General features: G+C 53.3%; 1 long non-coding RNA gene across 1 annotated transcript; it reads left to right on the forward strand.

Moving 5' to 3' along the window:
• The first annotated feature begins 8,060 nt into the window (after positions 1-8,060).
• Positions 8,061-31,170, forward strand: LOC120753593 (uncharacterized). The gene is made up of 3 exons (XR_005701176.2): positions 8,061-8,225; positions 9,907-10,158; positions 30,327-31,170. It is a non-coding gene; the product is annotated as an uncharacterized LOC120753593 (long non-coding RNA).
• The last annotated feature ends 39,672 nt before the right edge of the window (positions 31,171-70,842 follow it).

The following is a 70,842-nucleotide window of genomic DNA, read 5'->3' on the forward strand; positions in this document are numbered from 1 at the left end:
TTCCAATGAAAATATCCCTGGATTCCGTGTGATCCTGAGCCCAGCTCCTGGCCCTGCACATGACAGCCCCAAGGATCCCACCCTGAGCCCTGTCCAACCAAACTAAAACCAGGAGAGGCATTTCTGAGTTCTGAGATGCCCCCTATAAACATTTGGAGAACCTGAAACGCTATTTCTCATCATTTCAAGGTTTCATTTCATATGCTTTTTGTTATTCATGCATTATTTTACGAGGCAGCAGTCAAACCAATGGCTTGTCATAATATGACATTATTGCCGAAACATTCTCTTACTTTAATGTCATTTATAAAAATCAGCAGCTATGACTGATCAGCACTGATTAAAAATAATCTGCTTTTCTGGATCCAGCTGTCTCTGCCTTATGGAGCAGGGATGGAAGGGATGGGATGGTTTGGCTCTTCAGAGTTCCCCCTGCGGTGGCCAGACTTAGGAAGGCCCAGGCAAGGCAAGGAGCAGTTGGAGTAAATCCTGTGCACATTCCACATTGTGTGCCCTGGGCCATCATCCAGAAATTAGGTGCAGTGCCTGTCTCAGACGCCTTCATCACACGTTTGTGGTGGCTGCCGGTGGCCACAGCTGGTGTCAGTGGCCAGGAAACCCCAGAGGAGCTCGAGCCCCTCCTGAGAAACCACGCTGCCTTTGTTTGCCAAGGCTGGTTTGGAACCCTGAGGTGCTCAGGGGAAGAAGATCCTAAAATCCTGTCTGGTTGTGGGGTTTGGTGTCCTGGGGACATCCCATGTGTTGTGTTGTCAGTCACAGCCTGAGATCAACAGCGTGAGCGGGGATCCTCCGGGGAGGGTGGGCAGGCCCTGGCACAGGATTCCCAGAGTGTGGCTGCCCCTGGATCCCTGGCAGTGCCCAAGGCCAGGCTGGACACTGGGATTGGAGCAGCCCGGGACAGTGGGAGGTGTCCCTGCCATGGCTGGGGTGGACCTGGATGGGATTTCGTGTCCCTTCCATTCATTCTGGAACCCTCTGATTCCATTCCCTGCTCAGCCACGTGACTCCATCGCTGCTTCTGAGGTGAGTGGCAACGTTTAGGGAATGGAACTCACATTCCTTGAGGGAGATGGACACCCATTCCTTGAGGGAGATGATGGACACACGTTCCTTGAGGGAAATGATGGAAACACATTCCTTGAGGGACATGGACACACGTTCCTTTAGGGAAATTACAGACACATATTCCTTTAGGGAAATGATGGACACACATTCCTTGAGGGAGATTATGGACACACATTCCTTGAGGGACATGGACACACATTCCTTGATGGAGATGATGGACACACGTTCCTTTAGGGAAATGATGGACACACATTCCTTTAGGGAAATGATGGACACACATTCCCTGAGGGAGATGATGGACACACATTCCTTGAGGGACATGGACACACGTTCCTTTAGGGAAATGATGGACACAGATTCCTTTAAGGAAATTACAGACACACATTCCTTTAGGGAAATGATGGACACACATTCCTTTAGGGAAATGATGGACACACATTCCCTGAGGGACATGAACACACACATTCCTAGAGGGAGATGATGGACACACGTTCCTTGAGGGACATGGACACACATTCCTTTAGGGAGATGATGGACACACGTTCCTTGAGGGACATGGACACACATCCGTGTCTCTCTGAGGCTGCACCATGCTGGGATCCTGAGCTGTTCAAAGCACCTTAATTAAAGCCGGATCACTGATCCTGAGCTCCCTGTAAGCGATGCCCCCCTCGAGCGGGGACCTGCTTTGATTTGTGCAAATCCCCCACTCTCCTTTGATGCCTTCCCTCATCTGCACACCGGCTCCTCCTTGCTGCTGCCCCTCCCTGCTCCCAGCCCTCTCAGTTGGCATTTTTTATCCCTTTTTGCTGTTTCCTTGCTCTCGGGACACAGGTGGAGTGGAGGGACAAAAGAGCAGGGTCAGAACGCGACACGAGATCCACTTCTTGTGCCCTCCTTGGGAGAGGCCCCCTGGGATTCATCCTCTTCCACCTCAGCTTAGGAAAACAAAGCAATTTTTGGCTTTAAAATGCAAAACTAGGCACTACTTGTCTTGTAAGACCCTGAGAAAGCCGCATGCCCTGATTTAAGAGTGCCCTCGTATCACAGATGATGCCCCCTTGGAGTTTTTCATATTAGAATGTTTCTGTTATTTATGAAATCCCTGATAAAGCTGCACTTAATGCTCCCCTAATAGAATGTGCATCTTTAATTCTGCTGAATCTGTAGTTTGTCACTGATGCAAAGTGTTCTCATTAATTAAATAAGACTTAGAGGCTCATAAAGCAATTGCTCCGAAATGAAATGTTATTTACATCTAAGGATATTAACAATTAAGGAAACCTAATTTTTCCCTGATACCAATCTGTCTCGGAATTCCACTGATATTTTAACAGTCTCCCGATTTAATAATTGAAAATGAATTTTCGATATTAAACACGTTTGCCAAGGAGTCGGGGACATTTCTCAATAAACGCATTAGCCAAGGAATCAGGCACATTCTTCCAAATAAATAACTCTGATATGCAAAGGGCTCGCTTTCCGAACAAATAAGCTCTGATTCTCCGAGGGGAAGGAGAACAATGGGATTGAACGGGGTGTGAATTTCAGTCTATTTTTCAAAGTCGGTATTTTCACGGTCACAACTGTAGCGGCGAGCCTCAGGATACCCCGGCGTTGTGCTGGATTTCGGCCCGGGAAAGGGAGCCCGTGCCGCTTCCCTGGCTGCTGCCTCGGGCTCGTTATCTCGCCCCCGCTAATCAGCCAGCCCCAGCCGCATCCCGGCCCTTATCAGGCGCTTTATCAAGGGCTCATCAAGGGCCGGCAGCTCTCGGGGCCCGGAGGGAGCAGCTGCCGCCGCAGGATTAATTCGGCTTCACCAGACAAACCCTCAGCGCCTTTGTTCCTGTTGATTCCCCTTTTTCATGTAAATGCGGTGAAGGATGCGCCCGGCGCTTGTCTCTCCTTCGCCAAGGTCTCTGTCCCCGTGTTCGCTCTTTGAGTAATTAAAGTTTTAATAGAGCGGGGCTGGAGGGCTGGGAAAAGGTCGGGATTTCCGAGCCCCCGGGAGGTGTCACTTATTGAAGCATTAACCCGAGATCCGGGCCGTGCCGGAGCTTTGCTGGCTCCTTTGATGCCGCGTTTGCCGTGGAACCGTGCCCAGCATCGCCTCCTCCCCTGCATCCCCACCCAATTAGCACTTACGGCCCCCGGCTTCATTAGCAGCCTGCTCCCCGGGGCCCGGCTCGTTCTCATTAAGCTTTTAGCGCCAAGGTGCAGCCGCAGCGAGGCCCTGCAGGACAACTTTCCACTAAACTCCGGGCTATCAGCCAGCCCGGGCCGGTCCCACCCTGCTGGGACCCTCAGCCCTTCCCTGCCACCGCTCCAGGGGGACCTGGCGTGGCCTCGCTGCTTTTCCTCCTCCCCGCTCCCGGCTTTGGGCTCCTCTCCTGCTCGGCTCTGCGCTGGGCTCAGGGGGTGCTGCCCCGGAGCCCCCCCGGACAAACCCCCGGAGCTGCTGGGAGGGCGGCCCAGCTCCACCTGCAAGGGCAACATGCAACGGGGTAGCAAGGAGTAGAAAATGTGAATTTGGAAGGGTCCCACGGTGCTCATCCGCTGGCTGTGCCGTGGGAGCTGTGGCCCACCACCTCCATGGATAAGGCACGGGTGAATTTCTACATCGGAGCCTTTTTCTCCAAAACACTCATTCCCTCCCTGCCGGCCCTTGTTGTGAGACACTCAGTCCTCCTCTCCGTGGGAGCGAGCTCTGTGGTTGGAGAGTTCTTGATTGTCGCTCTCCTGGTTTCTTTATTGGAGAGAATTTTCCATGGGGGAGGTGAAAATGTCAATTTGTCCAAAATGGTTGTGGCTTGATTTAAGCTTTTCAGAAATGCTTGCAAAGTGTTTTCTTTTCTGGTGACGGTGTGTAACAGGAACTGTGGTGTGTAGTCCGGACATCAGCAGGAATTTCCCCACGGAAAGGGGGTTCAGGGATTGGGAGGTTTGGAGTGCACATCCCTGTGGGTGACCAGGGAGTTCCTGGAGGTGGCACTCAGAGCTGGGGACAGGGTGGGGAAGGGGCACGGCTGGGACTCCAGGGGCTGAGAGGGCTTTTCCCACCTCAGGGATCCTGAGATTCTGTGATCCTTTATGGAACACTCAACTCTAAACCACTCTAACTACACCTAAGTCTTTCAAAAGGACTTGTCTGGATCTGTGGGTCCTTTCTTGGCCCCACACAAGGACGAGGCTGAGCCAAAGGCACGAGTTAGGAGTGTTCTCCTCTGCGGCAAGGCCAAGCTCTGCTGCTCACCGGCTGAGGCTCTAGGGCTGGAGCAGCCAGGGGTTTGCCCAGGGGAGGTGCTGAGCTGCCCCTGCTCCCTGCAGCACCTCCACCCTCAAAATCCCTCCCCTCCCGCGGCCCACTGCACTGTGCTGAGTGAATCCATCCTGGATAATTCCTGTGCACTGCACTGTGCTGAGTGAATCCATCCCGGGATTGTCACTGTGCACTGTGCTGAGTGAATCCATCCCGAGATTGTCACTGTGCACTGCACTGTGCTGAGTGAATCCATCCCGGGATTGTCACTGTGCACTGCACTGTGCTGAGTGAATCCATCCCGGGATTGTTCCTGTGCACTGTGCTGAGTGAATCCATCCCGGGATTGTTCCTGTGCACTGTGCTGAGTGAATCCATCCTGGGATTGTTCCTGTGCACTGTGCTGAGTGAATCCATCCCGGGATTGTCACTGTGCACTGCACTGTGCTGAGTGAATCCATGCCGGGATTGTCACTGTGCACTGCACTGTGCTGAGTGAATCCATCCCGGGATTGTTCCTGTGCACTGTGCTGAGTGGATCTATCCCGGGATTGTTCCTGTGCACTGTGCTGAGTGAATCCATCCCGGGATTGTCACTGTGCTGAGTGAATCCATGCCGGGATTGTCACTGTGCACTGCACTGTGCTGAGTGAATCCATCCCGGGATTGTTCCTGTGCACTGTGCTGAGTGAATCCATCCTGGATAATTCCTGTGCACTGCACTGTGCTGAGTGAATCCATCCCGGGATTGTTCCTGTGCACTGTGCTGAGTGAATCCATCCCGGGATTGTTCCTGTGCACTGTGCTGAGTGAATCCATCCCGGGATTGTTCCTGTGCACTGCACTGTGCTGAGTGAATCCATCCCGGGATTGTTCCTGTGCACTGCACTGTGCTGAGTGAATCCATCCCGGGATTGTTCCTGTGCACTGTGCTGAGTGAATCCATCCCGGGATTGTTCCTGTGCACTGTGCTGAGTGAATCCATCCCGGGATTGTTCCTGTGCACTGTGCTGAGTGAATCCATCCCGGGATTGTCACTGTGCTGAGTGAATCCATCCCGGGATAATTCCTGTGCACTGTGCTGAGTGAATCCATCCCGGGATTGCTCCTGTGCTGTGCAGGAACGGCTCGTTAAAGCCATTGATTGCACTGGGCTAATGAGCCAGGGGCTGATCAGTTCTCCAGGAGCCGCCCGGGAGCGATCCCACTCCCTGCTCACGGGCAGGGCTGTGCCTGTCCCTGGCAGCTCAGCAGCAGCGCTCTGGTCACCCGGGAGAGTTTCCCATCAGTGGCACTGCCAGGAAGGGCTGCAGGGATCACACCTGGGGCCTCACCTGGCTCCCCGGGGTGCAGGAGACCCCTCGGGCCCTCGGGGTGGACGAGGCAAAGGTGCTGCAGCGCAGCAGCGGGTTCCTCCCCTGCTGGGAGCGCTGCCTGGGGAGCCGGGCTTTGGGTTGCAAAGTGACTCCAGGACACAACAGGACCCGGCAGGAAAAGGAAGAGGTTTCAGCAGGATAAGGAGTGTGAAAAGGGTGTTGTGCAAATGTAGGGTGTCCAGTTTAGGAGTCAGGATCTGCTGGTGTCCCCGCTGAGGTGGGGCTTAGCTGGGCACAGGTGGAGGAGAGTTCAGACATCCCAGCTGGACCCCAGCGCCTCTGGGTGATGGTGCAGGGCAGAGAATCCCCAAATCCCCAGGGAATCCCCTCTGTGATCATCATTCCAACCTTCCCCCAGTCCCACCATTCCCACTAAACCATGGCGTGGAGAGTGACCAGAGGGGACAGCTGGAGCTGGGCCAGGGAGGCTGAGGATGGAGATCAGGGAAAGGTTCTTCCCCCAGAGGTGGGATAAGCACTGGAACAGCTCCCCATGGAATGGGCACGGCCCCGAGGCTGCCACAGCTCCAGGAGCGTTGGGACAGTGCTCCAGGGGTGCCCAGGGTGGGATTGTTGGATGTCTGTGCAGGGATGGGGGTTGAGATGATCCCTTTGGGTCCCAGCTCAGGGTATTCCAGAATTTTCACCTCATTCACGACGTTCCCAAGGCTCCCACCGTAGTTAATTAGCCATGGACACGAGGTGTGTGATCTCCACACATCTCTGGGTCTATTCCAGGTTGCCCATGACAGGGGTTGCACAGCACAGCCCTGGCTGCTGCAGTTTCCTGGGGCTTTTCCATCATCCCACTCTGCTCCATCTTCTCCTGCCCCCTGAGGGCATCGGAGAACCTCCCCCGAGCCCCCGGCCCTCCGGGTGAGCTGCTCAGCCAAACCCAGCTGTAACTGCAGCATCCCTCTTCTGTAACCTTCTCTTTATTAGCCGGGATCATTAAAACCCAAACAAACTGATAGTGCATTTTCATTGATAAATACCTTTACATTTGTCTTAGCATCCGAAACGCCGATTAAGCTTTATGGAGTTTTATACCCCAGAGCTTAATTTTGCTAAACATTGATAGCAGAAAGTCGGAATATAATGTCATTTCTTGGAGAAAACAACCCCGTTTTCCCACCCACAGTTAATTGCATTTTGTTGTCAGGGTTTTTTTAACAGAAGTGGAAAAGTGGAAAAAAAAAAAAAAAATCCAAAATGGCCTTGTGCTGTTGATGTCACCACGTTGTACTGATATTTCCAGAAGCTGCTCCTGCCTCTCACAAAGAATATTCCAGATGGAAGCAAACAAACTTCTGGAAGCTCCTGCCCAAAATCACCCCCCACCCATGGCTGAAAAACAATAGAGGATAACATTAATTATTATTAAAAACAATACAGGATAGCAATAATTATTATTTTAAAAATACAGGATAATGTTAATTATTATTTAAAAAACAATAAGGGAAACATTAATTATTATTAAAAACAATAGAGGATAATGTTAATTCTTATTGAAACAATGCAGGGTGATTTCATAGTGCCTGCTGTTGGCGGTAGGGAGCCGGCCCCGGCCCTGGCAGGCTGTGACTGCCCCCAGGATGGGCTCCGTGTCCTGGGAAGCTCCATCCCAGCAGGAGCACAGCTCTGGAGCTCTGCAGGGGATTTGCCGCCCCCAGGATGGGCTCCATGTCCTGGGAAGCTCCATCCCGGCGGGAGCAGCACAGCTCTGGAGCTCTGCAGGGGATTTGCTGCCCCCAGGATGGGCTCCGTGTCCTGGGAAGCTCCATCCCAGCAGCAGCACAGCTCTGGAGCTCTGGAGCTCTGCAGGGGATTTGCTGTGCCCAGGATGGGCTCCGTGTCCTGGGAAGCTCCATCCCGGCAGGAGCAGCACAGCTCTGGAGCTCTGCAGGGGGATTTGCTGCCCCCAGGATGGGCTCCATGTCCTGGGAAGCTCCCTTCCAGCAGCAGCAGCACAGCTCTGGAGCTCTGCAGCGGGATTTGCTGCCCCCAGGATGGACGTGGTGTGTTACCCTGGTTTTTCTGAGTTTCTTTATTAGCCTTTTGATTTTCATAAATGGAGTCAGATCTTTTAGTTACTGTAGAATATTAGAGCAGTTTTTCTACCTTTCCCACAGAAGTAATATAAACAAATCCTTTGTTTTTCATTCTCTGTCCTTTGTTTGCATATTTCTAACCTGAAAACAATTGTAACTGACAATTGGTCTGGCCACTGAGGCTGAGGGGTGGAAACCCCAAAAAGCCAATCTTCTGCTAGACCCACAAATGTATAAAAAGTAAAAGAATAAACAAAGGGGTCTCTTCTCTCCGCCCTTTCAGCTGGAAGCTGGATCAGAAGAACCTCTGCAGAAATCTCTTGTCTTCGTGTGATTTCTTTGTGTTTCACTGGTGACAGTGGTGTCCTGGGAAGCTCCATCCCGGCAGGAGCAGCACAGCTCTGGAGCTCCGGAGCTCTGGAGCTCTGGAGCAGGATTTGCTGCCTGCAGGAGGTGAGTGCTGGACTCTCTGTGTTCACCTGGGGGTTCTGCCCGAGCAGGGAGGTGAATTTGCTGTGGTTTTCCTCTGCATGTGCCTTGCAGGGGTTAAACCACCCCAGCTCTCCTGGAGCTCTCCTGGCTTCAGCTCCTGCCCCCAGCTGCTCCTCCTGCCTGTCTGGCCCAGATTGGAGACCTCTGGTACCTGTTGTTTCCTCCCTGGGAAGGCACTTCACTGTAATCAAGGCTTCTCCTAATCGTCTTTCTGATGAACCAAACAGATTAAACCCTTTAAATCTCCCCGGGTAAAGAACTTTTTCTGATAGCCAAATTATTCCTGCAGCTCTTTTCTGCCCTCTCCCTAATTTGTGGAAGGCTTTTTTAAAACTTTTCCCTCTCAGCTGTGCCGGATTTCCAGCAGACATCTGGCGATGTGAAGTGGGGAGGAGGGCTGGGGATGCTGAGACTTCTCCCAGCTGCTGATGGAGTATCTCATCCGCCTCCTCCTCGTGGCTGGCTGGTCTGGGAGAGGCTCCCACCAGGGTGGATCAGGCTCCCAGCAGGATCTCTGCCTCGTTGGCCTTCCCCTGATCCTTACCCCGAAACACTCGACCCCTTCATCCCTGTCAAGCTTTGAGCACCAAACCCTTCCTGACACGCACAAGGCTCCCCCTCAGCTCCCCCTCAGCTCCCCCTCAGCTCCCTGTCCCTGCCAGGCCCCTTGGGAGCTTTGTCCCCATCCCCTGCAGCCCCCACATTGTTCCAGGGACGTCCCCATTGTCTCAGGGATGTCCCCGTTGTTCCAGGGATGTCCCTGTTGTTCCCATTGTCCCAGGGATGTCCCCATTGTTCCAGGGAAGTCCCTGTTGTCCCCGTTGTTCCAGGGATGTCCCCATCATTCCAGGGATGTCCCCATTGTTCCAGGGATGTCCCCATTGTCCCCGTTGTTCCAGGGATGTCCCCGTTGTTCCAGGGATATCCCCATCATTCCAGGGATGTCCCCATTGTTCCAGGGATGTCCCCATCATTCCAGGGATGTCCCCATTGTTCCAGGGATGTCCCCATCATTCCAGGGATGTCCCCATTGTTCCAGGGATGTCCCCATTGTCCCTGTTGTTCCAGGGAAGTCCCTGTTGTTCCAGGGATGTCCCCATTGTTCCAGGGACATCCCCATCATTCCAGGGATGTCCCCGTTGTTCCAGGGATGTCCCCGTTGTCCCTGTCATTCCAAGGATGTCCCCGTTGTCCCCACTGTCCCAGGGATGTCCCCGTTGTCCCTGTCATTCCAGGGATGTCCCCATTGTCCCCACTGTCCCAAGGATGTCCCCATTGTCCCCACTGTCCCAGGGATGTCCCCACTGTTACAGGGATGTCCCCATTGTTCCAAGGACGTCCCCATTGTCCCCACTGTCCCAAGGATGTCCCCGTTGTCCCCACTGTCCCAGGGACGTCCCCATGGCTCCATGGTGGCAGCTGTCCCCCCTCTCTCCCGCTGCCCCGTGGTTTCCAGCCGCTGCTGTTTGCTGCCCGCCCTGGGCCCTGCTGCAGACGCCCCGCACGGGGCACCCATGGATCCCTCACCTGGTTTGGGGAAACTCCAGGTTCTGCTGTGCCCATTCCCGAGTGCGTCCGTGCTCTCTGGTGTATCCATAACCCAGGGACCTCGCTGCCACGTGCATCTTTGTGCACTCCAAAGGACCTGGGGCCGGACTCCAGCAGGAATTTCATCCTGGAGAGGGCAGTCAGGCGTTGGGATGGGCTGGAGTCCTGCCGTGCTTTTGCCTGGAAGGGATTTTTCCAAGGAAGTAATAGCAAAATCCAGTCGGGGACCAGCGTTGAATATTGGTATCTGGTTGAACCAGGAGAAAGTCAACACGCCTCTGGGAATGCACATGTTAAAATCAGAGGACACCAGGAAAAGCCCTTTTCCCTTCCAGCCTCAGGACAGGTAACCTTTATTCTGATTTTTATTAATTTTGTCTCTCGTGTATTTTTGTTAATAACCCTGGTTTCGCTCCCTTTTAAGCTTTGACCCTGCTTTGCTTTTCTCCCAATCCTATCTCAGAGCAGGAAAAGGGTAAATAATTTCATTAGACCCTCAAACCACTGCACTAAATTCAGAAAAGAGAAATTGGTGAACGTGAACTTGGTGGACTGGAAATTGGTGAACGTGAACTTGGTGGACTGGAGCTCGGTGGAAATGCTGTGCAGAGACACTGCTCCACCTCCGCCAGGTCTCAGGCGTCTCGGGTTGGGTTTGGTTTGCTTTCCAAGGCGCAGGGAAACGATGGAGGCGGGATTTGGTTACGTGAGCACAGCGAGGTTTGATGAGTGAGCAGCTGGGACGTTCTGGTGGGAATGAGGGGAACTTCCAGCTGTGTGCTGGGACACCGCAGGAAAACAAAGGCAGGGCTCTGGATGGGACAAGGGAATGGCTTGGGAGAGATGGGAGATTGGGAATTCCTGGCTGGGCTGGAATTCCCAGAGCAGCTGTGGCTGCCCCTGGATCCCTGGCAGTGCCCAAGGCCAGGCTGGACGTTGGGGCTGGAGCAGCCTGGGACAGTGGGAGGTGTCCCTGCTGTGGCAGGGGTGGCACTGGGTGGGATTTAATCGCTCAGTGATTCGGGGGTGGGAGGTGTCACCCCAATCCTGGGGTGTGGCTGTCCCCAGGTGTGTGGCTGTCCCAGGTCGAGCTCTGTCACCCTGTCACCCTGTCACCCTGGCTGTCCCCAGGTGCAGCCCTGTCACCCTGTCACCCTGTCACCCTGTCACCCTGGCTCCCCACTGCTGTTTCCCTGTCCCAGGTTGTGATCGGGACACACAAAGCAATCACATGGAGACGAGAGATTTCGCAGGGCAGAGTTGTTCCTCTGAGAGAGCCCAAGGCTGAGCCAAGCCCAGAGCCCCTCTGCCTGGTTATTACTTACTTTTTATACATTTGTGGGTCTGGCTGTGGATTGGCTTCTGGAGTTTTCACTCCTCAGCCTCAGTGGCCAGACCAGCTGTCAGTTACAATTGCTTTCAGGTTAGAAATATGCAAACAAAGGACAGGGAATGAAAAACAAAGGATTTGTTTATATTACATGTGTGAGAAAAAGGCAGAAACTGCTCCTAATATTGTACAGCAGCTAAAAAGTCTGACTCCATCTTATGAACAATCAAAAGGCTTTAAAAAACTCAGAAAAAGCGGGGTGACACCAGGTCACTGCCTGACCCTGTCCCCGGGGTGCGTGTCCCGCGGCGTCCCCCAGGGCAGGACTGGGGACAGCCAGGGTGGCACCAGCGGGACGTTCCTGAGCGCAGCGGGACCCTGCCCGGGTGTCCTAGGGTAACTTTATGATGTTTGTATCCCCAATCGTCTGTTCTGTCTGTGCTGTACATTGAGTCCTGTGCCTCTAAGACTGGTTCTAAGAGCAAGGAGAAGCGCGGAGTTTGTTTTGAGAAAACTGCCTGACTCCTCCACATTCTCCTCCGGACGGGGTGTTCGGTGGAGGCTTGGAGAGACTGCAGGACAGAGATCTTTTTGCTTTTAGTTGGTTTCAGCTAGCTAGGGCAGAGAAGTTCCCTGGACTGGTTTTTTTCCCTTTTTCTTGGAACTGTTTAAACCTGCTCTGGACTGAAAACCCAGGGGAGCACTGGGGGCTGCACCTGCGGCCCACCGGGGCCTGGACCTCGGCATTTTCCAGCAGCGCCGGAGGGACTGGGACTGAGGAGAGGCTGAGAGAGAGCCGAGCTACACCCACGGCAAGGACTTTCTCAATTTGCCATCTCACTTCAGAAGGAGATGTTTTATTGTTTCATATTATTCATTCTTTATACTTGTATGCACTTCATTTGTTTAGTAAAATAGTTTTTTCCACTTTCCTCCAAAGGGGTTTGTTTTTTTGTTTTTTTTTTCTGGACCGGTTGGAGGGAGGGGTCACTTGGGTTTGCTTCCTTAGAGGGATCCTCTACAGGGGTTTTCTCCCAAATTTGTCCCAAACCAGTACACCTGGCAGGAGAGGGGCGATGCTGCTCTCAGGGATTGCTCTGCTCCCCGCTCCGGGCGCCACGTCCCAGCACAGCCCGCTCAGGCTCTGCCTCGCCCAGCTCCTGCTGCCCTGGGCGATGGGAATCAGGGCCCGGGCAGGGGGCAGCCGGGGGACAGCGAGGGTCAGCGGTGGCTTTAGGTGGCACTGCCACTGGGGCACTGCCAAGGTTTTGGTTTTGTGAGGGGTTTTTTGTGGTTTTGTTTTGTGGGTGGTTTTTTTTGGGTTTTTTTTTTGGGGGGGGGGGTTTGGTTTTTTTTTTTTTTTTGTTTTTTTTTTTTTTTTTGTGTGTGTGTGGTTTTTTGTTTTTTTTTAAATGGGTTTTTTGGTTTTTTTTTTTTTTTGTCTTTTTTTTTTGGGTTTTTTTTTTGTTTTGTTTTTGTTTTGTTTTTTTTTGTTTTTTTTTTGCTAAGCAAAATGCTAAATTTGACTTTGGACTTGGAATTTTTATTATATTTTATTTATTTATAGCATTTAGAGTAGTGATGGGCTTCCATACCGTGAGCTTTTAGAAAACAAAGGTAAAATGGAGTGTTTTGAACTTTTTTTTAAAAGGTTATTTAAGTGATAGCTTTTAATAACGAGATGACACCTCTATTATGTATATTTTTGATCCAATAACGACCATATAAGGCCTTCAATGCAGAACTTTTTTCACCCAATTACAAAAAAAAAAAAAAAACCCAAAACACCCAAACCCATTAAAAAAAAAAAAAGAAAAAAAGAAAAAAAGGTGGTAAAGAAGAAAGTCTTAGACAGCACTTCAACTCCTCCATCTCAACCCGCATGTATTACTGCACACTAAAACCCCAAATCCTAAGTTTCTACGATTCCAAGGTGGCGCCTCCCTTTCCAGCACCCCCTTGGGTTTTCCTCCTTCCCCATTCACGGCGATAACGATCCACCGTTCCCTCCACCAAAGGACAAATAAAATTACCGCAGGAAACAGGTTTTGTTTCCCAGCCCTGAGGCATCCTCCGGCACTGCATCTGGAGAGAGAGTGGAGTGCTGGGATGTCGATTTTCTTTATTAACAGAGCTGCAGACGAGGGTGGCTTCTTTCTTCTTTTTTTTTTTTTTTTTTTAATCTGTAAGAAATTAGACGGCGCCCAAACGGGCGCCCAATTTTCATGATGAAGGAGGGGGATTTTGGAGGTCGAGGAGCTGATCCGTGACTGATGAGTTTAGGTAAAGTCCCCGTCTCTACCGAAGGCTTCCTGCGCGGCTCAGAGAATTCAATTTGTGTCTGGTTGTGTCCGTGCCCAGCTTTTCCTTCGGTTTGCAGGTTGGACACTGGGCTTGGATCACCCCGGGACTGTGGGAGCTGTCCCTGCCCACGCAGGGGTGGCACTGGGTGCGATTTCAGGTCCCTTTAACCCAAACCAGTCCGGGATTCTGCGGAACATGAGACACCACCAGCCCCAACAGTCTGCTGCGGGTCTCATTTGCCTTCCCTGGTTTAAAAATATAATTAAAAAAGGAATTATTATCAAAGTAACGTGGCTCCCCAACAGCATTTCAGGTTTTCCTCCTCGGAGTCATCTCTCCAGGAGCCTGTGGTTCCGTGCTTTGTGGTCAGAGACAGCTTTGCTGTGTAACAGCGTGTAATTTCTCATTGTTACTGAAAGTAGAAATTAGTTTTTAGACCTCCACGGATATTCCTTAGCAAGGAGAAAAGAAAAGAAAAAAAAAAAAAGGAAAAAAAAAAGGAAAAAATGAGGTAAAAGCTGCGATTTCTGGCGGCTGGGGAAGTTGTTAGTGAGGGGTTTGAACGGGAAGGGGCTCCCTCAGGGGCGGCCTCAGAGCAGGGATTTGGGCAGGAGGCTCAGGGCCCCGTGCAGCTGCAGCAGAGGGGCCTGGGGGTCCCTGGGGGTCCCTGGAGGTCCCTCCTGGACATCCCTGGGGTTCCCTGGAGGTCCCTGGGGGTCTCTGGAGTTCCCTGGGGGTCTCTGGGGGTCTCTAGTGGTCTCTGGGGGTCCTCCTGGAGGTTCCTCCTAGAGGTCCCTGGAGGTCCCTGGAGGTCTCTGGAGATCCCTGGGGGTCTCTGGGGGTCCATGGAGGTCCCTCCTGGAGGTCCCTGGGGTTCCTTGGAGGTTCCTGGGTGTGCCTGGGGTTCCCTGGGGTTCCCTGGGGCTCCCTGGGTGTCCCTGGGGGTCCCTAGGGGTCTCTGGGGGTCCCTGGAGGTCTCTGGGTGTCCCTGGGTGTCCCTGGGGGTCCCTGAGGTTCCCTGGGGGTCCCTCCTGGAGGTCCCTGGGGGTCCCTGGAGGTCTCTGGGTGTCCCTGGGGGTCTCTGGGGGTCCCTCCTGTTCCCTGGGAATCCCTCCTGGCAGTCCCTGGAGGTCCCTGGGGGTCTCTGGGGTTCCCTGGGGGTCCCTCCTGGAGGTCCTGGGGTTCCCTGGGGTTCCCTGAGGTTCCCTGGGGGTCCCTCCTGGGGTTCCCTGGGGGTCCCTGAGGGTCTCTGGGGTTCCCTGGAGGTCCCTGGGGGTCTCTCCTGGATGTCCCTGGGGGTCCCTGTGGTTCCCTGGGGCTCCCTCCTGGGGTCCCTGCTGTTCCCTCCTCCGTGGCAGCAAGAAGCTGCTGGGCACAGCCCAGGTTCAGGGCCCCCGAGTTCCCGTGGGTTTCACTGGAGGTAACGGACGGTGCCAGCGCCCAGCCGGGTTTTCAGCCCTGATACAAATGAGGAGCTCTGGGCAGAACAAGAGCTGCGGTGTTATATTCCTATTTTGTCCTCATTAGTTCTTTTTTTTTTATATATATGTATAAATAGTAACTGTGCAGGGTGTAACGCATCCTCTGCTGTCAGGGTTTATCAGGGAAGGGCTCTGGCTGGGCAATTGCTCCGTGAAAAATTAAGGGGTTTGCCTCATTCTATCAACATGTTTTGGTTTCGCTGGTGAATAAAAACAGATTTTTAAATAACAGCCACATAAAGCAATAAACCCCAGAACAGAGCCTATTTTCCTTCCAGAGGTGGATTCAGCTGGAACGGATCACGGGGGTAATTAATTACTAAGGGCCATTATTACAAATACAACTGAAAAGTCTAATGAATGTTGTGGTGATTTTTAATTTCTGTCAGCCAACTGCGAGACATCAGCCGGCTTTTCCATAGGATTGTGAGGAGGGGAGGGGGTAAAAGGCGTCACTTGGAGCTCTGGGAATGCAGCGGCTGTCCCTGGGTACCGTGCAAACCCCCAGCGGCTGAGGGCTCAGCACTGACTGGGTCTAGAACATTCCGCAGCTCCGACAGCGGCTTCTTCCTGCTCGTGCCACTTGTGGGGCGGGAGGTCCCGGCTGGCTGAGCGGTTCCCAGTCAAATCAGCTGCTTTGGGGCCTTGAGGACGTTTCTGCAGCAGGAAGGTTCCAGAGGGACCGTGGAAGTGCTGGGGTCATTAATTCCAAGCCCTCCCTGGGAGCTGCTCTCTCCCCCAGGAACGTGCAGATCCCCTGGTACACTGACGGGCTGCGGGGTCAGGCTCCAGGATCCCAAAAACAGAGATGGGCTGGGTGGGAAGAGACCTCAAATCCCACCCAGTGCCACCCCTGGATGGACAGGGACACCTCCCACTGTCCCGATGTCCAACCTGGCCTTGGGCACTGCCAGGGATCCAGGGGCAGCCACAGCTGCTCTGGCAATTCCAGCCCAGCCAGGAATTCCCAATTCCCTGTATCCCAAATCCCCTCCATCCCTGCCCTCTGGCACTGTGAAGCCATTCCTGTGTCCTGCCCCTCCGGGCCCTTTCCTGGAGGAAATGCCAAGTTTAAGGTCTGAGAACCTGGAGAATTCAACCCTGTTTGACCCTCGTGCTCCCGCAGGACCCTCGGGAGCCCGTGGGAAGCATCCTGCAGGACACCTCAGCTCTTTGTGAAGCCTCTGAGCCCCGAGGAGAGTTCTGGATGCGGGGGTTGCTGTGACCCCGATGTAACCCGGGTGTTCCTCGGGTTCCAGGCTCAGTGCTGGCAGCAGGGAGCTCCCAGGGAGAGCGGGAGCTCGGCAGGGAGCTGATGGAGCTGATGGAGCTGATGGAGCTGATGGAGGATGAACAATCAGGGCAGATAGTCCCGTGTCAGGCAGGGCTGAGCCGTCAGCATCACCCGGCACAGCCCGGGGGGAAGGAGGTGTTTCCGGCAGGGCCTTGATTCCCAGAGAATGGAGATGATTCGTGATTAGGAAAGGCTGCTCTGATGGGCTGGGAGCCGAGCAGGCTCAGCAGGATGAGCAGCCTGGGATGTCTGACGTCCCCAGCTCGGGAGGTTTTGTGCCAGGCAGCGGGGAGATGGTTCTGCTCTCAGCAGGGAGATGGCTCTGCTCTCATAAGGGAGATGGTTCTGCTCTCAGCAGGGAGATGGCTCTGCTCTCACAAGGGAGATGGTTCTGCTCTCAACAGGGAGATGGTTCTGCTCTCACAAGGGAGACGGTTCTGCTCTCAGCAGGGAGATGGTTCTGCTCTCACAAGGGAGATGGTTCTGCTCTCAGCAGGGAGATGGTTCTGCTCTCAGCAGGGAGATGGTTCTGCTCTCAGCAGGGAGATGGTTCTGCTCTCAGCAGGGAGATGGTTCTGCTCTCACAAGGGAGATGGCTCTGCTCTCAGCAGGGAGATGGTTCTGCTCTCAGCAGGGAGATGGTTCTGCTCTCACAAGGGAGATGGTTCTGCTCCCAGCAGGGAGATGGTTCTGCTCTCAGCAGGGAGATGGTTCTGCTCTCAGCAGGGGGATGGTTCTGCTCTCAACAGGGAGATGGTTCTGCTCTCTGCAGGGAGATGGTTCTGCTCTCTGCAGGGAGATGGTTCTGCTCTCAGCAGGGAGATGGTTCTGCTCTCAGCAGGGAGATGGCTCTGCTCTCAGCAGGGAGATGGTTCTGCTCTCACAAGGGAGATGGTTCTGCTCTCACAAGGGAGACGGTTCTGCTCTCAGAAGGGAGATGGTTCTGCTCTCAGCAGGGAGATGGTTCTGCTCTCAGCAGGGAGATGGTTCTGCTCTCTGCAGGGAGATGGTTCTGCTCTCACAAGGGAAATGGTTCTGCTCTCAGGAGGGAGATGGTTCTGCTCTCAGCAGGGAGATGGTTCTGCTCTCATAAGGGAGATGGTTCTGCTCTCAGCAGGGAGATGGTTCTGCTCTCAGCAGGGAGATGGTTCTGCTCTCACAAGGGAGATGGTTCTGCTCCCAGCAGGGAGATGGTTCTGCTCTCAGCAGGGAGATGGTTCTGCTCTCAGCAGGGGGATGGTTCTGCTCTCAACAGGGAGATGGTTCTGCTCTCTGCAGGGAGATGGTTCTGCTCTCTGCAGGGAGATGGTTCTGCTCTCAGCAGGGAGATGGTTCTGCTCTCAGCAGGGAGATGGTTCTGCTCTCACAAGGGAGATGGTTCTGCTCTCACAAGGGAGACGGTTCTGCTCTCAGAAGGGAGATGGTTCTGCTCTCAGCAGGGAGATGGTTCTGCTCTCTGCAGGGAGATGGTTCTGCTCTCACAAGGGAAATGGTTCTGCTCTCACAAGGGAGATGGTTCTGTGTGGTGGTGCAGAACTGTTTTATTAGATTTTTGTAAGAAGTTTATGTTATGGTTCGTTTCACTGTATCCCCAATTCTGTATCCCTTTTGTGTTGTCTGTATATTAAGGTATTTTGTGTCAATCATCCCATACCTCACATGACATGTAACATCCCCTCTGCCCCAACCCCCCTCTCTGGGGCAGCTTGCCTATCACTCCCGGGGTCCCTCCCAGATTGTGAAATCTCCGGCAGAGGGCTTCATGTGATAGGTAGCCTGGGGGAAATTCCTTTAGCTCTGGATTTTAGTGGTCTGAAGCTTGGGGGTGGGCACACCTTGTTACCCCCTGAAACCCCTGATTTGTGGTCTTTTTTGTATCCTCCCTGGGACCCTCCCCTGCTTATAGGGGGTGGGAGGGAGGAGCAAACTCTCTCAGCCGCCAGGTTCTCAGCCTGGAAACTCTCTCAGCCGCGGGGTTCTCAGCCTGGAAGCTCCGAGCCGCTCGCCTCGGAGCTTGGAGATCTCTGCTAATAAACATCCTTTAACCTGCTAAGCTGAGAGCCAGCCTTTTCTCTTCTGCTGCTATTGACTGTCACCTTTGGGTCCAGCTGCCAAGCCGAGAAGCCAAAACGAACTGGAAACTTTGTGTCTGTGTTGACCCGAGCTAGCTGGAGGTCAGCTCCCACCCGGAGCGGGGACACAACCGGACATAATTGGCGCGCCAACGTGGAGCACACCACGCCGGCAGAAGCGGCTTGGACCACGTGGAGCACGGCTCCACGGTGACAGAGCGTCCAGCGCCCACGCAGGGCCCTTCCGGAGACGAGGCGGACCCTGCGAACGGACTGGGGCTGATTTAGCCCGAAGAACAGTCTCTGGGCGTCACGCACCCCTGTGAAATTGACTTTTATACAAGGCAAGGTCCAGGGGAAAGAAGGGGAGCTTCGAGCCCCGACCGGAGTCCTTCTTGCAGCAGAATAACCAGACCCACGCATCCCCCAGGCACAGGAACAGGTAAGTATACCCACAAAGGGACATACTTACTGGTTTTAGGGTTCCCCCGAGGGAGGGGGATCTATTGGGGAGGAAAAAATCCTCCAAAAATAGCTGCGCAGCTAAAGGGTTAAACCTCCTGTGATTTAGAGCGAACGGGGTCCGCGGGGGGAGTGCTTTTCATCTGGGTTTGGGTTCAAAAGCAACTTAGTATCGAAACATGGGTGGAAAGCTAAGCATTGCTCAGAAAAGGTTGTATTATAATTATGCGTCAGTAATTAACGAGGCCAAATTGAAAATCTCAAAAGGCGAGTTAAGAAGTTTTGTTCGCTGGGTTCTCAGCCTGGAAACTCTCTCAGCCGCGGGGTTCTCAGCCTGGAAGCTCCGAGCCGCTCGCCTCGGAGCTTGGAGATCTCTGCTAATAAACATCCTTTAACCTGCTAAGCTGAGAACCAGCCTTTTCTCTTCTGCTGCTGTTGACTGTCACCTTTGGGTCCAGCTGCCAAGCCGAGAAGCCAAAACGAACTGGAAACTTTGTGTCTGTGTTGACCCCAGCTAGCTGGAGGTTAGCTCCCACCCGGAGCGGGGAAACAACCGGACATAGTTCTGCTCTCAGCAGGGAGATGGTTCTGCTCTCAGCAGGGGGATGGTTCTGCTCTCAACAGGGAGATGGTTCTGCTCTCACAAGGGAGATGGTTCTGCTCTCAGCAGGGAGATGGTTCTGCTCTCAACAGGGAGATGGTTCTGCTCTCAACAGGGAGATGGTTCTGCTCTCACAAGGGAGATGGTTCTGCTCTCAGAAGGGAGATGGTTCTGCTCTCACAAGGGAGATGGTTCTGCTCTCAGCAGGGAGATGGTTCTGCTCTCAACAGGGAGATGGTTCTGCTCTCACAAGGGAGATGGTTCTGCTCTCAGCAGGGAGATGGTTCTGCTCTCAGAAGGGAGATGGTTCTGCTCTCACAAGGGAGATGGTTCTGCTCTCAGAAGGGAGATGGTTCTGCTCTCATAAGGGAGATGGTTCTGCTCTCAGAAGGGAGATGGTTCTGCTCTCTGCAGGGAGATGGTTCTGCTCTCAGCAGGGAGATGGTTCTGCTCTCAGAAGGGAGATGGTTCTGCTCTCATAAGGGAGATGGCTCTGCTCTCAGCAGGGAGATGGCTCTGCTCTCAGCAGGGAGATGGTTCTGCTCTCAGCAGGGAGATGGTTCTGCTCTCACAAGGGAGATGGTTCTGCTCTCAGCAGGGAGATGGTTCTGCTCTCTGCAGGGAGATGGTTCTGCTCTCAGCAGGGAGATGGTTCTGCTCTCACAAGGGAAATGGTTCTGCTCTCAGGAGGGAGATGGTTCTGCTCTCAGCAGGGAGATGGTTCTGCTCTCAACAGGGAGATGGTTCTGCTCTCAGCAGGGAGATGGTTCTGCTCTCACAAGGGAGATGGTTCTGCTCTCAGCAGGGAGATGGTTCTGCTCTCAGCAGGGAGATGGTTCTGCTCTCACAAGGGAGATGGCTCTGCTCTCAACAGGGAGATGGTTCTGCTCTCAGCAGGGAGATGGTTCTGCTCTCATAAGGGAGATGGTTCTGCTCTCAGAAGGGAGATGGTTCTGCTCTCATAAGGGAGATGGTTCTGCTCTCAGAAGGGAGATGGTTCTGCTCTCAGAAGGGAGATGGTTCTGCTCTCAGCAGGGAGATGGCTCTGCTCTCAGCAGGGAGATGATTCTGCTCTCATAAGGGAGATGGTTCTGCTCTCAGCAGGGAAATGGATTTTATCTCATTTCCCTTCATTCCCGAGGGAAATGCTCTGAACACCTCTGGTGGAGGCCAGGGGAACCTTTGGGGTGCCCTCAGTTCGTGCTCAGAGAGGAAACCCCATGGATTCCCTCGGAGCAAAGGGAAAAGGGATCTTGGCCAATGCTCCTGGACGCAGGGACCGTTCTCAGGACCTCGGGTGATGTTTTGCCTCAGGCTGGTGGTGTTTGCTCCCCCCTGAGCATCCTGCACAGGATCCCCTGGGTGGAAGGGGTGGTCAGAGGCATGGAGCACTTCTGTGGGGAAAGCCTGAGGGAATTGCTCAGCCTGGAGAAGAGAAGGCTCCAGGGAGAGCTCAGAGCCCCTGGAAGGGCCTAAAGGGGCTCCAGGAGAGCTGGAGAGGGACTGGGGACAAGGGCTGGAGGGACAGATACAGGGAATGGCTTCCACTCCCAGAGGGCAGGGATGGATAGGAGATTGGGAATTGGGAATTCCTGGCTGGGCTGGAATTGCCAGAGCAGCTGTGGCTGCCCCTGGATCCCTGGCAGTGCCCAAGGCCAGGTTGGACATTGGGCTGGAGCAGCCTGGGACAGTGGGAGCTGTCCCTGCCATGGCTGGGGTGGAATTGGATGAGTTTTAAGGTCCCTCCCAACCCAAACCACTCCACAATTCCCTGATTCTGCCTTTCTGGCGCTGGAGCTCCGTGGATGGAGTGCAGAAGATGGATTCGCTCCGTTCCCACCCACAGGTGCTCCCAGCTGCGGTGTCCAGGTGTGTTGGTGTCACCTGCGGTTCGGTCCCATCGCTCCGGGACTCCCAGGGTCGTGTCCAGCCCCGGCAGTGTCTGCCCGGTGATCCCCGATGAGAAACACTTCCCGAATCTGCCGGGCAAGGGCAGCGGCAGCTCTTTCGGAGAAAGGGAGAAAGCTTCCGGCGGGGGCTGGAGGCAGAGAGAGATTTGGGTGATAACGGCCAAGGAAACAACACAAAAGGCAGCGATTTGTTATTCCGGGGAAAGAAAGGACGGGGAGCGACGGGCTGAGTTCAGCAGAGCCCGTTCCAGCTCGGGCAGGGCAGCAGCAGCAGCAGGATCCTCCCGGAGGAGAGGCAGCGCTGCCCGGCGCTGCTGGAGCTGCTCCGGACCACGGGCTCCTGCTGCAAAAGGAGAGAGGAGCGCTGGGGGCACGCAGGAGAGAAAAGAGCCGCGGACAGACGGACACGGGGACAGACTGCTGGGTGTTAGGAGAATTAACCCACGAACAGCAGAGGTTTGTGTCCAAAAAGCAGACAGAGGAGTCCTTTTACTTTATTCCAATAAAGGGAGAGGCCATGGGGCATTTCCCCCGGGGTCTCTCCGTTTTTCGGAGGACGCAGCCTCCTTTTTATCCCAATTTCCCGGCCGCATTTCCCTCTCTCTTTCCCCATTGGCTGAGGTACTTGAGAGGTACAGACTTCCCGAAATGCCTAAGATTCCCCTTTTAATGTATAACCCTCCTAATTTTTAATTCTTATGGGATTTATGGGTTTTTCCCTATTGTTGCTTTCATCTTTCAATATTCAATATCATTTACAGACAAACCTACGGTTTGTAAAAGCAAGTATCTTCTTTTCCATTCACCAATGAATAGAATCCTTCCCATTGTTTCTCTCATCTCTCAGCGCTGATTTTATCTACCAGCAGACCCAGGGCTTGTTTGCAAAGACAAATCTTGTCACTCCTCTCATGAGGAGGAACGTAAAGGATGAACCCCCGCCCAGAGAAATGAAGTGGGAGAACGGAAGGCACGGAATGGGCGAGGAACATAAGGGGCGGGGAGGCAGAAATGCTTCTGAAATGAGAGCAAGACAAAGGCAGGGCAGGGAGGCGAATGGAGGCTGAGGCCTCGTTGTTTGGCTCTTCAGGAAAAGGTAAATTGCGAGCAGTCACAATTATCTTAAACACAGGGAGGAAGGAATTACAGCGAGCTCGGATAGATCAGATACTGCTGAACCCCACCCAGGGTGCGCTCTGGGTTGTGATGGAACCCCCAAATCGGCCCTGGTTGTCGGGTGTCACCATGAAACACAAAGAAATCACATGAAGACAAGAGATTTTCGCAGAGGTTCTTCTGATCCAGCTTCCAGCTGAAAGGGCAGAGAGAAGAGACCCCTTTGTTTATTCTTTTACTTCTTATACATTTGTGGGTCTGGCAGAAGATTGGCTTTTTGGGGTTTCCACCCCTCAGCCTCAGTGGCCAGACCAACTGTCAGTTACAATTGTTTTCAGGTTAGAAATATGCAAACAAAGGACAGAGAATGAAAAACAAAGGATTTGTTTATGTTACATCTGTGGGAAAAGGTAGAAAACTGCTCTAATATTGTACAGTAACTAAAAGATCTGACTCCATTTATGAAAATCAAAAGGCTAATAAAGAAACTCAGAAAAACCAGGGTAACATCGGGGAGGGAGAGTGAGGGGCGCGGGGAGTGCTGGAGGGCGCAAACCCCACCTGGAAAATTCCAGAGCTGGAGGCAGAGTGCAGGAGCCGAGGAGGAGCCCGGGAAGAGGATGGAATAATCAGTTTGTGGGTCGGCAGAGGAGACTGAGGCGGTCAGAGGGAGCCCATGGGGATTTTTCAGGGACACGTCACGCCCCGGCAGCGGATTGCTGTGACAGGGTGAGGGGCTCAGGGGTGTGGAGGGCACCGGGGCACTTTGCATGAACCTGAGGTGACAGCCACCGTCCAGACCCACCCCTCAGGGCAGCCGTGCCTTTGTGCCACGCGGAGCAGAGATTTGCTCCCTGCTTTTTCACCTGGCTGTGGGGGAGATGCTCCAAGTGACAGCAGCCGACAGCGGAGCCCCTTTGGAGGGAGAGATTTCGGATGAACAGCAAAGGAGAGGCGAAGCTGAAGAGAGAGGAGAGGTCCCAACCCACCCCTGGATGTCCAGGGACACCTCCCACTGCCCCAATGTCCATCCTGGCCCTGGGCACTGCCAGGGATCCAGGGGCAGCCACAGCAAATCTGGGAATTCCAGCCCAGGGCCTCAACACCCTCCCAGGGAACAATTCCCAGTATCCCACCCATCCCTGCCCTCTGGCAGTGTCCCATAAGGGGTGAGGGATGGGCACAGGCAGCTCCACGGGGTGGCTGCTGTCAGACAGGAATGCATTCCTGCTATAGACATCGAAAACCCCTGGAAACCCCCTGGAAAACCCTCATGCAAGGATTTAAACAGCTTTTACATCACCTCGCCGGTGCCTCGCTCTGCCAGTGCCCGTGGATGTGATCCCGGTGACAGGGCCATGTGAGCGTTTCGTGTTATTTAAATTTAATTTAATTACTGACAAGCCTTTCGTACTCAGAGGTGCACCGTGAAGCCACGCTGTGCCGAGACGGGCTGAAGACACGAGCCGGAGGGGAGGGAAGGGAATGTGTCTCATCAAACAACAAAAACAGCCAGCGCCAGAAGCCGTTCTGCCTCTTGTTTTGCAAGCCAGGATTTGAGGCTGGGACTTTTTAAAAATAACTTTTAAAAACAGACTTTTGAACTGAACCACTCCGGAGCCTGAAATGCTGCATTGAAGGGAAAGGGAATCATTTTAAATGTGGAGATTTGTCTGCAGATCCTGGAGCCTCCCAGAAATGTTCTGCCCACAGAGTGGCAGACTCCTGTGGTTTGTGGAACTGGTGGTGGCCCCAGCTCCCACTGGGAATCCTCCTACAGACATGGGGTGTTCCCTGAGAGGGGATCAGAGCATTGTGGAGAAAGAGCCCGTCCTAAGGCCCAGCTTCTGTCAGTAGCATAAAGCAGAAATAAATGTTTGTGAGCTCCACAGCCAGCGGAATGATGGCTCCTCACAGCTTCTTTTGATTTCCTGAGGAATTAAACCAGGGGGTGATGTTGGAACCCCGAGCACTGAGAATTCCAGGCTTTCTGTGCTGCCAGGCTCTGACCCCCCAGCAAACCCTGCACTGACCTGAGGCCGTGGAAAAGGCTCCAGAATGGAGTGACAGCGCTGGGATTGTGGGTGTGGAGTTGGGATAGAAGTGTGTGACAGCACAGGGTGCAAAACTCAGAGCTGAAGGGTTTAGAACACAGGAACAGAGATAAAGCAGGATGGAGGATTTAGGGCAGAGGCTGAGTCCTTCTTTTTCACCTTCTTCACGGGTCTGGATGGCATTTTTTTAATTAGATAAAAAAGTCTGCATTGCAGACCACGGGTGGCTGGTTATTAGATTAAAAGTAAAAATAATTTAGGTGTCATTTCATAATTGGACAGTTTGTCCTTAAAAGGCCTGGTAGAGAAAAAGGTAGGAGCCATTTTTACTTTGTTAGCCAGAAGCGCTGCAGCACTCATGGGTTGGGAGACTGTGACAGAGACAAGAATTAATAAACCTCCGAGTCCAAACACAAAATGCCATCTCGAGCATTCAGTCCCGGCTCTGGCAAAAGAGAAGATAAAAAGCACCAGGGTGGGAGCAGCATTGTCCCAGCTCTCAGAAGAGAACCAGAGCAGCTCCTCCAGGGGGAGAGCGGCCCCGATCCCAAAGGATGGGCGCTGGGGGCTCTGCCAGCCCCGGCCCCTTCCCCTTGCGGCTCCCATCGCATCCTCTCCCAGCGCCTTGTAAACCGGGCGCTAATCACAGCCACAAACCGCCCAGAACGGAGCTTTTGAGCGGCCCGGGTGCGCTTTAATAGGGCCGGTTAATACCGCACGGTCTCTAGGTTACTGCGCTAATTGCTGCCAGCCCTAATTAGTGCCCAGTAATTATCTCTGCGGCTTCCCCCAGGGTCAGCGCTGGGAGGGAGCAGCGATGAGAGAAAGGGGTTTGCTCTCTGCTCTGCTGCTGGAGTGGCTGGAATTGCGGCTGGGAACGGGGCTGGGAACAGAGCTGGAATTGCGGCTGGGAACGGGGCTGGGAACAGAGCTGGGAACAGGGCTGGGAACAGAGCTGGAATCCCAACTGGGAACAGGGCTGGGAACAGAGCTGGAATTGCGGCTGGGAACGGGGCTGGGAACAGAGCTGGAATTCCGGCTGGGAACGGGGCTGGGAACAGAGCTGGAATTCCGGCTGGGAACAGGGCTGGGAACAGAGCTGGAATTCTGGCTGGGAACGGGGCTGGGAACAGAGCTGGGGTCCCAGCTGGGAACGGGGCTGGGAACAGAGCTGGAATTGCGGCTGGGAACGGGGCTGGGAACAGAGCTGGAATTGCGGCTGGGAACGGGGCTGGGAACAGAGCTGGAATTCCGGCTGGGAACGGGGCTGGGAACAGAGCTGGGGTCCCAGCTGGGAACGGGGCTGGGAACAGAGCTGGAATTGCGGCTGGGAACAGGGCTGGGAACAGAACTGGAATTCCGGCTGGGAACGGGGCTGGGAACAAAGCTGGAATCCCAACTAGGAACAGGGCTGGAATCCCAACTGGAGACAGGGCTGGGAACAGAGCTGGAATTGCGGCTGGGAACGGGGCTGGGAACAGAGCTGGAATTCCGGCTGGGAACGGGGCTGGGAACAGAGCTGGAATTGCGGCTGGGAACAGGGCTGGAATCCCAACTGGAGACAGGGCTGGGAGCAGAGCTGGAATTCCGGCTGGGAACAGAGCTGGGAACAGAGCTGGGGTCCCAGCTGGGAACAGAGCTGCAATCCCAACTGGGAACGGGGCTGGGAACAGGGCTGGATTCCCAGCTGGGAACAGGGCTGGAATCCCGGCTGGGAACAGAGCTGGATTCCCAACTAGGAACAGGGCTGCAATCCCAGCTGGGAACAGGGCTGGAATCCCAGCTGGAGACAGGGCTGGGAACAGGGCTGGGATACCAGCTGGGGACAGGTCTGGAATCCCATCTGGGAACAAGGCTGCAATCCCAGCTGGAGACAGGGCTGGAGCAGCACCTGCCCAGGTCACTGCCAGCGCTGCCTTTGCTCGTGGCCAAACCTGGCAAAGGAAAGCAGAGGAGCAGCTCCGGGATGAAAACCCAAAGCCTGCTGCGGTGGGTTTCCTGCTGACCCTGCTCCTTCCTGCGAGCTCCAGAGGAAAACATTAGGACAGAGAAAACCCCACAAGGGCGGTGGCAGCTGGCACTACAGAGCATCCCCGTGCCTGCACCTTTAGCCTCCAAACCTGGCTCTGCCAGGGGGTTTTGATTTTCAGCCTGCGATAGCATAAGGCAGACCTCGGGAGTTCCTATTGCCCAATTCCATTATTTTATTATGCGAGTTTTGACATGAGTAACTGTCGGGTCTGGCTGCCTGGATTGAGCTTTAAATTTTCATTGGAGGTGAAATCTCTCACCTTCCCCCCCTCCCCGTGGCATTCTCCTTCCTTCTGCAGTCCAAGCGTCCCTTCAAGTTCTTCCTAATGGATTTAGTAAATGAATCAATTAGGCAGAGAAAGAACACCGAGGTGCTTCTGCGTAGATGAGTATTTTATGTTTGATATACTGAGCCAGAGCTAAGTAATTATTGCCATTTAATATTTATTTAATGTATATGATGAGCTGCTGCAGCGAGGAGCCGGTGGAATAAAACATCCTCTCCTCGCTTTCCCTTGCAGCTCCTTAATGAGGGAGCTCTGGACAGGCAGGTGATGGGAGGGAGCAGGGAGAGAGATTTCTTTAGAAGCAGTGTGTTGGAGCACATCTCCCGAGGGGTGGGTGATGTTGGAGCACATCTCCTGAGGGGTGTGTGCCTCTGGAGCACATCTCCCGAGGGGTGGGTGCTGCTGGAGCACATCTCCTGAGGGGTGGGTGCCTCTGGAGCACATCTCCTGAGGGGTGGGGGCCACTGGAGCACATCTCCTGAGGGGTGGGTGCTGCTGGAGCACATCTCCTGAGGGGTGGGTGCTGCTGGAGCACATCTCCTGAGGGGTGGGTGCTGCTGGAGCACATCTCCTGAGGGGTGGGTGCTGCTGGAGCACATCTCCCGAGGGGTGGGGGCCACTGGAGCACATCTCCTGAGGGGTGGGTGATGCTGGAGCACACAGCTCCCACTGCCTTCCCCCGGGAGCAGCTCTGGAGCTTCTGGGCTCTCTGATCCCTGCAGAGGAACGAGCTGCTCCTCAGGTTTGGGGATTGAGAGCCACTGCAACGACATGGAATGTGTGTCCTGGGATGGCCTCGGCACCTTCTGCAGCCACAGCTGTCACCTGAGTGCCACCTCTGAGTGCCACCCAAGTGCCACCCCTGGTTGCCAGGAAGGGTTTTGTCCTCTAGAGCACACAGGTGATGACCGCAGACTTGTGAGGCTGCAGCAGCAGCTCTGGAGTGCCAGCAGGGCTTTAGGGAATCAGGGAATCGCAGAACAGCCCAGGCTGGAAAAGCCCCCAGAGATCCAGCTGCTGCCCAGCACTGCCCAGGCCACCACTGCCCCGTGTCCCCGAGTGCCACACGCACAGGGCTGTGCATCCCTCCAGGGATGGGCACTCCAAACCTCCCTGGCCACTTCCAAGGCCTGAGCTCCCTTTCCATGGGGAAATTCCTGCTGCTGTCCACCCTGAGCCTCCCCTGGCCCAGCCTGAGGCCGTTCCCTCTGCTCCTGTCCCTGTTCCCTGGGAATCATCCCCTCTCCTGCCAGGGACTTGTGCAGAGCCACAAGGTTCCCCCTGAGCCTCCTTTTCTCCAGGCTCAGCCCTTTCCCAGCTCCCTCAGGAATTCTCCAGCCCATTCCCAGCTCCCTCAGGAATTCTCCAGCCCTTTCCCAGCTCCCTCAGGAATTCTCCAGCCCCTTTCCCAGCTCCCTCAGGAATTCTCCAGCCCCTTTCCCATCTCCCTCAGGAATTCTCCAGCCCTTTCCCAGCTCCCTCAGGAATTCTCCAGCCCATCCCCACTCCCTCAGCCTCTCCTGGGGCTCCATTCCCCTCCCTAGACACATTCTGCCACCCAAGGAGCCCTGAGGGGTTGTTCCCTACAAAACACAGAGATGCCAGAAGAGGTGAGGAGACACAATCCCACCCAAACTCTCCCCCATTCCACACCTCTGTGCCTCTGCTCTTTGTGCCGTTCCCACCCCAGTTTCCCTGCCCAGAGCTCAGGCCAGGGCTCCCATCCCTCCTGCCCCCAACAGATCCTGGCCAAAGGGATCTCCCGGGCGGCCAAATCCTGCCCCCAGCTCCACGGGCAGCCAGGCTGAAGCTCCCCCCTGCAAAGCTTCCCCTAAATCATCTATTTTCTGCTGCGCCACAGAAGCACCTCCTTATCCCTCTTTTCCAATAACAATCTCGGTGTTCAGGGTGTTGAGTTCTGAGGGTCGTCCTTTCAGGTGGAAAATAGCCCAGAAATCCATTTACTGCTCTGCAGGTCTATTATCATCAGCGCTAACACGAATTTCTCCTGTACATGACAACATTCAAAAATTACCTGGGGAGAGGTTCCAGCACGTCCTCAATTACAGACATTGCATTCGTTTTCCTTCAGAGGCAGCTTTGAAAAGAATTCGGGGGCTGGCTCATTTACCTAATTTTTTGGTTAATTTTAAAAGCATATTTTTTGTCCCAGTCTGTGATGGTGTGCCAGAAGGTCCAGGCTATCAGGAGCACAGGTGACCACAAACCTCACAACCATTTAACCTCACGCCACAGAATCACTGGACCTGTGTGTTTAGCTTGGAAACGATCTCCAGGATCAGAGTCCGCCCTTTCCTTCCAGGCTCTCGGGTTTGGAATTGTCTTCTTAAGTTTCAGCCGTAGTTTAAGGCGTAAACTAAAAAATTTGGTGGCTGGAAAACATTTAACGTGTCAAAAAAAACCCCATGTGAAATATCGAGGTTGTTGTCTGGTTGAGAAGCTGTCCTGGTTTGGGACAAATTTGGGAGAAAACTCCTGTATAGGAGCCCTCTAAGGAAGCAAACCCACGTGGCCCCTCCCTCCAACCGGTCCGGTAAAAAAACCAAAACCCTCTTTGGAGAAAAGTGGAAAAAACTATTTTACTAAACAAATGAAGTGCATACAAGTATAAAGAATGAATAATATGAGACAATAAAACCTCTCCTTCTGAAGTGAGATGGCAAATTGAGAAAGTCCTTGCCGTGGGTGTAGCTTGGCTCTCTCTCAGTCTCTCCTCAGTCCCAGTCTCTCCGGCGCTGCTGGAAAATGCCGAGGTCCCGGCCCCGGTGGGCCGCAGGTGCAGCCCCCAGTGCTCCCCTGGGTTTTCAGTCCAGAGCAGGTTTAAACAGTTCCAAGAAAAAGGAAAAAAACCAGTCCAGGGAACTTCTCTGCCCTAGCTAGCTGAAACTAACTAAAAGCAAAACAAGATCTCTGTCCTGCAGTCTCTCCAAGCCTCCGCCAAACACCCCGTCCGGAGGAGAATGTGGAGGAGTCAGGCAGTTTTCTCAAAACAAACTCCGCGCTTCTCCTTGCTCTTAGAACCAGTCTTAGAGGCACAGGACTCAATAAACAGCACAAACAGAACAGAGGATTGGGGATACAAGCATCACAAAGTCACCCTAGGACAGAAGCACTCCGATTTCCTGGGGTTGGAGAGTCATTTCTCACCCGCGGCTGTGCTACACCACGAGTGTCATTGCTTGGCTGCACTGCAGCCTCTCCTCGATGCTTGCAGGAAATCTTGGCTCGGGCATGGCAAATGGCCACTGAAAAGGCAAGTTTTGGGAAAGAACCTTTGGAGGGAGGCGAAATAAGCTCCTGTCTCCCGTTAAGGTTCTGGCTTCTTCTTTTCCTCGCCAAGGTCAGGATAAATAATACGCGAGAAATGCAGGTTCCGAGTTCGGAGTTGGGTGTTTGTTATTTGTTATCTATTTACAGATTCACGAGCTGTGAGCTCTAACTGGCAAGTTAGAAAACGAAAGTGGAATGGAGGCTTCCAGCTCTTTCCAAGGGTATTTAAATCACCTGATAACGAGGTGACGCCTCTGTTATTTGTATTTCTGACCCAACAGTGACCACCCAGGGCCCTCAGTGCTGATCCTTTTCACCCAGTCACAGAAAACCTCCCAAAGCCGTGAAGAAGAAGGAAAAAGAAGATGAAGAAGAAGGACTTAGACAATGCCTTAAATCCTCCACGTTGCTTCACATATATTACTATATTCTAAAATCCCCAAATCCAAGCTTCCGGAATTCCAACTGGCTTGGAAATACCTCCCACTGCCCCAGGCTGCTCCAGCCCCAACGTCCAACCTGGCCTGGGACACTGCCAGGGATGAAGCCTGGAATAATAATTAAGAAGCTGTTTAAAAGGAGCTTTTGTGCCCCAAAGGGTCTCTCACCCAAGACACCAGCCCTGCGCCCTGCACGAGCACGAAAGGAAAATACAAAAATCCGTATAAACCCAGGAACTGCGAGGAACCCTGACATGCCTGAAAAACCTCCGCCGGCAGACACAACCCCCTGTGCCTGCTGATAAAAATTCATGAGGGATGTTGAGAGCGCCGTTCATTAATATGCAGCCAGAAAGAGCGCAATTATCAGCCAGGCCAAAAATAGGATTACGCTGGATTTCTCCTCAGTACGGGAGGGGAGGGAAGCGTTCCCGTGGCAGCGCAGCGCTAACTGCTCCCACTGCTTTTCCTCCCCACAGGAGCTGAGCAGGTGCTCCGCAGCACCTGCGGAAATAAAGGGCTTTTGAACGGCCAGGGAATAACCGGGGAAACCAGGAGGATGGGAAGAAAAGTGACCATCGGTCGGTATTTTAAAAAGGATGGGGGAAGGATTGTCTAGGAGATAGGCTTCGTTGCCGATCCGAGGAAAAAAAAAAAAAAAAAAAAAAAAAAAAAAAAGCGATTGGAGTAATGGAAAGGGTAAAAATAGAGCTAAATAATGATCCTGACTAAAGGAGCAGCTGCCATTTCCAGCGAGCCGGGGGAGCTCCTTAAGCACAAATAATGCGCCAAGCTCCCTGGTGGAAGGGGGTCTCACCCTCCGGAGACAGGGGGAGCGGCGCTGACATAATCTACTCAAGCTTCCAGTCAATACCGCGCGGTTCCTTAACTAAGGAAGCAGAAAAATACCCGATCAATAGGCCGGTCTTTAACCAATTAACGCTGTCCCGGTGATTGGGCTCCGGCTGGGAGCCCGCGGAGCAATGCCGGCCCCGCAGGAATTGATGGGCAGCTCCAGGCCGCTGAGAGATTTAATCAGGCCCTCGGAGGAGAACAGAGAATCAGCGCTGATCGGATTTGCGGGAGACAACAGAATGGCAGGAATGGAAAATGAGGAAAACTCATTTCACTAACGCAATTCAGTGTGGATCTCATAAAAACCATCCCTGCCCATGGCGAGGGGGTTGGATTAGATGGCCTTCAAAGGCCCTTTCCAGCCAAAAATATTCCATGATTCTAAGTGAATATAGTAATATTCCTTCTACCACTTTTAGACCTGTGACCAGTATTGCTAGGAATAAAAAAATAAACATCGGACCCGCAGCAAAAACCTTTACTCCATGCGCTCCCTGTAAGCAAATAAATAAGAAAAAATATTATTTTTCAAGCTTGTCTTCAATAAAAATGAAAAATCGCTCCCAGAAGTCTGACTGTGTGCAGGAGTCAGGGCGTTGTGGTGGGACTGAGAGGCTTGGGAAAGGCAAAGTTTGGGAAGGTGCAGCCGTTACTGAAAGCAGCTTTGCTGTGGAAAATAATCCCGGGAGGGGGAAAGAGTTCACGGGGAAGGAATCCGCTGGAAACCACAAAGGAGGGGCTGCAGAGGATCGGGGGAGACCCTGCACTGGCAGGGGAGAGCCTCCTCCCCCCGGAGTTCCATCCCGGGGGATTTCAGCCGGGGGCAGGGGCAGATTCCTGCTGCCACCCAGCCCTGCCTGTCCCCCTGTCCGTGTGTCCTTCCAGCCCCGCAGATCCCGCAGCGCACCCCCAGTCCAGGCACTGCGGCTGCTCCGGGCTGGGCACATCCCGCCCGGCCTTGGCTGCCCCTCCTCATCCCTCAGGGAATCACCAGGGCTGGGCTGGAAGGGACCTTCGCGATCATCCCAATCCCCCCCTGGACGGGCAGGGACACCTCCCACTGCCCCAGGCTGCTCCAGCCTGGCCTTGGGCACTGCCAGGGATCCAGAGGCAGCCACAGCTGCTCTGGGAATTCCAGCCCAGCCAGGAATTCCTTCCCAAAATCCCACCCATATCTGCCCTTTTTCAGCATGATCCCATTCCCCCCTCCGCTATCTCTCCCCATCCCTGGAAAAAGTCCCTCTCCCCCTTTCCTCTGCATCCCCTTTAGGCGCTGGAATAAACAATTAAAAATGGAATATTTCCAGCTGTTTAACAAGGAGACATGCAAGGCCCCGGTGACTGGAAGAGTTTTCCCTTGGGATGGGCAGAGGAGCTCACAACAGCTTTTCCTGCTGCTCCTTTGTGCCCCTGGGCACCTTTGGGGTTTATTCCCGCGTTTCTGGGAGTGCTGAACAAAAGGTGAAATGATGGACACACATCCACTGAGGGGACAGGGCAGGGAAACCATCAGGCAGCAAGAATTCCCTTTGGATTGTCAGATTTAAGGAACACCACACAAAATTAAAGATAATGGGTTGGAACTGGACGATCTTCAAGGTCCTTTCCAACCCAAACCATTTTATGAGTCACAACAATCTGTGATCATTGTATTTTTTAACCAGCAGCTCACATTACAGCAGAAACCTTGTTTACAAACCCCCTTTGCTTTGCAGGAGCTCCCAGCTATAAATCCCTGCTGTAAATCCCAGGAACCCCAAAGTTTACAGGAATAAACCCCTGGCAGTGCCCGGGGTGCCCAGGGCAGGATGGCTCCCCCTGCCCCCGGGAGAGCTGCTGGTTGCAAACACACATTTGGAGTTTATTATCCTGGTGAGAAACCAAAATTCCGTGTCAGCTTCTATATTGGGCCGTAAAAAAAAAAGCCCATCATTAGCAGCCTGAGCCTTCCTCTGCTTCCAAACAACCCCACTCTGAATTCAGAAATTAACTTCCAAAAATGAGCTTCTGCCAAATGGCCCCGTTCCCATGGGTGTGCCCTGGAATGCCATTAACTCCACACGCAGCCACGGCTCCCTGGAATCAAATCTCAGGGGTAAGGAGAAGTTCTGCCTGACGGGCGATTGTTTGACATCGGTTCCCATTTCCATATTATCCTCAGTGGCCCCTCATCATCCCCGAGGGAATCCCTGGAATCGACCCAGCCCCCGTGAATTTCCCCCTCTCTCCCTTTCACTGAGTCAGTTGTCGTCCCCTCTTGGTTGTGCATCCGTTGGAATGTGCCAGGCTGGGAACGGGGCAGCGTTTTAACCAGAGCTGGGCTTCCAGCCACGTCCCAGCTCGGCGGGATTTCCTGACGGAGCTCATGGGAAGCTCTCCAGTTCCTGAGGTGCACCAGAAAAAATCCCTGGGGATTCCCCACCCTACAGGTGTTCTGCTCTGGAGCCGGGCTGGGAGAGCTGGGAATGTTCACCTGGAGAAGGGAAGGATCCAGGGAGAGCTCAGAGCCCCCGGCAGGGTCTGAAGGGGCTCCAGGAGAGCTGGAGAGGGGCTGGGGACAAGGGATGGAGGGACAGGACACAGGGAGTGGCTTCAGAGTAACAGAAAGGAGGTTTAAATTGGATATTGGGAATTGGGAATTCCTGGCTTGGCTGGAATTGCCAGAGCAGCTCAAGGCCAGGTTGGAGCAGCCTGGGACAGTGGGAGGTGTCCCTGGACATCCAGGGGTGGCACTGGGTGGGATTTAACCCTTTAACCCAAACCATTCTGGAATTCTGTTCCTGCTCTCTTGGGTCAGCAAGGGCTGAAAGCGAGGAGAAAATGACAATTTCCTTTCTGGCCCGTCCGAGTGTTCTTCTCTGAGTTGGTAAAACCCAAACAAACACAGGAGCAGCTCCTGGCTGGAGCACTCAGGAAAAAACCCCACAGCCGGTGCTTTATTGGGCAATGAAGTCCCACATCATAAACCAGCCAGAACAGAAGAACTGGGGTAATTAGTAATTAAATTCACCATAAGGAAGGGGAAAAAAAAAAAAAAAAAAAAAAAAAAGAGAGAGAGAGAGAGAGAAAGAAAAAAGCATTTTCTCTATTGATACTTCTGGGCATGGAACAATTTAGAGACAAGTCTGCCACAAAACCAGCAAAGGCTGGAAGGGAGACCTGTGGGAAGCACCTGGTGCTTCTCCTCACCCCTTTAAGAGCTACAAAACTTCATTGGGAAAACAAACCATCAAGAACTTAAAACCCAGAAACCAGATTCGCATGTTCAGCGTCACAATTCCACCGCTCAGGAAGGATTTGCCAGGCAGAAACACAAATAGAATAAGGGTATCAAACACTTCATAGCAGCCCGACAGGCTGGTGGGAACAAAGAGCTCTGCCTGACACGACAGCACTGCTCTAGTACCAAAAATCCTCCCAGGCACCATCCCAGCTCCTGTTGGCAAAGAGAATGCGCAGGGAAAAACGGGGGAAAACAACATTAAATTTAAAAAAAAAAAAAAGGAAAAAGAAAAAGAAAAAATCTAATGGAGTGTGACACTTTTGGGCAAAGCTGCTTTGTCAGGAACCAATAAAGCCCTGAAAATGAAAAAGTGAGAATTCAAAACAGGAAAAAAAGAAAAAAAAAAAAGAAAAAAAAAAAAAAAAAAAAAGAAAAGAAAGAGTAAAATCCATGTGCTGACCCTGCATATCTGGGAATTGAGGAGAGCTGACTGGGGCCAGTCCTGTGGCTGTGTCACCTCGGGGACAGTGGCACTGTCCCCTCCCAGGGCTCTGACACAGCTCAGGGGCTCTCCCTGCTCCCCTCATGCTGGAAATATCTGCCAGCCACATTCCCAGGCCAACACCTCCCGCTGATCCATCGCTCAGTGCTCCGGGCTAGATCAGCCAAACTCCAGCTCCTCTCCAGTGCTCGGGAAGAGCTAGAGAAGGCAAAATGTTTTAAATCAAAGGCTGAGGAGCTGCAGATTGCAAAGAGGAATTAGCAGCACCTCACTGCGAGCATCCTCCCCCTGTCAGAGACCCCAGAGCCACGGTTTAGCGTCGCTTAAAGCTCCAACAAGGAAACACAAATCACCCAGCGCTTGTTTGGCTTTTCTCCCCTGTACTTTGTTGCTTAGGAACCACTGTAAATGAGGGGTTCGGTTTATTTAAAATGAAATAAGAAGAAAAGCACACCACAAACGTTCTCCCACCTCCAGGGAGGATAGGAGGGTGAGGAACGGGAGTTTTACATGCCTGAATTCCATGGGAGGGAGGCTAATCCAAAGAATTGAAGAATTTCCATTAGCAGGGAGAGCTGATGGGACAACATCGAGGTGTCAAGAGTTTTGTTACCATTGCTGGATTCTGAGCAGAGATTTTTTATTCCTTACAACACTGAAATCTTCGGAACGTTTTGCCCTTTAACGAATAGAAAACCAGAGTGGAACACAGAATATGCCTTTAGTAACCGCAGCATCATTTCATGGGATCATGGAATCTCCTGAGCTGGGAGGGACCTGGCCTTGGGCACAGTGCAGGCTGCACCCAGCAGTGTGTGCCCCATCCCCAGCTGTTCATCCAGCTGTGTCACTGCTCTTTGTCCCTTCCAGGACCCATCCTCCCTGCAGGGATCTCTGCTGTTCCTGGCCCATCCAGGCTCACCGCAGGGCTGAGAAAATTCCATCCTCCCGCGGGAGATGCTGCAGCCAGGGGAGGAGCCCGGCATTCCCGGCTGGATCACACCTGGCCCTGGGAACAGCAGCACAGCCCGTGTGCACGGGATTGCCAGAGGAGCCCCGGAGCCATCCCAGCACCACGGGAGCTGCAGAGGAAAACTGCACCCTGCTGCAGGATCCCTGCTGCCAGAACCACATCTGTCACTGCAGGAGGCTGGGCTGGGCTGTGCCCAACACCCTGAGCAGCAGCGTGTCAGCCTGCGCTCCGACCATCCACGGGTTTGGTTGTGCTGCTGCATTTGTATTTTTGATATTCCTAATAAAGAACTGTTATTCCCATTCCCATATCCCTGGCTGAAAGCCCCTTAATTTCAAAATTATAACAATTCAGAGGGAGGGGGTTTCCATTCTCTATTCCAAGGGAGGATCCAGCTTTCCCTGGCTGACACCTGTCTGCCCAAACCAGGACAGACCCACAGGGATCATCCAGCCCCTGTCTCTGCACAGACCCCCAACAATCCCACCCTGGGCATCCTTGGGAGCAGTGCCCAAACCCTCCTGGAGCCTCCATTCCCGCTGGGATCACTGCCATTCCTGGCCCAGGTATCCCCAGAATAGCAGGGAACCCCACAGCTGGCGTTACCACTGCTCACACATCCTGGCTGCACCCATGGGAAAGAACCCCGCTGTCAGGGAAAAAGAGATTCTGACATTCGGAGTAAAGGGCAGGTCACTCCGGAGCACAGGGATGCTGTGAGGTCAGACAAGGGAAATTCCAATCACAGAAAGGTTTGGGTGGGAAAGGACCTCAAATCCCACCCAGTGCCACCCCTGCCACGGCAGGGACACCTCCCACTGTCCCAATGTCCAACCTGGCCTTGGGCACTGCCAGGGATCCAGGGGCATTATCTGCAGGTGGCACAAGATCCAAACAGGAAGGATCCAGAAGTATTTCCTGATCCTGATCCAGTGTTTGCCCTTGGCGCTCCTTTACAGCCTGCAGGAGTTCCAATAAAAACTGAACACCGAGAAATCCCTGCACAGGGAATTCTGTAGCTGAAAACATTCCCTGTCCCCTTTGCTGGCATCCCAACACCTGGAGCAAACGGCACTGGCGGCTCTCGGCTCCCCCTGGATTTACCACAGAAATCAAAGGCTTTGGAATGTGAAAGACAAGCCGGGAACAAAGGATTTAGATCCCCTAGATCAGGATGGAATTTGTAAAGCAGAAATAAGCGCAGGAACACAATTCTGCTTCCCCTGAGCGTGCAGCACCTGCCCCAGCACCGCCTGGATGGGCGAGGTGCATTCCCCTGGTTTTTGTGGAGGCGGCATCCCAGGCTCGTTGCCTCGGTGCCGGCTGCCTGCTCTGGTTCTGCCACTCTGGTGTCACTGTCATCCGTGGTGTCCCTGTCCTGCTCCCAGCCCTTCCTATGTATTCCCCCACAGCTCAAAAACCGAGGAATCCAAATTTTCCTTGGTGCTCTCCATTCCGTCGTTGCCAGCAGTGGTGCCTGTTGGGAGAGGCTGTTCTCCTTTTCCACACTTCCAAAGAAACCGACCCCATCCAAGGTGTGTCAGCTCTGGAGAAGGGTCCAGACAGGCAGCCTTGAAGTCTGGGGAATTCCAGAGCAGGACGGGGCAAAGGCTGCAGGGAAAAGGAACTGAGACCTCCTTCTGTGTGCTCACACTGCCACAAAGGTCCCAGGACAGCAGGGAATGGCTGCTGGCTGTATCCCTGGGACAGCAGGGAATGGCTGCTGGCTGTCCCCAATCCCTGGGAGAGCAGGGAATGACTGCTGGCTGTCCCCAATCCCTGGGAGAGCAGGGAATGACTGCTGGCTGTATCCCAGGATAGCAGGGAATGACTGCTGGCTGTCCCCAATGTCCCAGGATAGCAGGGAATGACTGCTGGCTGTATCCCTGGGACAGCAGGGAATGACTGCTGGCTGTATCCTGGGACAGCAGGGAATGACTGCTGGCTGTCCCCAATCCCCCTGGGACAGCAGGGAATGACTGCTGGATGTATCCCAGGACAGCAGGGAATGACTGCTGGCTGTATCCCAGGACAGCAGGGAATGACTGCTGGCTGTATCCCAGGACAGCAGGGAATGACTGCTGGCTGTATCCCTGGGACAGCAGGGAATGACTGCTGACGGTACCCCTGGGACAGCAGGGAATGACTGCTGGCTGTCCCCAATGTCCCAGGACAGCAGGGAATGACTGCTGGCTGTCCCTAATCCCTCTGGGACAGCAGGGAATGACTGCTGGCTGTCCCTAATCCCCCTGGGACAGCAGGGAATGACTGCTGGATGTATCCCAGGACAGCAGGGAATGACTGCTGGCTGTCCCCAATGTCCCAGGACAGCAGGGAATGACTGCTGGCTGTCCCCAATCCCCCTGGGACAGCAGGGAATGACTGCTGGCTATATCCCAGGATAGCAGGGAATGACTGCTGGCTGTCCCCCGCCCGGGTCCGAGCCTGGCTCAGGCATTCTGGGAGAACAATTGCAGTTATTGATCCCAGCCCTGCTGCAGCTGCCGGTGTTTAAAAGCTTCCCGAGCTCCTTGTGATGGATGGCCCAGCTCTGCTCTGCAGCACCGCTAACGAGGCTGCCCAGAGCCCAGCTAACGAGATCCAGGAACACAGGACATTCCCTGTGATCCCATGGGCATGGCCATTTCCCCTTTATCCCCAGGACATTCCCTGTGATCCCATGGGCATGGCCATTTCCCCTGTGTCCCAGGGACATTCCCTTTATCCCAGGGACATTCCCCTGTATCCCATGGGCATGGCCATTTCCCCTTTTTCCCAGGGACATTCCCTGTGTCCCATGGGCATGGCCATTTCCCCTTTTTCCCAGGGCCATTCCCCTGTATCCCATGGGCATGGCCATTTCCCCTGTGTCCCAGGGACATTCCCTGTGTCCCATGGGCATGGCCATTTCCCCTTTTTCCCAGGGACATTCCCTGTATCCCATGGGCATGGCCATTTCCCCTGTGCCCCAGGGCCATTCCCTGTGTCCCATGGACATGGCCATTTCCCCTTTTTCCCAGGGACATGGGACATTCCCCTCTGTCCCATGGAATTAGGGGCACTACCCAACGCTTTGGCAGCGCCTCAGGTGAGAGGAAGGAGGGTTGAGCCCAGCTCTGCCCGTGGCTGCACCCTGGGTGCTGCTCCTCACCCTGTCCCTCCTGGAAAAGCCGCTTCCACCCCTCCCTGCAAACCCCTCCAAGAGGAAAAGCCCAGCCCAAGGTCCTGCAGTGACACAGCACCGCCAGGGCTGTGGGAGCCCTCAGTCCCTTCAGCTTGAGTTGCTCCTTGTGATCTTAAATCAGAAGAAAATCGTGGGGTAGTGTTTGTTCTATTATTATTATTATTATTATTATTTTTTATTTAACCCACCCAAAAAACCTCCAAAACTCCCACAGCCTCCAAGTCGAACAGCAAACTCCCCCAGCAAAGGTTTGCACGGCTTCCCCGGCCCGTCTAAACCGGCGGGTTTGATTTCCCACAGCCCAAATCACAGCTCTGCCACTCACTGCACAATTCCCTGCGCTCTGCCTTCGGCTTTGTCGTGGAGAACGATGGGATGTGAGGAAAATAGGGCACCATTAACATCAAACGGCTCTTTGAGGGAGCAGAGGGATTCTGGTTTGTCAGCAAAAACCTTGACAGCAAATCCAGAGCTGTCAGAGTCACGCGCTGCTCCGCGACTATTCCAGATTAATTCACCTGCTGAATTTATTATGGCAAGATAATTAAAGGAAATTATCATGACAAGATAATTAAGGGGAAAAAGCATTGCGTGTGCTATCAGAGAAGCCTCAGGACACACTTTTGCTAATTTATATCTTGATCTGTGTTCTAGCCTGCATTATCTGTCAGATATTACAGTCCACACAGGAGCACTTTGGGAATTACGGAGTTAAGGAGAACTCCCTGCTCCGACACAAAGCACACCTCCCGTAAATAAAGGAGCATTAGCAGACATCCCCGCAGCACTGATGGATTATTTATAGCTGCTTTAACAAGCCACTGGATAAATACCTCTAAGTGGCTCTTTCTGAGTGAGTGATACCACATCAAATGCGTAGGGAAGCCTTTGGGGGGCTTTGTGGTGGATTTCAAAGGACAAAGCATTCTGAAGCACAGAAATCTGCTGCCAAACCCCCAAATTTTAATTCTGCTCCTGCTCTGAGATGCTCGGTGCAGCAGCAGGAGTTTCGGGGCGGGGGGCTGCTGAGGTCCTGATGCAGAGGGACACAGCAAACTCCATCAGAGCCAGCTCTGCTCCTGAGTCACCTCAGCTCCTGCCATCCTCCTTTCCCCGGATTTCTCTGCACAGATCCACTGAAGCCCCCCCTCTGGAGCAGACACAGCTGGGCCACGTGCTGATTTAAACCCCCAGCTCCCACACTGGCAACTTCAGATGTGCCAGCGAGCGCTGAATGACATTTATTTATTCGTTCAACTTCAGTTTAACTCCCCACAACCCGGGAGCAGCCACGGCTCCTCCCGCCCAGCACATTCCAGGGACTGAGCCAGAGCCCCCCAGGCTCTGCTCCCACATCCCGGGTGTTCCTCAGGAGAGGTGGAAGGAGCAGGGGCTTGTCACCTCTCCCAGCCTTGGGACACGCTCCAGAAGCACAGGATCCGTCAGGCTGGACAAGACCTTGGAGATCATCCATCCCAATGGGAATGCCTTGTTACCGTGACACGCAAAGCAATCACGCGAGACGAGAGATTTTCGCAGGACAGAGACTTCTCTGACCCAGCTCAAGCTGAGTCAGGGCGGAGAGAGAGCCTCCTTGGTTATTTCTTACTTTTTATACATTTGTGGATCTGGCTGAAGATTGGCGTTTTGGGGTTTCCACCCCTCAGCCTCAGTGGCCAGACCAACTGTCAGTTACAATTGTTTTCAGGTTAGAAATATGCAAACAAAGGACAGAGAATGAAAAACAAAGGATTTGTTTATGTTACATATGCGGGAAAAAGGTAGAAACTGCTCCTAATATTGTACAGTAACTAAAAAGGTCTGCCTCCATTTTTATGAAAATCAAAAGGCTTTAAAAAACTCAGAAAAACCAGAGTAACAATGCCAGGGCGTTCTGGGGGGAAGGCACCTTGCAGGCCTGGTGCAGCACAAAGGCACCGAGGTGGTGGCTGCAAGCAAGAGACTCCCATGAAAACCCGGGTGTTACTCTGGTTTTTCTGAGTTTTTTATAGCCTTTTTAATTTTCATAAATGGAGTCAGATCTTCTTAATTACTGTATAATATTAAGAGCACTTCTACTTTTTTCCCGCAGATGTAACATAAACAAATCCTTTGTTTTTCATTCTCTGTCCTTTGTTTGCATATTTCTAACCTGAAAACAATTGTAACTGACAATTGGTCTGGCCACTGAGGCTGAGGGGTGAAAAACCCCAGAAGCCAATCTTCTGCTAGACCCACAAATGTATAAAAAGTAAGAAATAAAACAAAGGGGCTCTCCTCTCCGCCTGTCTCGGTTTGAGCTGGATCGGAAGGACCTCTGCTCTGCGAAAATCTCTTGTCTGCGTGTGACTGCTTTGTGTGTCTCGGTGACACCCAGGGGTGAAGGAAGGGAGGCAGCTGAGCTTTGCCCACGGCAGGCACCCCTGGGGAGCAGAACAGACCCCATCCTGCTCCTGGCCCCCAGCACCCGAGGTTCCATGGCCGAATTCCACGTGTCCAACTGAATTCCCACCTCTTCCCATCCCTGCTCGTGGAGAACGTCCCTAGGACTGCTGTCACCGAGACACACAAAGCAGCCACACGCAGACAGGAGGTTTTGCAGAGCAGAGGTTTCTCCGTCCACCTCAAAGCTGAGACAGGGCGGAGAGAGAGCTCTTTGTTTTATTTCTTACTTTTTATACATTTGTGTGTCTAGCAGAAGATTGGCTCCTGGGGTTTTTCACCCCTCAGCCAAGTGGCTAAACCAACTGTCAGTTACAATTGTTTTCAGGTTAGAAATATGCAAACAAAGGACAGAGAATGAAAAACAAAGGATTTGTTTATGTTACATCTGTGGGAAAAGGTAGAAAACTGCTCTTAATATTGTACAGTAACTAAAAAGATCTGACTCTATTTAAGAAAATCAAAAGTCTCAGAAAAACCAAGCTAACAGACTGCAGACTGGCAGAGGCTGAGCCCCCCAAGAAGCCCCTCACTTAATGACAAGAGGTAATTAGCATGGATTTTTAGCATCACCTTTAAATTAATCCCGGAACGGTTTAGGACGAAAGGGACCTTCAAACCCATCTCACTCACCCCCTGCCTCGGGCAGGGACACCTGCCGCTCTCCCAGGCTGCTCCAGCCCCTGTCCCACCTGTCCTGGAACCCTTCCAGGGAGGGGGGAATCCTGCAGCAATCCCTTCCGTGGCTGTTTTAACGGGAGCTCTCCTGAGGCTGCCGCTCCCCGCCTGGATGCTGGCCCTGGCTCGCAGAGGGAGCTGGATGCCCGAGGGCAGCCGTGGCAGGGTTATTGTCAGTGCCCAGCCAGCAGCACAGGCTGCTCCCTGCCCAGAGCTCCATTTTCCTGACAAATGGAGTTGCTGTGCCCGGAGAGGGACGGGACAGGACGTGCTCCACAGGGCCAGCACCGCCTAAATAAAACCCAGACCGCATTTCCCGGGCACACCAGACAGATCTGGCTCCTGAAACAGATTTAGCTTGAATATTTGAGCTTCTAAACAGCAGCATTCATCAGGCTGGGTTATTTGCCAGTGCATAATAATTCCCTGGAAAAGCTCTCGGGGAGGCTGAGGAGAACGGATTAGATCAGCCACGGAGCATCCCCAGCTCATCCCCTGCTTCTCCCCAAATCCTGCCTGCCAGAAGGCACAGAGGGACAGGAGGAACCAGGGCAGAGGCACCTGTTGGACCCTTGGGCTGCTCCTCAAGGAATGTGGCTGCTTTCCATCGGGCAGCAGCCAAAAACCCCTCCTGGATGGCTGAGTGCTGGAGAGAGAGCACGGAGATCCTCGGGGCTGCTCGGGGCGTGTGAGCAGGTGCAAGGGACCTCCCTGCACCGGGCACGGCTTTTGTTCTTCTGTTCTGTGCACTTTGAGATTTTCTAATTTAATTAAAACCTTTTTGCTTTTCCAAAACACCTCTGATCAAGCTGTCTCACTAATTATTCTTGAGCCATTTCTGGGAGGTTGCTGGCAGCTCTCAGAGTGTGATGAACCTTCCTGGGGCTCACAACACGCTGGCTTCGTGCAGAATTGTCAGAAGGGGAGTGCAGGCTCCTCATTTGGGGGTCCTTGGTGCCATAGCTGTGTCAGGGGAGCAGCAATGCCCACTCGGAGCACCCCTGCGGCTCCAACAGGAGAGAGCAGCAGGGAAAGGGAATTGCCCTTTGTTCTCCCAACTCCAAACCTGGGGAGCTTCACCCCAGCCAGGATCGAGGTGCCTCCACCTGGGAAAGCAGCTCAGAGAGGAAAGAGCAGGTGAGAAAGGGTTTAAGGGGGACTCTGCTCCCCCAGCCCAGGGGATTTCTGGCTTTCCATTTCCTGTCTCTGCAGGATGAAGCAGGGAGGGGCTGTTGGGCTCTCCTCTGCAGCTAACAAAGGACCCAACAAGAGGAAACAGCCTCAAGGCATGCCAGGGGGAGTTTAGGTTGGATATTGGGGAAATTCCATCGTGGGAAGGGCTGTCAGGCTGCCCAGGGCAGGGCTGGAGTCCCCGTCCCTGGAGGGATTTAAAGCCCTGGGGAGGTGGCACTCAGGGACAGGGGTCAGTGGTGGCCTGGGCAGTGCTGGGGGGCAGTTGGACTCATTCTCACAGATGTTTCCAGCACAAATAATCCCTTGGTTATGCCCACAAACCAACCCTGCGTCCAGCAGGCACCTGGGGAGCAGGAAAGGTCCCGGATGTGGCCCAGCACAGGGAGCCACAGCTCCGAGTGGCCCAAAAGGGCTTGGGCCGCACACAGGAAAGAAAATTGGCTGTAACACCTGTCCAGAAAAATCTGATTTCCTCCTTCTCATTTCTGCTCCGGGGTTTTTGTCCGGGGTTTTTCATCTCTCCATACAGATCACCAGAGGGGTTGCATCAGCCTTAGAGAGAGGCTTTGAGAATCGTGGAATGGTTTGGGTTGGAAGGGACCTTAAAGCTCACGCCGTTCCCACTGGCCCAGCTTTTCTCCTCACACTTTTAACCACTCGAGGCAGTTCTGTGTGCAGGAAGAGGTGTTTCACACATTATCACGCCTGGGTGAGGCTTTGGGAGTCAGAGGGAGCAGTGAAGGGCAGAAGTCCGTAAAATCCGGGATTCCGGTGAAGCTTGTCAGCCGTGAATCCGGACGTGCTGGAAGGCGCAGGCTGAGCTTTGCTGCGAGCACAGACCACAGCCCCCAGAGCTGCTGGCCGGGGATTGTTTTGTGCTTGGGTTTTTTTAGGACTTAAATGACTCTGCCTACAGCACCACAGTCGTCTCTAACCTCGGCTGCTCTGCCCCTCTGACTGCAGAGCAGGTTAAACACGAGGCAGATAAGCCCAAGAAGCAGAAGGATTAAAAGAGATCAAGCTTCAGAATGATAGAATGACTCTGTCTGAATGGCCACGGGAAAGGGAGAACTGCTCCAGAGGAGCTGAGCGTGGGCAAGTTTCCATCCAGAATGGATCCACGCGGCCAAGACACAGCCAGGGAAGGAAAAAAAAAAAAGGGATTTTCCGGTTGTAGCACTGACAGATGCTCAGAGCAAAGCCGGTGGGAGCTGCCCAGCCTGAAGGATAATGAATGCAGGCTGGAAGGGTTCTGCATCTCCCCGCTGCAAAGGGAGCCTGGCAAGGGAAAATCACCTGCAGACAGGAGCAACAACGCCACAACTGTTCCTTGGCAAGGGAGCGACAGAGAGCAGGAGGAATAATTATTATTAACAGTCACTTGGTCATTTTATCCTCATTATCTTCATGTTTCTCCTTCGTTTTTATAAACTTTACTTAAAAATGGTCCCAAGCCTCCCATAACAAGTGAGCTGTAGTTTGATCCAACCCAGGGTGAATTAGAAAGAGGATTTTGACTGAGTTCTGACTGAACTCAAGGCCCAGAACTTCCAGCACTGAGGGGCTGGGAGAGGTCTCCCCTCCCTTCCCAAGCTCTGGGGATCTGGAAATGTTAACAAAAATACCCAGAAAACAGGGGAAGCATCACAGCATCTCCAGGCCTGCCCAGCAGAGGAGCAGGTGCAAACAGCACCCCAGCAGCTCCTGGTCTGGTTTCCATCACCATGCCAGGTTCCCGAGCTGAACTGCTCTCCCCAGAGCGTCCCTGCAGGCTCAGCTCCACTCTGCTGCTCCTAACAGAGACAGTTCCCTGCTGCAACCCCCCCAGCCCTTCCCAGGCCTCAAAAGCAGCTGGACACCACAGACAGATTTGGGGATTTCCCTCTTTGCTGGCTTGTTCCAGGAGGAGCTCTCCTGAAAATGGGCCAAGGACACCCCGAGGTGGGTTTGACACCGAGGCCCCACCCTGGGCTGGGACAATCCCACTGTTACTGCGCTGAGCCACTCGGGCTACACAAAATCCACCCCCCGCATTTGGAATTAGAGGGATCAAATCCCAGAATGGTTTGGGTTCAAAGAAACCTTAAATCCCATTCCCACCCCTGCCATGGCAGGGACACCTCCCACTGCCCCAGGCTGCTCCAACCCAGCCTTGGGCACTGCCAGGGATCCAGGGGCAGCCACAGCTGCTCTGGGAATTCTATTCCATGGCCTCCCCACCCTCCCAGCCAGGAATTCCAAGTTCCCAATCTCCCATCCATCCCTGCCCTCCACTGCAGGCCACGTCCCCTCGTCCTGTCACCCCACAGCCTTGCACAGATTGGTGCGCAGAAGAGGAATTTCCAGCGTCATTGCTTGGTGTCCATCCTGGGGTTCCTTTGGGAGTGGCCAGCTGTCCCTGCTGAGCAGCAGGGCTGGATGCTGAGGATGATTATTTCTGGGAGGTGCCAGCAGCACGCTGACCCCTGACCCCCTCCTGCTCCCTCTGCGCTCCCGGCTCCGCACAGGTGTCAGAACAGGAGGCAGGAATCAGCCGCTCCGGGAAATTCAATCAGGAAAACGAGAGGGTTTGGCTGTTCTGGGGCACTGCAGGGCAGCTGGGAGAGCCCCAGACATCGACCCCAGCATGTACAAACACCGTTTGTGTCCCAGCCTCCCGGCAGGCTCGGTGCCGAGCGCTGAGCTCACCCGGCAGAGCTGCACACGGGGAAGGGAGATCCGGAGCACAGAGAGGTTTGGGTTGGAAGGGACCTGAAAGCTCCTCTCAATCCCACCCCTCCCACGGGCAGGGACACCAGGATCTCCTCACCCAGGCTGCCCTGGCAGAGCTGGGAGAAGCTCTCAGCCCCACATTTAGCAGCTCTTGGAGCTTCCCCAGCTCAGTACAACCCTGCAGCCTGAAACTGCTGGAGTCCAGGGCATTCCTTTGGCTGCCCTGGAGGGTCAGGGACCTGGGCAGGGGGGTCTGGGACCCCAGCCCAGAGCCCAGGGCTCAGAGAGACACTGGATTTGATCTCAGTCCATGGGAGAGGCTTCTTGCACTGCAGGAAGCATTGCAGGCCACAGGAGTGTGAAAAATAGTAGTTTAGTATATCACAGGGTGAAAAAACAGTGCGTTTGGGATTTTGGGCATTGGAGTGAATGGGGCAAGATGGAGAATTTGGGGCGTTGTCTCCTTCTTCTTCCTTCTTGTTCCCTCACTCCATTTCAGCAGTGACGTTGGCACAAAGTAGTTAGTGAGGATTGGGTCAGAGTAAAGATGACCTTTTTAGTAATAGTGATAGACATTGGTAAGAAATAGTAAATAAAGAATACGTAGCAATTAGTATAAAAGATGAGGACAGCCCAGAGACGGGGGGAGTCACCAGATGTCCGAGCCACTGCAAACATCTTTTGGACACTGAGAAAATTGTAAGATAAGAACTAATAAACGAAGCATGTGACCTTGAAGACTCCGTCTTTTCCTGCGTTTGGCACAGAGCTCTGCAGAGGGCCAGGACTCTAAAACCACCTGAATGCCGGGGAATTTAAACTCCTGAAAAGGAGCCCCCGACAGCTGCCGTCCCTACGTAAGCAGAAACAACTAGCAACCCAAATGAGACACAAACATGAAAGCTGTTCCCAGGAGAGGAGATCAGCGATGACAGACAGTGCTTTACTCCTGCAGCAAGTCCTGAGGTAGCGTTTGCACCGGCGACAGCGTGAGGCTGGCTCCGTGTCGCGGCCAACAGACCTCCCGACATTCCACACCCGGGATGAGGCCGCAGTCTGGACGGCCCTGGCTCCCGTCACAGCTGCATCCATCCCACCCATGGAAAGCAGCCCACACGCAATTTCTATAAAGCAATTAAACCAGGATTCCCATTTATTAAACTGGATTAAAGAGCGTTTTTACAAGCTCAGCTAATGGGCCTTAAGCACCTTTAATTACAGCCTGGGCAGCATTGATTTCCCTGCTCCAGACTCTCCCAGGCAGCTGAGCTCCTCTGAGCAGCACCAGGGCCTTTTCCACTCCCGCCTGGTGCTCCCCAGAGCTCCTGATCTGCTCCAGCACCACTGGCAGCTCCGACCCAGGGATTGCTGCGGTCTGACCTGGACCCCAAACACCCCCGGAACAGCCTGACAGAGCCCAGGCCCTCGCCTCAGCTCCTTCCCATGGCCCGTGGCAGAGATGTCCAAACTTCTGGATTAGGGATCAAGCAGCCTGCATCCGCCAGGAAAAGCTCAAACCAGGCATTTCCTCCCTGTGAGCCTCAGATGGCACAGAACTGCCCCTCACACCCCACAGAACTGCCCCTCACACCCCATAGCCCCTCACACCCCACAGCACAGCCCTTCACACCCCATAGCACAGCCCCTCACACCCCTCACACCCCATAGCCACTCACACCCCATAGCACTGTCCCTCACACCCCACAGCCCCTCACACCCCATAGCACTGAGCTCTTCGTGCAGGGTTCAAGCTCCTCGTTCCCTCCCGGCAGCATTTACTCGTTTCCAGCACACTGTGAGGGATGGGTGACACCATTCTGTGTGAGGTCAGCGTGTTGTGAGCCCCAGGAAGGTTCATCACACTCTGAGGGTGGCCAGCAACCTCCCAGAAACGGCTCAAGAATAATTAGCCAGACGGCTGATTGGGGGTGTTTTGGAAAAGCAAAAAGGTTTTAATTAAATTGGAAAATCTCAAAGTGCACAGAACAGAAGAACAAAAGCTGTGCCCGGTGCAGGGAGGTCCCTTGCACCTGCCCACACGCCCCGAGCAGCCCCGAGGATCTCCGTGCTCTCTCTCCAGCACTCAGCCATCCAGGAGGGGTTTTTGGCTGCTGCCCGGTGGAAAACAGCCACATTCCTTGAGGAGCAGCCCAAGGGTCCAACAGGTGCCTCGGCACTGGGGCAATCACGGTGAGAGGAACAGGGAAGGTTCTGGTTCTTCTTCCTTAAAAGTTCAGGGGTGGGGCTCAAACTCTTTTCCCGGTATGGGAACACCTGTTAAATTGTGGGGGGGTGTGATCGGATACGCAAAGTAATCACATGGAGACGAGAGATTTCGCAGGGCAGAGTTGTTCCTCTGAGAGAGCCCAAGGCTGAGCCAAGCCCAGAGCCCCTCTGCCTGGTTATTTCTTACTTTTTATACATTTGTGGGTCTGGCTGCGGATTGGCTTCTGGAGTTTTCACCTCCCAGCCAAATGGCCAGACCAACTGTCAGTTACAATTGTTTTCAGGTTAGAAATATGCAAACAAAGGACACGGAATGAAAAACAAAGGATTTGTTTATGTGACATCTGTGAGAAAAGGCAGAAACTGCTCCTAATATTGTACAGTACCTAAAAAGTCTGACTCCATCTCATGAACAATCGAAAGGCTTTAAAAAACTCAGAAAAACCAGGGTGCCAGGGGCGCGCTGCAACATCGCAGCGGCACATCCTGAGGCTGTGCCTCCCCTGCTTCCCCCGGCGCTGCGCTCACCCAGCGTCACCGTCCCAGCCCTCCGGGGACTCCTGGGGCGGTTCCAGCCCGTGCTGCCAGCGGAGCAGAGGAGCTGGCACCTGGGCCGGGCCGGGCTGGGCTGGGGCAGCCTGCGGACATCTCCTCCGCCAGGACCCAGCCCATGCAGGGAGCGCTGAAGTATTTCCCTCAGAAATCTGATGGGGCTTTGAGAAGCAGGGAGATCTCTGTTGAGAGAGAAGTGTAATAAATACGATAGACCAAATTCAATAAATCAAATTTTAGAATTTATTTTGAGACAAAATGACAGTCTCCGATAGCCACAATTAAAAGGACAGCGTCGGAGCCCAGGATCGGCGCTGGGTGAACACAGTAACACACTCAGTCAGTGTGTCACCCCCCAAGTTCACATTTCTGGTCTGAAGCTGTCTCTTTTTATACACTGGATTGCTCAGAGAAAATCAGGACTTTGAGATTCCCTCTTCCAAGGGCAGCCTCATTAGCTATTCATGTTCGGGTTCTGGTGTGTCTGAATGGATTTGCTCTGGAAGACAATGTCCTTGATGGCTGTGTCCAGGTGCTGTGTGGAGATGTTAATGTCGGGAGGAGACGGGTGAGATATCGATCTGATGTAATCATTTGGTTCTCCGGGTTCTCCATCTCCCTTTTCCGTTGTCTTTGTTCTCCTTTTAACGATTGCCAGCAGAGGTTTTCTCTTGTCCCGTTTCCTGGAATTCTTGGCACACTTTTCTCATGTCCCTCCCTTGCAATCTCTAGCAAAGGAATTCCTTGTGTCCCCCTTCGTGCTGTCTCAGTCCCAGTTAACCCGTGGTGTACACGATTAGAAATGAACTTACACCTTACAGAGAATGAATTACATATTATAACATTTAACACGGATTAACTTTAGGACATATATCACAGAAGGAAATCCCTGCTGCTGTTATCCCAGCCCCAGCAAAGCTGCATCCCTCCGGCAGGGCCAGCGCCTCGCCGGTCTGAGCTGCGCCAAACCAGCAGGACCTCCGATGCTACCCTGGGTTTTCTGAGCCTTTTGATTTTCATAAATGGAGTCAGATCTTTTTAGTTACTGTACAATATTAAGAGCAGTTTTCTACCTTTTCCCACAGATGTAACATAAACAAATCCTTTGTTTTTCATTCTCTGTCCTTTGTTTGCATATTTCTAACCTGAAAACAATCGTAACTGACAATTGGTCTGGCCACTGAGGCTGAGGGGTGGAAACCCCAAAAAGCCAATCTTCTGCTAGACCCACAAATGTATAAAAAGTAAAAAAATAAACAAAGGGGTCTCTCCTCTCAGCTCTCTCAGCTGTGAGCTGGATCGGAAGGACCTCTGCGAAAATCTCTTGTCTGCGTGTGATCGCTTTGTGTGTCTCGGTGACACTCCGGGTCAAATTTCTCACATCCTGAGCGCTGCTTCCAGAGGAGCTCAGCAATGAAGCCAGACCCTTCTCAATCACCTGCAATGAGCAGCTTGCACTGGATAATTTTGCTGTTTCCCACTCAGAGCAGGGAGGTGCAGGAACCTGTGGCCTCTGGCTGCATCCAGGGAGGAGCCATTAACTCCAGCCCAGCAAAGATCACCAGTGCCTGCCCAGTGCCATCTCCACAGGGATTTGGAAGCGCTGATTTCACTAAATAACACCCGAATGACCCAGAAACAAAAAAAAAGGAGGTGCCAGCAGCACCTTTCCAGGGCAGGAATGGGAGAGCTCCTGCTGGGATGCCTCAAGGAAAACCTCACTGCTGCCAGGCCAGGCTGGACAGGGCTTGGGAAATCACAGCCTGGGCCAGTGCAAGATGTCCCTGCCCAGGGCATGGAGCTGGGTGCGCTCTGAGCTTCCTCCCAGGCTGTTAGAATCCTAGAAATTTATAAATTTGGGGTTTTGATGTATAGTGGTACATGTGAGTCAAGATGGAGGATTTGGGATGTTGTCTTTGTCCTCCTTCTTCACCTTCTTCTTCTTCTTCACGGCTTTGGGAGGTTTTCTGTAATTCGGTGAAAAGGATCTGCCCTGAGGGCCCTGGGTGGTCACTGTTGGGTCAGAAATACAAATAACAGAGGCGTCACCTCGTTATCGGGTGATCGGCAATTAAATACCCTTGGCAAGAGCTGGAAGCCTCCATTCCACTTTCGTTTTCTGAGAGCTCGCGGTGCTGAGTCTGTAAATGCTGTAAATAGATAAGAGATAATGAACATTCCAAATCCAAACTCGGGCTTGGTGTTTCCCGAGTATTATTCATCCTGACCTTGGCCGGGAAGAAAAGAACCCAAAACCTTTACACCAGGCCACGGCAGCCCGTGACGAAGCAGGACTGATGGAGCTCAGCTTTGCCAGGCAGGAGATGTCCCTGGTACCTTTGATATTCACACAGCTCAGCAGCCCAGCACAGACTCCCCTCCTCCCCAGGCTACAGAAACATCTGCTTTTCCACCAGCCAGCCTCTTGCTAAGAGAAGCAATTTTCGGTTGTGCTTTTCACCCAGCCTATCCTAACTGCCGAAGAAAACAGCCTCTTGCAGCTTGTTTTATTCCTGCCATCTATTAATTTGTCCTTAAAAGCCAAGCTCCTGCTGGGCCGCCTCTCCTGCACATCACAGCTCTTACTTTAATATGGAGATTAGATCGGCTGTGGTTCCACGGGAGCTTCCCCGGGCACCGCAGGGCTGTTCCCACACACATTCCCACCTTTGGAGCAGCCTGGGACACTGGAAGGTGTCCCTGTCCATGCCAGGGGTGGGATGGATGGGCTTTAACTTCCCTTCCAACCCAAACCACTCCAGGACTCCATGGCTTGAGTGTTTCCTTCCCCGTCACCAGCAGATCTCCCGGTGACCGGCCAGAGCTGTCAGGTCATGGATCTGATGGTTCTTTATGGTCCTTGCAGGAACACACTGATCAAGACAGCTTTAGATAAGAGCAGATGAAAAGCTGTTGACAGGAACTGGGAAATTCATCCCTGGTCAGAGCACCACAGGCCCAGAACGCCCCCCTCGCACGTCCCCGGAGCAGTCTCTCCTCATTAGGGTCAAATAACCAGAGATCAGAGCAGACAGGGAGAAAATGGGCTGCAAAAGTGTCAGGCTGCAGAGAGCAGGGAGATGCAGCTCTGTCAGAGCGGGAGGACTGGGGATGGAAGCAGAAATGAGAAGTTACCTGCTGCTCCCAGCCTGTCATTTCGGAAAGGGAGCGGGAAGGGAAGGGCAGGCGTTGGAATCAGGTGAGCCAGCCCTGTCCACCGTGAGCTCCCATGGGAGCTCCCAGCGTGCTGGGACAGGTCAGCAGGCAGGGCTGGGGCTGGCTGGGCGGCTGCTGCTCCCCAGGGCTTCCCCAGAGCTCGGGGGTGCAGGGATGGAAACGTCCCAAGGTGCTGCTCAGCCTGAGCCTCTCCTCCCTCCCTCCCTCCCTCCCCAGGCACCAGGACCCTGGGCTGCTGGAACCCAAAAGTGCAGCCCAGGAGGGGGACAGGGAGCAGCTGAGGGCCACCAGCAGCACAGCCAGGCTGGCCCCACGGCCTCCCCAAAAACTGGCCCAGAGCAGGGAGCCTCTCCCCGCTCCCCACTGCAGACACGGCCAGCACAGCCAGGGACAGACATCGGTGGTTCAGCTCTTCACAGACCCCCAAAAAGGGATTTCAAATGGGCACTGAAAGGCTGGGGGAGGCAGGCCTGTGGGGAGGGGCTGAGACTGCTGCTCCCAGGGCCACAAATACCTCTGGTGATGCCTTAGGTTCCATCTTCCATGAAATTCCATGTTCTGCGCTGCCCAGGTGCAGCTCTGAGCTCACACTCAGCGTCACTCAGCTCTCTGCACACAGCAGCCACACAAAACAAATCCTGCTCCTGCTGCACACCAAGGACAGCTGGGACAAGTGTTCAGCCCAAAAGCACAAACAGCGGTGGCTGGAGGGAGGAACAAGAAGGATGGGACTGGAGAACCTGGAGCTGGGATTGGACAATTCAACCCCAATGTGCAAATGGACCAAAACGGATCAAAGTGTGAGAGCTGGTGACCGTTTGTCCATTTTGTGTCCATTTTGTGTCCATTTTGTGACCATTTTGTGTCCATTTTGTGACCATTTTGTGCCCATTTTGTGCCCATTTTGTGCCCATTTTGTGTCCATTTTGTGCCCATTCTGTGTCCATTTTGGGTCCACCTTGGGTGTGTCCCAGGCTCTTGTCCTGCCCAAGGTGCGTCCTTTAAAGCCTTTCAATAAATCTCTGCTTTATTCCCCAGCCCTGTGCAGTCTCTGTTCCAGCTCAGCCTTCCCCAGGCATCACAGGAACCAGCCCCTTCCCTTCCACACCCATTCCCAGCCTCCCTCCAACCCCCCGGGGGTTGCTGCACGTTCTCAGCCTCACTGGACACCCCTGGGACATCCCAGCCTGGCAGTTTTCATAACCCTGGCGCTGCACCTGCAGCAATCCCATCATTCTCACCCCTGCCCAGAGGGGTTTTGTGTTTTACACCTCCGTAACTCTCACCCACAGCCCTCGCTCCTGCTCATCCACACACCTTAGGGACAGGATAAACGGCCGCTTTTATTTTGTCCCTCTTAAAAACAGAGAAAAAGAAACCTGCTACGCGTGTGCTGAAAGGAAAAAAAACAGCCTTGGATCGTCTGAAAGAGGAGGTGTAAAATTTTTAAAGCTTTTTTTTGCACTGCCTGCTCACTTCCCGTGGATGGCCTGGGAAAAGACAAACAAGCCGAAAGCAGGAAGAAGAGAGGGAACTGAAGGCACCAGATCAAGAAAAAAGAGCAACGAAAGAAGAACAAGTACAAGATTATCCTCAAAGGGCAGGTTTAAATCAGGTTGAAATGAATCTGTGAGACCCAGAGATCCCCGTGCCTCCCCTGAGATCCTCCACAGAATGCAAGGGCAATTTTCCCATGCTCGTTCCCACTCCAGGAGCTGAGCTGAGCACACACCACTGATCAATTCACATCCCTTTTTAGTGATTTAAGTCCAAATGAATGCAGATCTGATCCCAACTCCACACTGAACCTTTGAGCAATTTTCCCATGCTCATTCCCACTCCAGGAGCTGAGCTGAGCCCACACCACTGATCAATTCACATCCCTTTTTAGCGATTTAAGTCCAAATGAATGCAGATCTGGTCCCAACTCCACACCAAAGCTTTGAGCAGGCCCAGGCAGTCCTGGAGCATCCCTGCCCATCCTCAGCATTCCCCCTCCCCAGGCAGCAGAGCACCAGGAATTCACTGCCCTGAGCACAGACAGAGGATTGAACGTCCTGAGGGGGAATTGCCGAGAGGACCCCGGGGAATTTTCCCCCTCCCTCCAGCCCAGTCTGGCCCAAGGATCGGTTTGGGGACTGGGCAGGGGCTGCAGCAGCTCAGCCCCTCCATGAACACTTCATTTCCAGACAGGGAGGACAAACCAGGACGTGCTGGGAGATTTGGGGATCCCTCACCCGTGCTCTGCCGCCTCGGGCACGGAAAAGACACAACAACTCAGAAACAAAACCAAAAAACCACAGCAGCCGATTCTAAATTCCCTCCAGCACCGCTCCCAGGGCCACACCACCACAACCCAAAACCCAGGAGGGTCCAACCCCTTCTCAGCAGCCCCTTTGAAAATCCACTTTGAACCAGACCAAACCAGTTATTGCTTCTACCACATTCCAGCATCGCAGGACCAGAAAAACCAGAAATAAGGACTCAAAACTCGGACACTGCTGCTGCTGCACGCCCTGGGCACCACTCAGCTCCAGCAGGAGCCACCAGCACTGACACCACACTCCTCTGGCAGTGCCCCCTCCAAAATGCCACCCCAGCCCCGAAGGGTCCGCTCGGACTGGACAGCGCCCAGTTAGGACCAGCTCATCCTGCTAGGCTGAGTTTGGCCACCCACAGCAGGATTATTGCAGCCACAGGTCTGGTAAAACTGAAATTGGGGGGTTGAAATTGCATTTTTAATCACTCCCTTCCCGAAAGCACCCCAAAATGTACACGTATCATCCATCCCGTTTCTACTGACACTTGTGGAATCAGAATTGCCAGGTTTATCCCAAAGCAGCTTCAGTGGCTTTGCTGCCACACTTGTGCCTGGGACAACCATGAGAGGACGATGTTTGCCCCAGCTTAATGAACCAAAACTGCTGGCTGGGGGTGGTGGGACACAAAAAGAGATTATTTGTTTGTTTTGGCGATGAGCATCGCTGGAACCCATGGGCAAACCCTGATATAAGCAAGAGGGGGAGGTGGCTTTAAACTGAGAGTTTAAAAAGTGGAGAGGTTTAGATCAGACAGTGGGAAGAAATTCTTTCCCTGCTGCTGTTTCCCCGTCCCTGGCAGTGCCCAAGGCCAGGGTTGGACACTGGGACAGTGGGAGGTGTCCCTGCCATGGCAGGGGTGGCACTGGGTGGGATTAAAGTCCCTCTAACCCAAACCGTAGAAATTGCTTTGCTGCTGCTGTGGACTCCAGGACGGTGTGGATGGATGTAGACGAGAGATCTCTGAAGTTAGGTTTTAGAAGATGAGGTTTATTGTAAGGGATGTGAGGCCCTGCTCTGAGCTGCCAGGCTGCAGCTGGTGGCAAGGCCCAGGGAGAGGGGGAAGGGAGAGGTAGGGAGAGGAGGAGAGCAAAAAACAAAGAGCAAAAAGCAAAGAGCAAAGAGCAAAAAGCAAAGAGCAAAGAGAGAGGAGCAAAAGAGGACCTCTCACCCTTGAAGCCCCCTTATCAGGGGTCTCAAGGTGGGCTGGAACAGGGCTTGTGCCAATGGGGTCACAGATACCTGATACTTCAGGGGAGGGTCACAGGTGTGGGGTGAACCATACATTGGGGTGAGACAGAACATCCCATCTGACCTCTGGGTCTGGCTGCAGGTGACCTTCAGCTGGTCACAGAACTGCTTTCCCAGACATCCATTAGCTAATACATCTCAAACATCAAAACTTGCTTTCAGTTCTATCTCACCTACAGGTTTCACATTCTCAGAATCTAAGCAATCATATTTATAGGGCTTTCTGGCTTCATCCTCCCCAACACAAACCATCCTGGGATTTGCCAAAATCACCCAAACCCAGAGCTCAGTCCCCAGAGCCCCTCCAGGAGGGGTTTGCAGCCTGTGCACAAACTCAGGCTCTCCAGCCAATTGCTTTTGAATTACCCAGATTAATTGAGGTGCAAAGGGCCAGGTTTTAATTGGCACAGCCCCTCCAGGGCCGTGTTCCTCTGGGCTGTGAGTAAAGGGCCCCCAGGGAATGAAGGCACCAACACATCACACTCGAGAGGAAAATTAATGACCCCATAAAACACCCCCTGGTGCGCCCTAAAGCAAAACTGGCCATGTTTATAAATTAAAACTTAGCATTTCCAAGCCTCCTGCTGGCAGCAGCTGTACTGAGGCAGGAATTACTGAAAGCCCTAAAAAAACAACAAACCAACCTGAAAAAAACAACAACAACAACAACAACAACAAAAAAAAACCAACAGCCCTGGCAAAGAGATTTTCTTCTTTATCAATTCCAGCTCCTGATAAATGACTGATGTAAGTTGGTATTACCAGGCTGGCAGCAAACTTGTTATTTCTGAACTTGTTCTCAAGATACAGGATAATACATTGTGGATATTGATGTTCTGTTGACAATCCTTTGACCTTGCAAAATTTCATGGAAGACAAATGCACGGGCCACGGACCGAGCTGCAATATTTTTTTAATGACAGGCCGGAGAAGATTGAAGGAGAAGTTCCCAACCCTGTATCAATCATTATTTCTCGCCGCCTTCAACAGCCGAGGAGAAGTGCCTGATAAATGACAGCACCTTTCACATTCACCCAATCAAAATTTAGCCTGGAAAGTCCTAATGTCAAAATCCCGCGCTCGTACACATTGTTTTGACAAGGAAAATCACAGCGTTTGCAGGATCCTGCTCCACAGGGCTGAGATTCCTTGGAGCTGGGAGAGAGCAAAGGGAGAGCCCGGGGCTGTCTGTGGGAACGGCTCCCGGGGAGCCTCCCCCAGCCGGGAAAGTGCTGGAGCTGCAAAAAACGGGGAATGCTGAGCTGCGGAGCTCAGCTGGGCACGGTGCCGGGCTTCGGAACCCCGGGATGGGCACGGGCAGGGAGCTTCGGCCCCATCCCAGCGCCTGCCGCGGGCAGGGGCACCTTGCACAGCCCAGCTTCTCACCCTGGGCTGCCCCGGGGGAAATTCCTCTTGTAAAGTGACAGGGACACAAGGAGGGGCTTCTGCAGCGCTGGAATCTCTTAAAACAAACAAACAAACAAACAAACAAACAAACAAACAAACAAAACCAACAACAAAAAAAAAAAAAACCAAAACCAAAACAGCAGAAAGAAGTGCCCAGCTCTGGTCTGGTTAATGCAGAATAATTAAAGTAAATCATGCCAGGACACAGGGAATGGCTCCCACTGCCCGAGGGCAGGGATGGGTGGGAGATTGGGAATTGGGAATTCCCAGATTTGCTGTGGCTGCCCCTGGATCCCTGGCAGTGCCCAAGGCCAGGTTGGACATTGGGACAGTGGGAGGTGTCCCTGCCATGGCAGGGGTGGCACTGGGTGGGATTTGAGGTCCCCTTCCAACCCAAACCCTTCCGAGGTTCCATGATTTATTTTGCAAGCTCTTCATTTTTCATTTTGTCCTTGGCACTGCATTAAAACCTTGGGTTTTCCTGCCTTTTCAAGCTTTTCTGTGCTCTGACCCTTTCTGCTCCCGCTGTTGTTTCAGGAATGACCTGACCCAGCCCCAGGCAGGTGCTGGCTCTGCTCTGGGGGTGCTAGGACAGTGTTGGGACAGCTCTGGGGGTGCTGGGACAGATCTGGGGGTTCTGGGACAACTCTGGGGGTGCTGGGACAGTGTTGGGATGTCTCCGGGGGTGCTGGGACAACTCTGGGGGTGCTGGGACGTCTCTGGGGGTGCTGGGACAGTGTTGGGATGTCTCCGGGGGTGCTGGGACAGATCTGGGGGTTCTGGGACAGATCTGGGGGTTCTGGGACGTCTCTGGGGGTGCTGGGACAGTGTTGGGACAGCTCCAGGGGTGCTGGGCTGTGGGTGACCCCCAGCACCCCCGGCTCTGCCGTGCACCCCCAAGCCCCTCCACATCCCCAGAGCAGGGTTTGTGCTGCAGCTCCTCTGCCTGCTCCTGTCCTGGAACAAACCAAACCTGAGCTGGCACCCCGGAGAGACAAACCCCTGGAGACCCTGCCCGTGCCAACACCGCCCACAGAACCACCCCAGAGAAAATCCTACAGACCTGTCCCACAGAACCATCCTACAGAACCAGCCAAAGAACCATCCTACAGGACCAACAAATGAATCATCCCACAGAACCACCCCAGAGAAAATCCCACAGACCTGTCCCACAGAACCACCCCAGAGAAAATCCCACAGAACAATCCCACAGAACCATCCTACAGAACCAGCCAAAGAACCATCCCACAGGACCAACAAATGAATCATCTCACAGAACAACCCCAAAGAAAATCCTACAGACCTGTCCCACAGAACCACCCCAGAGAAAATCCCACAGAACAATCCCACAGAACCACCCCAGAGAAAACCCCACAGACCTGTCCCACAGAACCATCCTACAGAACCAGTGAAAGAACAATCCCACAGAACCACCCCAGGGAAAATCCTACAGACCTGTCCCACAGAACCATCCCAGAGAAAATCCTGCAGAACAATCCCACAGAATCACCCCAGCGAAAATCCCACAGAACAATCCCACAGAATCACCCCAGCGAAAATCCCACAGAACAATCCCACAGACCCACCCCACAGAACCACCCAAAGAACCATCCCACAGAATCACCCCAGAGAAAATCCCACAGAACAATCCCACAGACCCATCCCAAAGAAAACCCCACAGACCATCCCACAGACCATCCCACAGACCATCCCACAGACCCACCCCACAGACCCACCCCACAGACCCATCCCACAGACCCGCCCCACAGACCCGCCCCACAGACCCACCCCACAGACCCGCCCCACAGACCCGCCCCACAGACCCACCCCACAGACCCGCCCCACAGACCATCCCACAGACCATCCCACAGACCCGCCCCACAGACCCGCCCCACAGCCCCACCCCACAGACCCACCCTACAGACCCACCCCACAGACCCACCCCACAGACCCACCCCACAGACCCGCCCCACAGACCCACCCCACAGACCCATCCCACAGACCCGCCCCACAGACCCGCCCCACCGACCCACCCCACAGACCCGCCCCACAGATCCGCCCCACAGACCCACCCCACAGACCCACCCCACAGACCATCCCACAGACCCGCCCCACAGACCCACCCCACAGACCCACCCCACAGACCATCCCACAGACCCACCCCACAGACCCACCCCACAGACCCACCCCACAGACCATCCCACAGACCCGCCCCACAGACCCGCCCCACAGACCCGCCCCACAGACCATCCCACAGACCCACCCCACAGACCCGCCCCACAGACCCACCCCACAGACCCGCCCCACAGACCATCCCACAGACCAACCCCACAGACCCACCCCACAGACCCGCCCCACAGACCATCCCACAGACCATCCCACAGACCCACCCCACAGACCCACCCCACAGACCCGCCCCACAGACCATCCCACAGACCAACCCCACAGACCCACCCCACAGACCCGCCCCACAGACCATCCCACAGACCCACCCCACAGACCATCCCACAGACCCACCCCACAGACCATCCCACAGACCCACCCCACAGACCCGCCCCACAGACCATCCCACAGACCCGCCCCACAGACCCACCCCACAGACCCATCCCACAGACCCGCCCCACAGACCCGCCCCACAGACCCGCCCCACAGACCCACCCCACAGACCCGCCCCACAGACCCACCCCACAGACCCACCCCACAGACCCGCCCCACAGACCATCCCACAGACCCGCCCCACAGACCCATCCCACAGACCCGCCCCACAGACCCGCCCCACAGACCATCCCACAGACCCGCCCCACAGACCCGCCCCACAGACCATCCCACAGACCATCCCACAGACCCACCCCACAGACCCGCCCCACAGACCCACCCCACAGACCCATCCCAAAGAAAACCCCACAGACCATCCCACAGACCACCCCACAGACCCACCCCACAGACCCACCCCACAGACCCACCCCACAGACCCACCCCACAGACCCGCCCCACAGACCATCCCACAGACCCACCCCACAGACCCGCCCCACAGAGCCTCCTGCACGGGCAGCAGGGCAGGACCAGCTCGGGGAGGTGCTGCACGAGAAGTTTTGAATTCGCCGTGTTTAATGATGAATATTTCCCGTGGCCGGGCTGGAATCCCGGCGGCTCCCCGGCCTGGAGAGGGGCGTGTTACCTCCGCTGAGGTGTAGCGACCTGGTTCAGGAACGACACGGCAGCCATACCCAGGCTGCTCGGTCCATCAGCTCACAGACACCAATGTGGTGGACGGCTAATGGCGTTTATTAACTGGTTACATGGGGTTATAAAACCTCTGTTTGCTACATCACATCCGTCTGCTTACGTTACAGGTTAGGTATTGCTTATCTTATCAAGGACACTGACCAACTAAGAGTTGAGGGAGGGGTTCTGTCTGCCCGTACAGCGCGATATCTTCCGACCGCCTGTCCCTAATCTCCCACATTTCCCCCCCCCTCTCATGACTAAATAAAAAGTATAAAAGTATAAAAGTATAAATGTTATAAAAGTATAAATGTTATAAAAGTATAAATGTCATAAAAGTATAAATGTCATAAAAATACAAAAGCTGTTAAAGTTAGTATAATAGGATACAAAAATAATATAAAATGTTAGTAACAAACACACTTCACGATAATTGCATGCGTTCGACAAATAGGATGTCGACTTTGCCTAAACGTCTTCTAACAAACGATACTAACTTGTTCAAAATGCAAGGCCCAAAAATCAATGTCAGGAGTATCATGGTGAGAGGGCTTATTAATGTGGGAACAAGGGTGGCTAGCCATGGGGACTGATTGAACCATGACTCGAACCATCCTTGTTGGGCCTCTCTCTCTCTCTTTCTCTGGGCCAGTCTTCCTCTCAGTTCGGCCATGGAGTCTCGCACGACTCCGGTGTGGTCTGCATAAAAACAGCATTCTTCTCTCAAGGCAGCACACAGGCCTCCTTGCTGCATGAGCAAGAGGTCCAGTCCTCGCCTGTTTTGCAGCACGACTTCTGAAAGCGAGGAGATAGATCTTTCCAGAGAGGAGATGGATTTTTCAATTCTTAGTAAGTCTTCATCAATTGTCATTTGCAGCTGAGAAAGTCTTTGATGTTGGGTCACGAGAGCTGAAACACCTGTGGCTGTGCCAGTGGCTCCTAGGCCAAGGAGCATTGCAATGGTTATACCTGTCATTACTTCTCTTTTGCGGAGCAGGATGGTTTCTTCTAAAAAGTGATACATTTCTTCTTCTTGGTGATACAGGACTCTAGGAACAATCAGAACTTGGACACAAAAGTCAGCAAGGTTATTGAATTTGTTAAGCTACACACAGGGGGTTATTCCAATTTGTTGACAGACCCACATTCCTGATAGGAACGGAACTGCCCACTTGTCAGTCTTTTGACTAGGTTGGATGAACTCAGTACAGATATTTCCCATCTGCTTTGCTACGGTTACACTGCCAAAGCATTTGCCTCGGCCTGTGACTTGACTCAGGGTAATTTCTCTCCGGGGGGTGTCCCACTTACAGTTGTGTGGATTGTTCGCTGCAGAGTATTCAAAAGGAGCATCAAGGGCGACACCCTCATAAAAAGGAGGTTCTGCATTATAACATAACCAGCATGATTTTGTAAAGTTTGGATTGGATTGGTTCAAGGACAAAAAGGTAGCATTTAACACACTAAGAAACAAATTGTAAGGATTTGACTTAGGTTTTTGGTAAATAGCTAAAGGACTGAATGAGGAAGAGGTGCCAGATGTAGCTTCCCTCTTTTGTTTGTGTGCTGCGAGATTCTGATAGGGTTTGAATGACTGGGGCACTGAAGGTGGGAGTCTGATAATTTGCACGTTTGCCCAATTTAAATGCCTGGCTGCATTTAAAGCATGCCATTTTTATCTTCTTCCAGTCTGTGAGGGGAGTTTGTTCTGACTTCCCCTCAGCCCAAGTAGAAACATTGTTGTTACTGATTTTATATACTGTTACTTCTTCTTTGTCAGAGCCGGAGTCAGAGCCGGCAGCAGAGGACTGGCTGTCCCAGTCCCAGCTAGAGTCCGAGTCAGAGCCGGAAGTCGACTGACTGGCTGCTTCCGGGCTCTGGACCCTTTTGGTCGGGCTCCGACCCGGCCCCTTTCCCTCAGGGCTGGGCCGTCCCTTCCCTCTTGGCTCCCGCCCCTTTCCCTCAGGGCTGGGCCACTCCTTCCCCCTGGGCCTCCGCCCCTTTCCCTCAGGGCTGGGCCGTCCCTTCCCCCTGGGCCCCCGCCCCTTTCCCTCAGGGCTGAGCCACTCCTTCCCCCTGGGCCCCCGCCCCTTTCTCCCGGGGCTGGGCCACTCTTTCTCCCTTGGCCTCCTGTACCTGCGCTCCCCCCGCCTCCTGCTGTGGGAGCTTCTTGCCTTAGAAAAACGCGCTTTTTGGCAAAGATTGGCTTCAGCTCTCTCTTTGCGCTCTCCTCCCTTTTTCTGCTCGCGCGCCCCCGCATTCGCAAACGAGCTCTCTTTGTTTTCAGTGCTATCTTGAGGCGCATAAGGTGGAGGTCCCTCCCCCACTTTTTCAGCATTCTTAGCTTCTTCAGCTAGACCGTTGTAAAATGACTGCATCTGTTTTATCTCTTCAGTGAGCGGCCTTGAGCCCGGGGGCTTCGAAGCAAGCTCTTGACCTTCTGATCCCGAGCCCATACATTCAGCCAAACTGACTTCATCAACACTTTGAGCATTATTACTAACATTCTGAGTACATTCTTTTACATTCTGAAAATTCTCAACAACAGTTCCCTCTGAGAAAGTTTGCGTTGCTGCTGCGATACCTAATTGGGGGGAAACCTTTAAACAATTTCGCGCAGCTCTCCAGGTGTCCTGTTCCTGCAACGCCTTCTGTAATGATTTTACGACCCTCCCCCATGCTTTAAGATTTTTCCCTGAGCTGGAAGACATTGTGTCTTCGGCAAGAGCTTTAGTACATTGATCCCAAACATCTGGGTGGAGGATATCCACCGGACGATCAATAATACTAAGTTGCAAAAGCCTCGTCACTGCGAGGGTAAAATCTTTTGCTTTACAATCAATTCCCCACTGCTTATGAATCTGAGAAACGACCTTCACGAGAGCTTCCATCCTCTGCGTGGGTCCGGAGGCGTCCCTCCCGCCGAGCTGGACCAGCCGCTCGGCCGTCGTTCACCCGTCCAGGCGACTCCCGATGTCCAGGGCGACTCCCAATGTCCAGGGCGATTCCCGGGTTTCGGCACCACTTGTTACCTCCGCTGAGGTGTAGCGACCTGGTTCAGGAACGACACGGCAGCCACACCCAGGCTGCTCGGTCCATCAGCTCACAGACACCAATGTGGTGGACGGCTAATGGCGTTTATTAACTGGTTACATGGGGTTATAAAACCTCTGTTTGCTACATCACATCCGTCTGCTTACGTTACAGGTTAGGTATTGCTTATCTTATCAAGGACACTGACCAACTAAGAGTTGAGGGAGGGGTTCTGTCTGCCCGTACAGCGCGATATCTTCCGACCGCCTGTCCCTAATCTCCCACAGGGGCGAGAGGGGGAGAAGGAGCCCCTGGAACCCAGGAGATCCCTGGATTTGTCCCCCCTGCCCAGGAGTCACCCAGCAGCCACTTGAGACCCCCGGGACCGCAGCCCCTCCGGGCACACATTGAATTCCCTTCTGCAGCAAAAGCAAGGGATAAAGGCCGGGGGGAAATGGAAAAATTGATCTGCGCTCACAGCTCTGCACGCTGCCCTGCTTTAAAAGTTGTGGTGGCAATCAGAAGGATGTGTGTCAAGCTTCGGAACGGTAATTGCCCTGGAAGATCTTAGAGGGGGTTTGCCCTCGGTGCTGGGAAATAAGGGAAAGGGCAGGGCAGGGATCCGGAATTGCCGACAGCGTGGAGATCGATAAATCCAGGGATTTGTGCGGTATCAGCGACGCTGCCCACGATAGCAACAGGTTACAGAAGGTAACTCCGAATTTCCTTACTGACAACAGCAATCTTCGGCCGTGCTGCATTCCCACAGAAAAGCTGGCACTGGATTTTTCAAACCAAACCTGGCACAGGATTTTTCAAACCAAAGCTGGCACTGGATTTTTCTAACCAAAGCTGGCACTGGATTTTTCAAACCAAAGCTGGCACTGGATTTTTCAAACCAAACCTGGCACAGGATTTTTCGAACCAAAGCTGGCACTGGATTTTTTCAAGCCAAAGCTGGCACTGGATTTTTCAAACCAAACCTGGCACTGGATTTTTCAAACCAAACCTGGAATTGCATTTTTCTAACCAAAGCTGGCATTGGATTTTTCTAGTCAAAGCTGGCATTGGATTTTTCTAATCAAAGCTGGCACTGGATTTTTCAAACCAAAGCTGGCACTGGATTTTTCAAACCAAACCTCTCAAGCTGCCCAGCAAATGCTTGGTGCCCATGAGGAGATCAGCCCATCCTCGTTTTGCAGTTCTCCTCCTGCCCTCGGCAGCTCCTCACCACTGACAGCTTTGGGGACACTTTGGGGACACTTTGGGGACAGTCAGGTTTGGGGACTGTCAGGTTTAAGGACAGCCAGGTTAAAGGACAGACAGGTTTAAGGACAGCCAGGTTTGGGGACACTGAAGATTGGGGACAGTCAGGTCTAGGGACAGCCAGGTTAAAGGACAGTCAGGTTTGGGGACACTGAGGACTGGGGACAGTCAGGTTTAAGGACAGTCAGGTTTAAGGACAGTCAGGACTGGGGACAGACAGGTTTAAGGACAGTCAGGTTTAAGGACAGTCAGGATTGGGGACAGTCAGGTTTAAGGAGAGACAGGTTTAAGGCAGTCAGGTTTAAGGACAGTCAGGTTCAAGGACAGTCAGGTTTAAGGACAGCCAGGTCTAGGGACAGTCAGGACAAAGAACAGCCAGGTTTGGGGACAGGGAGTTGCCAGGTTTGGGGCAGTTCAGGTTCTCCAGAAATCCCAGAATTGGACTGGAAGGGATTTAAACCTTGAGAAGCCGCTTTCCCTGGAGGAGCTTGAACTGCCTCTGCCCGTTCAGAGTCCCGCCTGCTGAACCTCGGGAACATCCCAAACTCTGGCACTGTCACAGAACTTGTCAGGACTGCGATCCCTGGCTGAGAGCCCGGAGCACAGCACTGCTGCTGGGACTGAAAGGGGGGAAATTCGGGAAAGTTCCGACTCATGGGAGAGATCCTTCCCTGGCAGGGGCGGGAGTTGCCCCTGCCCACGGCAGGCTGGCACTGCACGGGCTTTAAGTCCCTTCCCATCAAAACCACTCCGTGATTCTAAATTACATCACTGATTAAACCTCTCTATGGCAGCAGCATTCCCCACCCCGGCCCTGCAGGGCACGGGCTGCCATCCCAAAGAATTCCCATTTTCCCTGCTCGGCTCTGCTTTGTCACGGCGCCGCAGCGTGAATCGTGCTCAGAGGACTCTCGCACTCGCCAGGCCCTGCCTTGTGTCACCTCCTGCTGCTGGATTATTTAGAGCCCTTCCAGCAGCCACGGGGCCATATGGCACCGGGAGAAAACAAACGCGGCAGGAGACAGCTCGGAGAGGCGTTTGATGGGAGGGAAAAGGGGGCCCGAAGGAAGGAAAAGAGACTTTGTCTTGGATCAGCACCTTATGGAAGGGGCTTTTCACCCACAGCTCCTTGTGCACCGCCCCATGGGGAAAAGGTGAAAATAAAATAAAAACGGAGCAAAGAGAAAAGTCCCTGAGCTGGCTGAGGTGGGTTCGGTGCAAGGGTTCAGGTAAAAGAGAGACAAAAACAGGAACAAAAAAGGACCTGAAATCCCACCCAGTGCCACCCCTGCCATGGCAGGGACACCTCCCACTGTCCCAGGCTGCTCCAAGCCCAGTGTCCAACCTGGTCTTGGGCACTGCCAGGGATCCAGGGGCAGCCACAGCTGCTCTGGGAATCCCAGCCCAGCCAGGAATTCCCAATTCCCAATCTCCCATCCATCCCTGCCCTCTGGCAGTGGGAGCCATTCCCTGTGTCCTGTCCCTCCATCCCTTGTCCCCAGTCCCTCTCCAGCTCTCCTGGAGCCCCTCCAGGCAGTGGAAATGAGGTTCCCAGCCGTGGGCTAGCCCTGGTGACAGCGCCCCAGTGATCCCCCAGAACAGCGGAAAAATCCACCAAACGGAATAATCCTGGCTGGGAGCGTGGGGAGACCCTGGCACAGAATTCCCAGATCAGCTGTGGCTGCCCCTGGATCCCTGGCAGTGCCCAAGGCCAGGTTGGACACTGGGCTTGGAGCAGCCTGGGACAGTGGGAGGTGTCCCTGCCATGGCAGGGGTGGCACTGGGTGGGATTTCAGGTCCCTTTAACACAAACCAGTCTGGAATTCGGTAATAAATACTCTAAATAACCCAATCCCCCGTGAAGCGCTCCCAGGAAAGCTCTGTGGATCCTTTCCCACCTCAATCCCTGGAGGTCACAAAGTGGAGAGGAAATTCCCCATTCACGAAGCTTTACAGGGGTCGTAGCCCACATTTTGCTATCCCCGACCTCGAGGCGGTAATTCCTGAAGTGCTGATGAGATGTAAGGTCCCCAATTCCCCGTGGGATCAGGGAGAGCGATTCCCTCCCCGCGGGAGGCTTCTCCCTCTTTTAGCACAGAGCAGCCCTGGGAGGATGCTGCGTTTCACTCTTCCCTCGGGGCTGGCACCTCCTCACCCGGCAGGGAATCCCCTCGAAGCCCTGACTGCAGGCAGGCAAAGCTGCTCCTCAGCGAAAAACGCCAAATCGTCGGGCTTTATTATTGATTAACGCTGGAATTTCATTTCAGGCGCTCAACAAAAAGCTCTCGGTGCCTTCGAAGGAGGCGGAAAGCGGCGAGTGGGCATTTGTGCGTTTGGGAGATTGGCAGCGCTCGGGCACGCTGTAAACACACCGGAGTTGGGTTTGGGGTTGTTTTAAATTTTAGGAGAACGGCTGGATTTAACCCTTTCACAGGTGTGAAAAACGCCATTCACTTGTTTTTGAAATTTTAAAAGTTTAATAGTAAAAAAAAGATGGTTATAAAAATAGAATTAGAGTTTAAAAATTGAGCAATTAGAGTTAGGACAATACGAGACAATAAAAAACAAAGTTACAGATGTCTGGGTGCCTCCCTGAGCGAAAAGCTTCGGAGAAGGAGCTCTGCTAACAAAGGACCATCTCTTAAAAGCAATCGCCTGTTGAATATTCATATATTTCATACATGATGCGTAAACTCTATTTAAACAATGAACCGTCTCTGGTTAGTATCACTTTGTTTTTTCTTTAATCTCTGTGACATTCTTAAGGCTGAGAGAGGCAGGAGGAGTTGGTCTCTTCTGATAAGGAAGCAGGAAATTCTTTTTTTCTCTGAAAGATTTACGTTTTCCTGTGGTTGGCACACAAAAACTACACTTTAATTACAAAACTATATTTACTATACTATCAAAACATTAATACAACATTAACAATTTATACAACACAATACATAGAGTAAATATCTTGCGTAGAGCCATATAATATGCATTTTTCCCAACAGGGATGAAGAGTCCTCCCTGGCCAGCAGGGCCAGGATGGGAGCTGGATGCATGAGTGTAGGACGCTCCCACCCACACGGGTGTGTGCCTCTGGAGTCCATCCACAGCTGCCCAGAAGGACTCCTGGCTCAAAAAATGCTCCGGGAATTCACTGCAAACCACAAACTCCAGTTTACAAATGCCTTAACACAAGTCAGGGCTGGAACGGAGCCTTTGCCCCTTTTATGTGCAGGAGCAAGCGCAGGTTTTATTCCTCTTTTCAAACTGAACTGTGGTAAAAACCCCTTGCCGGGACAGCCCGGTGGGGAGGTGTCCTAGGGTAACTTTGTGATGCTTGTATCCCCAATCCTCTGTTCTGTCTGTGCTGGATATTGAGTTCTGTGCCTCTAAGACTGGTTCTAAGAGCAAGGAGAAGTGCAGAGTTTGTTTTGAGAAAACTGCCTGACTCCTCCACATTCTCCTCCGGACGGGGTGTTCAGCTGAGGCTTGGAGAGACGGCAGGACAGAGATCTTTTTGCTTTTAGTTAGTTTCAGCTAGCTAGGGCAGAGAAGTTCCCTGGACTGGTTTTTTTTTCCTTTTTCTTGGAACTGTTTAAACCTGCTCTGGACTGAAAACCCAGGGGAGCACTGGGGGCTGCACCTGCGGCCCACCGGGGCCTGGACCTCGGCATTTTCCAGCAGCGCCGGAGGGACTGGGACTGAGGAGAGACTGAGAGAGAGCCGAGCTCCACCCACGGCAAGAACTTTCTCAGTTTGCCATCTCACTCCAGAATGAGAGCTTTTATTGTTTCATATTATTCATTCTTTATACTTGTATGCACTTCATTTGTTTAGTAAAATAGTTTTTTCCACTTTTCTCCAAAGGGTTTTTTTTTTTACCGGACCGGTTGGAGGGAGGGGCCACTTAGGTTTGCTTCCTTAGAGGGATCCTATACAGGGGTTTTCCCCCAAATTTGTCCCAAACCAGGACAGGAGTGCTCGTTGCAGCAGCTCTTCCCTTGGTGTGACCGGTTTTCCTTTATCCCGGTGCCCCCAGGGATTCACCCAGGGCAAAGCTTTTCCTGGCAGAAGTGGCGCTGGAGGGACACGGGTGAGCAGTGGAAGAGCTGGGGGCACGCTCGGACTCGAGGGAATTGGAGACTCTGTGACTCCGCCATAAATCTGTGTGAAAACCGCCAATCACTTTGTTTAAAAAAAAAAAAAAAAAACTGTTAAAAGTTTAATAGTAATAAAATTGTTATAAAAACAGTCATAGAATTAGAGTATAGAATAGTAGTAGGATTAGAGTAATGAAAATTTGGACAATTAGGGTTAGGGCAGTAGGAGACAATAAAAACGAACTTACAGACCTCTGGGTGTTTTTCCGGGCAAAGCTCCAAAAAAGGACCCCGTTAACAGAGGCTGCTGTTTGAGATTTCGCCCCTTCCAGGCACACACAGCTCCTGTGCTGGAGTCCAGGGCATTCCTTGGGCTGCCCAGGGACCTGGGCAGGGGGGTCTGGGACCCTGGCCCAGAGCCCAGAGGGACATTGGCTTTGATCCCAGTCCATGGGAAAGGCTTCCTGCACTGCGGGAGGGATTGCAGGGCACAAGAGTGTGAAAGATTGGAGTTTAGCTCATCACAGGGTGAGAAAACAGTAGGTTTGGGGTTTTAGTATAGAAGTGGATGGGGGCAAGATGGAGGATTTGGGGCGTTGTCTCCTGCTTCTTCCTTCTTCCCTCACTCCATTTCAGCAGTGACGGTGGCACAAAGGAGTTTAATGGGGATTGGGTCAAGGTAGAGATGACCTGTTTAGTATTAGTAATAGGCATTGGTAAGAAATAGTAAATAAAGAATACGTAGCAATTAGTATAAAAGATAAGGACAGCCCAGTTCAGGAGGAGTCGTGAGAAGTCCAGGCAGCTGCAAACATCTCTGTTGGGCACTGAGAAAATTGTAAGATAAGAAACAATAAACGAAGCGCGCAACCTTGAAAAATCAGAACTCGAAGGCTCCGTCTCTTTCATCCGTTTGGCACAGAGCTGTGCAGAGGGCAAAAAGACTCTAAAACCACCTGAATGTCGGGGAACAAACCTGCCACTCCTGCTCCCCCCGTGTGTGTGTGCATCCTCCTCCCCAGCCCTGCTCCTGCCCGGCTGTCGTCATCCTTCCAGAAGAAGGAAGGGACGCGGGCACCTGCTTTTCCATCAGCTGCTTCCTGCTGGTGCTGAGGCTTCCCTGAGCTCCCAGACAAATCCCTGGCAGCTCTGCCCTCGCTCCCTGCGGGCTCCTGGTGCCAGCGGTGCCCGCAGACCCCCGCTGCCGCCCCCACATCCCCGTCAGCACCGTGGTTGTGCCGCTCCTTTCCAAATCTCTCTGCTCTCCCCGTTACGGAGCCTGACGAGCCGTGGAGGCTCTAAAGCTCCCACCCAGCAGCAGTGGCGGGCTTTTAGAGCCCGAGCTGCTGCCAAGGCTCCCGGCTCCCTGCAAATGCCTTCCCTGGCAGCTGCTCGGCCTCCAGCTGCCAGGAGCCACCGCTGGCATCTGTCAGGGCCATCTCGTTTCCCTAAATTCCAGCCCATCGCCGTTCGGAAGCAGCACAGCCAACAATAAACAAGTCTGAGGGGGGGGTTGCAGTCCAAAAATCCACTCCAGTCCTCCTTCACTGCGGGTCGTGGGGAGCAGCAAGAGCTGGCCTTGGAGCAGAAGGGTCCTGGGGTGCTGCAGTGCAGGTCCTGAGGGATGGAGGGGTTCTGGAGGTGCCCTTTGCTCTGCCCCACATCCACGGCAGGGATTTTGGGCATTGCCCATGGATACAGGAACCTGGGACAAGGGTGTGGCATGCCAGGACAAAGGGGAATGGCTTCAAGCCGGAGGAGACAGATTTAAATTAGATTTTAGGGAGGGATTCCTGGCTGGGAGGGTGGGCAGGCCCTGGCACAGGAGCTGTGGCTGCCCTGGATCCCTGGCAGTGCCCAAGGCCAGGCTGAGAGGGATCCGATTTTTGTGAGATTGTGTTCAGAGGAATAGGGTGCAGGAGGCTGAGATGGGTCCAGGCTGTGTGGGGACTCCCTGACATCTGTGCCCTGTGACACCGCAGGATGTAATCCATGGAATAGAACAGAATTCCAGTATCCCTGAGGTGGGAAAAGCCCTCCCAGCCCAT

Source organism: Hirundo rustica, chromosome 6 (assembly GCF_015227805.2).
Source record: "Hirundo rustica isolate bHirRus1 chromosome 6, bHirRus1.pri.v3, whole genome shotgun sequence".
In the NCBI taxonomy this organism is placed as follows: Eukaryota; Metazoa; Chordata; class Aves; order Passeriformes; family Hirundinidae; genus Hirundo; species Hirundo rustica.